The following is a 72,089-nucleotide window of genomic DNA, read 5'->3' on the forward strand; positions in this document are numbered from 1 at the left end:
CTCCTTGGCATTGATACACCAGGGGACCAGTAGTCATAAATTGTTTTGCGACACTAGTAAATATTCAGGTATTTCCCTGCAGCCATTGTTTTTAAAAGTAACAATCATTTCTTATTTGGAGCAGAGGATAAGATTTCCTTTGCTGCAGAGTTGTTTGTTACTGCTAAACCATGATAACAAAATGCACATTTGTTGCTAATTTTCTCTCCTCCCTTCCACCTGTCATGAGGTAGAGCCCCAAAGGCAGAATTTTCCATTGAGTGGGCGGGCATGCGCCCGACCTGCTCAAGCGTAAAATGATGCGGCAATGATGACGGGCGAATGTCCTGACATCATTGCGTATTCGCACGATATTTTGCTCAGTGGGCATGCATGGGAGTTGGTGCCGTGCCCGCCATTAATTAAGAGGCCAGTTAAGGCCCTTAACAACCCAATTAATGGTGATTGAACGTTGCCCGTGCGAGTTTTCGCTCGTCGCACGGGCAAAACGGGCAGGCCACAATTTGCAAAACCTCATCCACAAGCGGGATAAGAAGGGTCAGCAGCGTTGTCAATGGGAGTAGTGAGAAGTTTTGGAGATAGTTTGCTGCTGGTGGCTTATTGAGACTTGGCTTATTCTCTGATCGGGCTGCATTCTTAGCATTTCCAGGCTTCATTTCTGGACTAAAAGCAAAATACTGCGGATGCTGGAAATCTGAAACAGGTCTGATGAAGAGTCATACGGACTCGAAACGTTAACTCTGTCTTCCTCTCCGCAGATGCTGTCAGACCTGCTGAGTTTTTCCAGCTATTTTTGTTTTTGTTTCATTTCTGGACTCATTGGTGTCTTCTAGGCCCCCTGAGGATTCAGACTGTGTGGACCCTTCAAGGTATCAGACAGCCTTCCCTTACCCTGGGAATGGGGATTGTGGTCTCCGCTGTAGGCACCTCCCCTGAGGAGGAAGAGAGGGGCAGAAGGGAGAGGAGGCCAGGTGTCCCAATGCAGCTTCCAGGGAAGTGACCTGTGGGAGGAGAGGTGCTGGCACAAGGGGCGCAAGGCCAACAGGAAGTCCAAGGCAGAAGGGGCCACAGAAGACGCCTGCTGCCAGGGCTCACAGGTGGCTATGCAGCTACCTCAATATGTCCAAGGTGCAATGCTGTAGGAGGCTCTGCCTCTCAAAGGAGACCATGACCTCCATTTGCCAAATGATAGGGCCTGAGATCAGCTCTGACTGTGTGGGTGGACACCCCATACCAGTGACTCTGAAAGTCACAGTGGCCCTCAACTCCTATGCCTCTGGCTCTTTTCAGGGTGGTCTCCCAATCAGTTGTTCATAGTTGCATCAAGTTGGTGACAGAAGCTCTGTTCAGGTGGGTACTGACCTTAATTCATTTCCGTACAGACGAGGCCAGCCAGGCTGAGCGAGCCGGAGGCTTTGCAGCAATTGCTGGCTTCCCTCACGTCCAGGGTGCCATCGACACACATGGGCATCAAGGCACCAGCGGGTCAGCCAGGTGCCTTCATCAGCAGGAAAAGATTGCACTCCATGAATGTGCAGATAGTGCGTGACCACAGGATGCAGATTCTGCAAGTCCGTGCAAGGTACCCTGGCAGCTCCCATGACACGTACATCCGGAGACACTTCCAGGTGCCGAGGCTCTTCAGTGCTCCAGCCTGACTGGATGGATGGCTTCTGGGTGACGAGGGCTATCCCTTGAAAAGGTGGCTCTTGATGCTTCTCCGCCACCCAAGAACAGAGGCAGAGAAGCATTACAATATGAGCCATGCCTCCACAAGGGCGGTTTTAGAGAGAACCATAGGTCTTCTCAAGATGCGCTTCCGATGCCTGGACTGACCCCCCAGAACGAGTGTCACTGGAAAGGGGGGATGCACTTGAGGAAGAGGATGTTGACGCAGCTGCACAGGCCACAGATGATGAGTCCAGTAGTGAGTCAGAAGAGAAGCACGGTGAAGAAAATGCTGAGGGAGTGGAGCCAGACCTCGGTAACCTTCAGGGAGGCAGGTACACCGCGGACACCTTGATCCAACGCTCCTTCAGCTAGGCTGCATCCATTCTGGATCGCAGAAATGACCCTATCCTTGGCCCCCAAGATACATTCAGTGCCTGTGCAATAAAGGTTCAAGCCACCCACATCCAGCATGACATACTGGCCTACCCTGCACCTACAATATAAATGAAGCATACTCAGGCCAATAACACAAAAGCAAATTTAATTGTATATTTGAACTCACATAGTCTTGAACAGAAAGAAACCGGTGTTGGTAGTCACACCATTAAAAAAGAGTAAAAATGGGGGAACAAATGATCACCTGTGAGCAGTCCCTCTTGTGCTTAAGGTGCTTTAAATTTACATTTATGGGTGCTATGTCTAGGCGCTCCCTTTTCGCTGATACTGGCGTTGGAGACAGCCTGCTGACTCTGGTTGGCCGTGATTACCTTGGCGATCATCCTCTGGCCCGTGAAGTCTGTTCTGGCCTCGCCTGGGAGGGAGCAGCCAGTGCCACTGCTGGTATCTCCCCAGTCGCTGCAGCCTCATCAGATGCCATGGTCACTGGCAGAGGGGCGGAGGAGCTACTGCCATCATCCAGAGCATCCTGAGAGGAGCCCACAGAGACAACAGGCAGCTCGTGTGCCAACGTGAGGTTGCTCTGGACCTCCCTGCTCATCATTGATAGACGGACACCAGCTGGGATACTGGGTGCACCATCCATCTCACACACGGACACTGACCAGCTGAAGTCAGTGCCTGTGTGAGGGCTACAGGTCTGAGCACAAGCCCAGGAACCCCTGATTCTGTTCCAGGAGCAGTTTCTCCATGAGAATCGCCACTCTCTCCATGGAGGAGGCATTGCCTTGGCCATGAGGGTCAACGCAGTGCTCATGATCCGCAGGGACTCCCCCAAAATGGAGAACATGGCATGCCTACCCCCTTGGATCTCTGCCAGATCCTCCCGCACAACCCACTGGATGTCCAGCGTCTGCCGCCTAATGGACAACTCCAGAGACCCATCATCAGCCTTCAACTGAGCATCATCCTGATCCCCAGCAGTCCTCTGACTGCTGGCACCCTGGGCACTCTCCGCCTCTGCTTGCAGCTCAAACGAGTGTGAAGTGCCCTCACCAATGAGATACTATCTGCCGAACTAATGCCCAGTGAGGTGCTGGTATCTGCATTGGGGCCTGCTTCAGAGAGCAAGCGTGACACAGGTACTTGGGGAGCATGGTGGTCCTCCGTTGTCAGGGGTGACTCTTCAGGGTCCGGAGAGCGAACGCCTGCTGGTGAACCTAAAAGGGAGAAGAAGGACATGTCATTAGTTAAAGTCATCACACTATCACTCTGCATACCAGGCACCCTGGTGAGACAATGGAGATCTGCATCATGGTGCCCTCATCTTTCAATGATCAATGGGGACTTCAGTTTCAAGGCTCACATCAATGAAGAGATTACACTAGATTGGTTGCATAAGCTGAAATTCTCACCTCAGTGCACTGCGCTCTTACCTTCGTCTGAAAACCCAGTCTCACCGTGGCCGCTTGACTGAGGTGCATGGCACCTCTCCAGCTCGTATCTGGAGAGGATGAGGAGGTGTGGGGGTTCCCCGCCAGTCCGCGACCTCTCAATATTGTTATGGGCTGTCTTCTCCTGAAAAGACAGAGGAGCATTGATTCGTCCACTCTCTACCTGCAGCGCCATTGCAGCCTGGCCAACCCCAGCTGAGAAGCACCTTGCAGGGCAGATCCGAGTCATGGCCCTCGAGGCACAAGGCACTCAGTCCAGGCAGCCAGGGCTCACCCCCTTGGCCAGCTCCAGCATCACTGACAATTGGCACTCAGACTCTCACACCCCTGAGCTCCACGGGGGGATGGCCAGCCCAAAACAATTGAACACATTGACCCATGCCAACATGGTACTCACCCTTCCTGAGTACAGTACGCCATTGAGGCGCTTCCGGCACTGCACCCAGGTGCGCTGCACCATGTCACGGCTGCTCACCCTGCCTGCCACCTCCTCCCATGCCCTCTTGATGAGGTGCGGTTGCTTCCTCCTCCCATCTCAGAAGGGTGTCCCTCCTGGCAGCCACCTCCTCCAGGAGGGCAGCGAGGCACTTGTTGGAAAAACAGACCTGCCCTCCTGCCTGACGTTTGCTGATACTCTGGACTCCATCCTTGCAGCGGTAGACAGGCGTCCTTCCCTGGCAGCCTTGCAGGGGGCTGCCGGGCTGCCATTGGACCCGGTGGCTGAGAGGCCCCTGCCCCCACTCAGCCCTTCCCGGCCAGTGACAAGCCGCATTTCACGCTGGGCGGGCCTTAATTGGCCCGCAAGCGTGAAATTGCAGTCCGGCCCTGATCGCGGGTGGTGGTTGGTTTCTTGACTGCCCCCACCTGACGAGGGCAAAATTCTGCCCCAAGAATGCTGACAGACTTCTGTTTGCTTAAATGTCATCATGTGTGATCAGACAGTATGTGGGGACATTGCCACACTTTGCAGCAGGAGTCACTTTTCTTCTGTAAAAGGAGGAAAAACATTCAATGTGCAGCACAACTGCTTCTGCTCCTTTCTTCCCTGAGAGGAATTACATTTTACCGGCCCCAAAACCTACCAGAAATCAATGTAAATGGGGTGACGGTTATTTTGCAGTATGATATGGCACTTGGCACTGCCGAATGAGACAGGAATGCGGTACTTCAATGCACACTTTGGAAATAACATGCATGACCCATGTGGTAAGTGAGATTAGGATAGGTCAGGTGGAGCACATCTCCACAGTATGGTGTTTCTCTAGTTAAACAGTCTGAAAATCTTTCTTGGCTGAATTTCATGCTGCTCCTTGCTCAAGCTTCCTTGCTGATACCAACTGGATTTAGATGTTTTGTTTGGAAAGGTTGCTAGAAATTAGCCTCAGACTTCAACCAGTTCCTTATCTCGATCCCATAACCTGAACTAGAGAGTTTTGTGTATGTGGAATCTTTGACCTAAGATTGCATGATGCTGCCATTGAGTGCAAGGATTTGGAAAGTGCACTGCAGACATCTGTAACATTGGTGAGCACAAAATTAAATGAAAATAATGTATATGTTGATTTGAGATTTGAATGTCAGTTACACATAAAATTTTATTGGATCATGAACTATTGCTTGGGGCACTATTCTCCCTTAATTTAAAATCTTAATAAAATAAATACTAATACTTGTTTTAAATGCACTTTATTTGGGAAATATATGGAGAACAATATTTATTGGGTCACAGACCCACCACAAAGCTTGTGGTAATTCTATCTACATAAGCAGTATCTTCTACTTACTCGAATGTTGAGATGTCTTTACTATTTTCAGTACACCTAGTGTGATGTTGCCAGATAAGCTGGACAGTGCAGCATGGTTTCTGATGACTGCCATGGTCCTGCTTTCAGGACTGAGGGACATTTGCCCCTGCTATTGTCACTTGTTAAGCTCCGGAGCCTGTGCTGCCTCCCGGGATTTGTGCTGAATTAGGCCAGTGCATACTGGAAGTCGTTGTCCCAAGTGCTCAGGAACTACAACAGTAAATTAACCAGTGGCACTTAAGCTGATCCTCAGGACTCAAGTTGGAGGCTTGGATTGAGGCATTTTTACCTTGTTCATACTTTAACAAGAGAAATAAATGTTCTTTTTAAGGATATAGAATGCAGTTGGTGAAGAATTGTTATGCCTGCTGTTTTGAGTATTTTTGTTTTGCCGCAGCTTGATTGACCAGAATGGTTTTGAAGAGAAATTGAAAGTGAAGAGAACGGTTCTATGAACAATGATTAGTGAATATCAAAAGTGGGGAGAAATAATCAATTAGAAAAGAGAAAACAACTTTAGCCAATGAGGAAATTAACATACTTCACAATACACTGCAGTCACAATGTTCACAACTTTTTATTAGATTACGACTCCCCCCTCCCACCCCATCAGAAGCTAATACGGTGTCATTACAGAGCTTGCCCAGTCAGGTGTTAACCTCAGCAGTGAGCATGAAACCTTGCATTTATGTAGCGCCTTATCACATATCTCCCAAAATGCCATATAAGAGCATCACTGTCAAACCTGATCCTGTACTCACCTACATACTTTCCTGTAGGTGACAATGGATTGTGAACAGGAGCCCTGCTCGATTTTCTGCTCCCTAATTATGAATTGTGGGGCTCATTGCCACATTGCTAATAGTGGTCAAGCTGATAGCAGCTAACTCAGCACAGGCCAGGAGTTGAACCAGATACTTTCTGGTTTGCATAACTTGTGCTACCTTTACCAACCGAGCCATGGGGCAATCCAGAAATAACAACAACTTATTTATATAGTGTTTTTAATGCAATTGAACATTCCAGGATCATACAAGTATTATAAAAACAAAATATGACACTAAGCCACATGACATGTTAGGGCAATGACCAAAAGCTTAGTCAAAGAGGTAGGTTTTAAGGAGCATCTTAAAGGAGGAAAACAAGGTGGAGAGGTGCAGCGGGGATATTTCAAAAGAAAGAAAATCTTGTATTTATATAGCACCTTCTCACATTTCTGTCAAAACACTTCCCAGACAATGAAGTATTTTTTGGAGTACTTATTATGTTGGCAAATGCAGCAGCAAATTTTGCGCACAGCAGTGTTCCATAAACAGCAAAAGCGATAAAGATGTTTATTTATTTTGATAGTGTTGGTTGAGGAAGTTGGATCAACCAGGACACCAGGAGCATTCCTTAAACTCTCTTCTCCCTCTGTAGCATCATTAACATCTGCCTGACCTAATAGAACAGGATCTCTGTTTAACACCTCAGCCAGCTCTGATAATGCAGTATTCCTCACGACTATACTGAAAGGTCAGCCTTGGTTATTGTGCTCAAATCCTGGACAAGGGTATGAACACAACTTTCAAACTTGGAGGTGAGAGCCACTAGCTGAGCCAAACCAACTCTTAAACAGACATGGGTTAAGTTGTGTATTTCATTTATCTTGCTTTCTCTTAAAAAAAAATTTTAGTTCCTCATTCTTCTCTCAGTTTCACCCAGATCCATACTTCCTGTACCGAAATGACTTAGTTGCATCCCATTGCTATTCTGCAACTAGTTAGGCAGAGGCACACAGTTGGGTTTTCCCTTCCCTTCCTTTCTTTGTGGGCAAGTGGCTTGAAGCCTCTCTTGGATTACTGTGTGGTCAAGGACCTGAATCCTTACACAAAGTAGCTCAGTGCATTAATGCAGGGGTTTCCAAACAATGGCAACTTTCAGCCCATGAGCCATGACCACAAAGCCTACACAACTCAATTATTTTAAAGCCTTTATTTCTATTGAATGATTTGTGCTGTAAGATTTTGGTAGGCAGAAGGTTTGGGAAGGAGCTGTTCTTGGTGCTTGTGGATGAGTAAATCCAAAGTCAGATCCCAAGAACTTTCTATGAGGCCTATGCAAGACATAATGAGATAAAAACTTGAATGTTCCTGCATTAGTGAACCAACATTCTGTGCAGTCAAGCCATCTTCTTCCCTTCATTTTGCGTCCCATTTCTAACAATATTTTTAATATGAATATTTAATGCTTTACAGCAGTAAGATGCCCATATGATTTTCAATTAACATTGAAACAAGAACAAGGAACAGAAGAAAAAAATTGTTGGAAGATCATTTTGACTGAATCACTAATACCCTCAGTTTCTTGTCCTCTATCAAAGGATTAAATCATGTAATGACCACAATATGTCTGGTGTCTGAAGAAATGGAAACATTGTCATCCTCCTTGACGTATCGTTTAGGCATGTACTTTACAACACAGGTTTTTAAATGATACCTGAAATCTTTGTGCATAAAGTTGTACAGAATGGGATTTACAATACAGTGGGAAAAGGTGAGGCACTCCACAAGGTCGTAAAAATAATACACTACATGCTGCACAACACAGTTGAGAAAGTCACCTATCAGGGAAAGAAATACAGTTATATAAAAAGGTGACCAGCATAGCAAAAATGCTATGATATAAGCACATATTATTTTACGGGTCCTTATGCTACCTGTGTTACTGGAGTCTTTCATAGCTCTTGAAGTGAAAACATTACTCACTATAATTATAAACAAAGGAATAATGAATCCAAAAAGTAAAATAACAGAGCTTGTAACATACGAAAATAGCATATTTTCAGTGAAGCAGTAAATATACACAATTCCTAAAGTGTCAGCATATACAAATTGTGGTACAGATAATAGCACAGCTGTAGTCCACATGCACACACACACCATCCTGCGGATTTGTCGGTCTCTTGATCCCTGGGCTTGGAACGGGTATCGCAGTGAGACATATTCATCAACGCTAAAACAGGCCAGGAAGAAGATGCTACTGTACAGAGTAACAAAATAAAGGAAGGAATCAAATTTACACAGAAGACTGCCCCAGATCCAGTGGTAATTGTACAATACCTCTGTCATCCTAAATGGGATGCAGAAAACTGCACACAAGTCAGCAACAGCCATGTTAAAAATGTAAAGGTTGCTTTCTTTCCTGGACTCTCTCATCCGCCAGTTTATCCAAATAACAATGATATTCTCTATCAGACCTACTAGAAGAAAGAATAGGTAGAAATAAAATGTTGACATGTCCAATGCCTTGTAATTCAAAGTGACCCAACAGGAACATTGAGAACCATGGCACTCATCACTGTCGTTGGCATGGAAGGTGTTGTTAGGGGTGGCCATGGCTGAGTCCTCCTTGTAGAATCTGCAGAAATGAGAAACATTTGTAATATTGAATCAAAAGGTATTGCGATTAAATACAGTTTCCATGAGCTGCCTCAGTGGCATAGTTGCATTGCCTGGTTTGGTGCTAATGTAAATAAACCAGGAAAGTCTCAGATTCAGTTTGCGCTAACTTAAGCAGCAGGATTGCTACAAGCGGCACAACTGTCCACTGGGCAAAAAGCAGCAAGCTGGAAGTGAATAACAGGATCAAACTCAGTTGCGATGCTGCCTCAGTTGAACAACTCTTGAATACTCACCATCTAGCCCTGCACAAGAAAAATACTCACCCGGGCAAGAAAACAGAAGAGTACATGAACCAATGCAACGATGTGCCCACATGCATCAGTGCTTTCAGATGTGGAGAAAAGAAGCTTTCTCCCTATCCCTGCTGCTTTCCTGTACTATGTAAAGTTTTTCTGTAAGAGTTTATCCCTTGTCTAATGGTTGGTTGATTTCAGTAGCCATTTGTCTTTTTTTAAAAAAACCACTGGCTGCTGCCCACCAACTGCACCTCTCCCACCCCACCAAAGACTGAACAAATGTCTTGACAGCATGGTGCGGTAGTAAAACCTACAGACTTGAAGGTTTAGTCCCCACACTCTGAGTTAAGTAATATGAGCTGAGGCATCTATAAAGGGAGCTACAGATGGCTTTAGCATTCCTTCACATAAGGGGTAGTGGAAATCCGGAGCCTTCTCTCCCAAAAACTGTTGAAGCAGGGGGTCAGTTGGAGATTTCACAACTGCCATTGATAGATTTTGTTAGGCGAGGGTATTAGGAACCAAAGAAAAGAAAGAAAGAAATTGCATTTATACAGCACCTTTCACGATCTCAGGACATCCTAAAGTGCTTTGTAGTCAATTAAGTACTTCTGAAGTGTAGTCACTGCTGTGATGGTTAGTCATTTTTGTGCACAGCAAGATCCCATAAAGAGCAATGAAATAATGACCACTATTTTGTTAACTGTTAGTTAAAGGGTAAATATTGACCAAAGAGTATTCCTTCAAATAGTGCCATGGGATCTTTTATGTCCACTTGAGAGGGAAGAGAGGGCCTTAGTTTAATGTCTCATCCGAAAAGCAGCACCATAGTGACTAGTACCCATAGAACCATATGTTAGCAAGAGTTGGGACCCCATTGAAGTCTCAATGCATCAGGTCAAACATGGGCAAGGAAATCTCCTGCTGGTTAGCAATGTACTGCCCCCACCCGCCTCAGCTGATGAATCAGTGCTCCTCCACATTGAACACCACTTGGAGGAAGCACTGAGGGTGGCAAGGACGTAGAATGTACTCTGAGTGGGGAACTTCAATGTCCATCACAAAGAGTGGCTCAGTAGCATCACTACTGACCGAGCATGCTGAGTCCTAAAGGACATAGCTGCTAGGCTGGGTATGTGGCAGGTGAGGGAACCAACAAGAGGGAAAAACATACTTGACCTCATCCTCACCAACCTGCCTGCTGCAGATGCATCTGTCCAATATGGTATCGATAGGAATGACCACCGCACAGTCCTTGTGGAGATGAAATCTCGTTGTCACATTAAGGATTCCCTCCATTGTGTTGTGTGGCACTACTGCCGTGCTAAATGGGATAGATTTCAAACAGATCTAGCAACTCAAGACTGAGCATCCATGAGGCACTGTGGGCCATCAGCAGCAGCAAAATTGTACCCAACCACAGCCTGTAACCACATGACCAGGCATATTCCCCACTCTACCATTACCATCAAGCCAGGGTCAACCCTAGTTCAATGAAGAGTGCAGGAGGACATGTCAGCAGCAGCACCAGGCATACCTAAAAATGAGGTGTCAACCTGATGAAGCTACAACTCAGGACTACTTGCGTGTCAAACAGCATAAGCAGCAAGTGATAGACAGAGCTAAGCGATCCCACAACCAACCAATCAGATCGAAGCTCTGCAGTCCTGCTACATCCAGTCGTGAATGCTGGTGGACAATTAAACAATTCACTGGAGGAGGCTCCACAAATATCCTCATCCTCAATGATGGGGGAGCCCAGCACATCAGTGCAAAAGATAAGGCTGAATCATTTGCAACAATCTTCAGCCAGAAGTGCCGAGTGGGTGATCCATCTCGGCCTCCTCCAGAAGTCCCCAGCATCACAGAAGCCAGTCTTCAGCCACTTCAATTCACTCCATGTGATATCAAGAAATGGCTGAAGGCACTGGATAGTGCAAAGGCTATGGACCCTGAAAATATTCCAGCGCTAGTACTGAAGACTTGTGCTCCAGAATTTGCTGCGTCCCTAGCCGAGCTGCTCCAGTACATCTGCAACACTGGCATCTACCTGGCAACGTGAAAAATTGCCCAGGTATGTCCTGTACACAAAAATGAATCAGGGAATGAAGGGGATTTAGACAGGCTAAGTGAGTGGTCAAGAACATGGCAGATGGAATATAATGTGGAAAAATATGAAGTTACCCACTTTGGTAGGAAAAACAGAAATACAGAGTATTTCTTAAATGGGGAGAGATTGGAAAGTGTTGATGTCCAAAGGGATCTGGGTGTCCTTGTTCATAAGTCACTGAAAGCTAACATGCAGGTACAACAAGCAATTAGGAAGACCAATGGTATGTTGGTCTTAATTGCAAGAGGATTTGAGTACAGGGGTAAAGTCTTGCTGCAAATGTATAGAGCCTTGGTGAGACTGCACCTGGAGTATTGTGTACAGTTTTGGCCTCCTTACCTAAGGAAGGATATACTTACCATAGAAGGTTCACCAGGCTGATTCCTGGGATGGCAGGATTGTCCTATGAGGAGGGTGGGCCTGTAATCTCTGGAGTTTAGAAGAATAAGAGGTGATCTCATTGAAGCATACAAAATTCTTGCAGGGCTCGACAAGGAAGGATGTTTCCCCTGGCGGGGGTGGGGGGAGGTCTAGAACCAGGGGACACAGTGTTATTTACAATATAATCCAGGCTGGTATTTTGGTTAAGCTGGTTTATTTTTCAAGACAACTCCTCAGTGCTACTAACTTCCTAGTAGCTTCCACCCAAAGTGTTCTAGCTATACCTTTTTATTCTATTTAGATGGGATAATTAATGCCCATCACCTGTTTAACTAGCAGTTGGTTTTAACAAGGTGATTGCCATATTAACACACAGTCTCAGAATAAGAGGTAGGATATTTAGGACTGAGATGAAGAGGCATTTCTTCACTCAGAGGGTGGCGAATCTTTGGAATTCTCTATCCCAGAGGGCTGTGGAGGCTCAGTTATTGAGTATGGTCAATACAGAAATTGATAGATTTCTGGATACTAAAGATATCATGGGATATGGGGATAGTGTGGGAAAATGTCGTTGAGGTAGCCCATCAGCGATGATCTTACTGAATGGTGGAGCATGCTCAAGGGATCGAATGGCCTACTCCTGCTCCTATTTCCTATGAATTGGGCAGGTTTTTATTTTATGCTGTAAAGGTTTTAATTAAATTGATTTTGATTTGCACTTCAGCATGCATTGAAACTGCAGTAGAAAAACAGAACATCATGAGACATATGCAGCTTCTGTTTTAATTAAACAGTGACACAACCAACAGTGTCTACTCTATCTCTCTCTACTAAAGATTTCACTTAGTCGTTGTATTGTACTGAACATTGAATGCCAAGTTTCTTCAAAAAGTTAATAGTGTACTTTTCCTGTTATGGAATCTACTGCAATGTTACAATGCAAAAAAATACAGAGTATATCTCGTTACAATTCTTGTATCGCAGAAAATTCATCTCTTAAATTATTACATATAGTAAGAAAGCTGTCACTGACCTGACTAAATGTTCCTTGCGCCTTGCTGAATGATTTGTTCCAACAGTAGAAGTACCTCTCCAAATGGTGACTGTTTAGTCGTGAGGTTCCACATTTATTGCTGTGCGATGCAGGGAGGAAGGAATATGAGGGGAGATTTTGCAGTAAACAGGAAATCATGGGAGCTATGATACGTAACCAAAGGTCAAGGAGCATAAGGTGTTGTAAGATAATGGACATAATGTTTGGCTTTTGCTTTGAAAGGTCAGCATCATTACTTTCCTAAATGAGTCAAATAACTATTAACTGGCTGACTATGCAATGGATAAAACCAGGGACAAAGTTGACATAGGAGGTTGTTTTGTTTAAATACAGAGGGAAATTATGTTGGGGATATTTTCAAAATGAAGGTAGTTTAGAACTTCAATCTGTTAATACCCCTTAAAACCTAGTGGATAAACGTTTCCTGTTGTGGAACCCACAATGTAAAAAAGACACAGTATATCTCATTACAATCGCTGCATTGCAGAAACACAGATCAGGTGAGCCCCTTGTTGGATCCCTGGTCTGTATTGAGTTAGCTGGTTTCAACTGAGGTGTCAATAGAGATACACTTGGCAACAAGTCCCCTAATCTGAGAAGAGGATTAGGCTCAGTTGTGATTACCCCTGTGATAAAATATCCTACCATCAGTAGAGAGCTGTGGTGCCCATAGAACTGTAGCCCAGCATAAGTCAGTGGCCTCGTGAGAGTATGAGTGGAAAGCGGAGAAAGAAATAAACCTCTTCAATGCAACAGGGAATATTCACAATCCTGTCTTTTTTCATCCACTTGGAAACCTGTTATTTCTGCTCTCTCCCTTTCTCTAGAGGGTCACTTCTAGGGTAGGTATAGAGAAGGTTCTGGTCTCTCCCCATTTGTCAGGGGAGACCAGAACTAGGGGCCATCAATATAAGATGGTCACTAATAATTCCATTGGGGAATTCAGGAGAAACTTCTTTACCCAGAGAGTGATGAGAATGTGGAACCTGCTACTGCAGGGAGTGGTCAAGGTGAATAGCGTCGATGCATTTAAGAGGGAAGCTGGATAAACACACGAGGAAGAAAGGAATGTCTGGATGGTGTTGGTTACAGAACATGTCTGTTGAAGAAGTCTTCATAGTCTTCTGTATGTAAACGTCAAGTCTTTATTAACTACTACAAGGGTACAGGCAAGGAGCTATCGCCATGTCTAGGTCTTAACACATCTCTGCTCAACACTATACTGACCCCAGATCTGTGTCATGTGCTTTCTTACATCACTGTGTGGGCGGTACTGTACTCAGTCCCACATTAACCCTGTATGTGCCAGGCATTTATACTACACCTCCCCCCAAGTCTTTATCCTATAGATATGGAATTACACTAGTTTGCTTCATGTCTTACATTGTTATTAGTCTTATGCATTTACCTTGTTGTTACTGTCTTAATACTATTCCAACATTATTGTTATTTCTGTATTAGCATTATTACAAAATTCTCACTACCCCACTCTCCCCTTCAAGTCCTTGAAGTTAGAGGCTCAGGCCGTCTGGAGACCTTATAACCCTTCCACATCTCATTCGCCATTCTATCAGAGGAGTGGTCGGCTCTGCTGGTTCTAGTTCTTGTTGTTGGCTTGGAGGTTGGACTGGCATTTGGGTATCATCTATAGTCCTCCACCGTGCAATAGGAGGAGCTGGTATAGGAAGAGGGCAGAGATTCCTCTTGTTTCATTGGACCATGCCCTCTGCTGTGCCAATCTGGTAGTACCGCAATTGATCCTCAGTCCATCAGAGGACCGTTACTTGTCTCCCAAGGTCCAGGATCCAGACGTTGTCACCCTGCTGCAGCAGTGGCTAATGTCTGATGTGGTGCCTTCTGTTGTAGGCAGAAGCTTGCTTCTGTCTGCTGGACTGCTCTTTTGCTTGGATACCCTGGTAGTCCCTGGCTACCAATCTTAGCATGTGTTTTGTTGGCAGGATCGGAGGCTATGTGCAAAGTTTCCTGCCCATCAGGAGCTAAGGGGGTGGACCTGTAAGTAAGCAGTGAGGTGAGGAAGTCCTCATTTTTGTTCAGCAGGGCCTTCACTGTACGCACCCCTCATTCTGCTTCACTGGTTGACTGCAGGTATCTTGGGGGAGCTGGTGTGGTGGTGGAAGTTGGCTATGGCTGCGAAGTGTGTGAAGCATGCATTAGAGAGTTGTGGGCCGTTATCAGATGTGAGCTTGTCTGGGATGCCATGGCTCACAAACATCCCTTTTAGTGCTTTGATTACTGTTTCTGTGGTGGTCGTATGAAGTTGTTTTATCTCCACTCATTTGGAGGAGAGTAATCCACGCCTATCAGGAAGGATTTACCACTGTAGACAAACAGGTCTGTGCCCAGTCTCTCCCAAGACCTGTTAGGGAATTGGGTGGGAATGAGTGGCTCCCTTTGGTCCTGGAGGTGCAATGCATAAACCTGGCAATTTGCGATGATCTCTTCTATCGCTTTGGAGATGCCCAGCCATGAGACAGTGGATTGAGCCCATGCCCTACACCCAGGTGACCCTGATGTATCTTTTGAAGAACATCTGCCCGCAGGGAGGCTGGGTGACCAGCCATTTGTCATAAACCGTAAAGTGGTTCTGCTGCTCGAACCACATTTTGGCTGCACCTCCATTTGGTCTCTGTTGAGCCCATCCTTGTTGACAGTAGGGGCAGATTTGGGTTCACTCTTCATCGCGAAGTTGCTCCTGGTGGATCTGTTGGAGCCTGGTTGTGGTTCCTGGCAGGTGCCTGGTAGTGGCTTGGGAGTTGGCCTCAAGTTCTGCCACAAAGTTGATGTCCTGTTTTGTTGGGAGACCCACAGTGACCCTTGAAAGTGTGTCTGCCGTCGTCTGATTTTTTTTTTCTTGGTGGCAGGCAGTCTCATAGGCGAATCTCATGAGGCACAGGTGAAACCTCTGGACCCTAGGAGGCATCTTTGTGAGCTACCTCTTGTTCAAAAAGGAGACCAGTGGTTTATGTTCTATTTTGATTGTGATCTTGAGGCTGACGATGTAGTCGGAAAAATTCTCACATACCCATGTGACTGCAAGAGCTCCCTTTTCAATGATGGTGTATCTTGTCTCTGTGTCCGACAGCCCTCTGGAAGTGTAGTAGACAGGTCAACAACTACCATCCAATTGCTCCCAAAAGTGCATTGCTCCGAGGCCTGTGGACGAAGCATCGGCTGCTGTGGTGGTGGGCAGGGGGGTCGTGGTGGGCCACGATGTGGAGAGAAGCATCGCCTTGATGTGAGTGAACGCTTGCTCATTCTGGGGATCCCAGTACCATGCTTGGTCTTTCTTCAGCAGCTGTCTCAGCGGTTTGGAGAACTGTGGCAAGTGAAGTAAAAACTCCGCCAGCTGGTTCACCATCCCTAGGAGACGCTGGAGGTTGGGGACGGAGGAAGGACAGGGAAGTCGGTGATCGCCTTGGTTTTATGTGAATCTACTGTGATGCCTTTGTTGCTGATGACGTGGCCCAGGAACCAAATGGAGGTCATGGTAAATTCACATTTATCATTCAGCCTTACCCCTGTCTCCTGTAGTCACTCCAAGACTGCTGTGAGCCTTTCATCACGCTCTTCCACTGTGACCCCATGAACCAAGACATCATCCATGGGGCAAATGACCCCATGAAGGCCCTGCAGGATGCCAGGCATTGTGCATTGGAATATCTCAGGTGCTAACGTGATCCCAAAGGGAAGACAGTTGAAGCAAAATCTGCCAAAGTGGGTAATAAATGTAGTTAGAAGCTGGGTGTCCTCATCGAGGGGGAAGCTGCTAGAAATCAATGTTAGCATCTAGTTTGGAAAACACCATGCTCCTGGAGAGCTTAGTCAGACTCTCGTCCACTGAGGACATGGGATGAACCTCCATGGCTATGGCCTTGTTAAACTGTGTGAGGTCCATGCAGATGTGGAGGGACCTGTTTGATTTTGGATTGGGACCATCCCAGAGCACCATGTGGTAGGTCATTTGACTGGGGAAATAACTCCCATGTTTACCAGCTTGTCCAGCTGCCACTGTACTTCCTTCATGAGGGGTTGGGGGACCTTTTGCAGAGTGAAAAGTTTAGCGTCATCCCTGAGCGTAATCTTGTGCTCATTTTTCAGGCGGCCTAGTCCTGTGAAGAGTTTTGGGAACTCATGTCTGTATTTGGAGCCAGGGCCTTGTTGGTTGACCTCTTCAATCCATTGCAGGAGGTTGAGTTTGATACATAATTTTATCCTTATACCTCAGCGTCACCTGCAGGGTGCCCTTGATTTGAAGTTGGATTCCTCCTGCCGCATGATGTGGAGTGTCCGTTGTTCAAAGCCAGGGGTCTTTGAGCCATGGTTCCTTGTCTGACAGGGCTGTCACGCTGGCATCTGAATATAGTTTAAAATTTGTCAGATGATCATTTACCAGATGTCAGCATTCCAAAATGAGGAACCACAATCTTTGACCTCACCCAAGAAGCATGGCTGTATGTCTTCTAGGTTTTCAGTCTCAACCTCGTGGATTACCTTTGGGCTATCAATCTGACTTGCACAGTTTGCCAAAGTGTCCTGGTCTGTTACAGTGGAAGCATTGGGCAGTACTCGCATGACATTGATCTCTCCTGTGAGGGTGCTTCGCATCCCAGCACTGACAAGGTCGCTCTGCTGGGTGGTTCAGGAATTGCTTTCCCGGAGTTGGATTGTCCCTGTGTCTTTGTGACCTGATAGGCTGGACTGAGGGTTGGCTTCTGCCCCATGTTGCATTCTCTCCCTTTAGGATTGTCCTGTGTAGCTCGCGTAGCTCAGACAGTCTAACTATCTAGATTGCCTTGTCTAGGGTTAGATCATCTTTTGCTTGCAAGTCTGCAGAACTTTTGCTGTCTGGAGCAATGCTGTCACTTAAAAATATTTTCCTCCAAAGACCCCAATTGTGTGACTGGTCCAGGCCTTGAGTGAATCCAAGTGGAGTTGGAAATGTGGAATTGTGATCCATGTTAAAGATGTTTAAAGTGTGGATGCAGCTTTAAGAGCTTACAAGCTTTCAAGATGGCATCGCCATTCACTGCAGCACAAAGGGTTTCCCATGTTTGCCGGTTTTGGTGGGCTCCACAAAATGGCAGCGGCGTGCTTCTGGAAGAAAAAATGTTCACAATGGCTGCATAAGTTGGCTGTCTGCTGATTTATTCCATTCAGTGATTTACTGTTGCGAGTAGCAAGGCCTTCAAATTCAATGCAGGCTGCTGTTTTACAAATCGAATGGTCACAACGTTCCCGAGAGGCTGAGAAATTTAATTAATAATCATTTTTTTTCTTTTTTGAAATTGAAGGACAAATGTTGAGGCTCGGAGTTGGGGATTGGGTTAAGCAACGAGTTTCATTCAAACGGCGCTTCTGACTTTGGATTAATAAAAGGGGTTCTCAGGACTAGCTGCAGCCTGGAATTTAAAAGATTTAGCTCACCCTTGCAGGATCTGGACTCTGCATGCTGAAACTGGACTTCCAAGGGGGATTTCTATGGAGTCTTCTGCTGCAGTAAAATTTCTGCCCTCAGCTTCCAGGCTCTTTTCTCTGAAGCTTTTTCTGGTGAATTTTCTCAGCATCTTCAGCTTCAGTTGGGAGCTTCTCTCAGGTCAGAATTTCCATTGAAAGGTTTCTTTTTCTAAGTCTTTCAGCATTTCTGTGAGGTTGAGGGTTTTTGATCCCAAGCTGCCAACATGTTGGGATGGTGTTGGTTACAGAACGTGTCTGTTAAATAAGTTTTCTTAGTCTTCTTTATGTTAACAGCAATTCTTTATTAACTACTTGTAACTATATACTTATATACAGTAAAGGGTACAGGCAAGGAGCTAGCTCGATATCTAGGTCTTAACACGTCTCTGCTGAACACCACACTGGCTGTAGGTCTGCGTCATGTGCTTTCTTACATCACTGTGTGGGCGATACTGTACTCAGTCCCAAATTAATCCAGAGTTTCTGCTTCAGTTTCAGCATTTGTTTGTGGGCCTTTGAGAGGAGGCTATCAAAATTAAGCTTACTTAAGCATGGACACAGGCACCTCTTCAAAGCTTTTAAATATTTTAAAAATTTTATTTTACAAAGAAACTGACTACACAAATATAACTAGCAAATGGCCCTTTATAGTTTTTTGCAGTCATTTTCAGTTATTTAAAGTCGGGTTACTCACATTCTTATGCACTCATATTAAAAATGTTTGTGATAAACCTATTTTCAGCTGTATTGATCAAACTGTACCAGGTGACCACTCTTAAATATATCAAGGATTCTTTTATAATGTAAAAAAGTTACATTCTAAAACACTGCCTGATTCCACTGGTTCAGGGATAATTTTATGTTTGTGATTGTACAAATGAGTTTGAGCAGAAACTGGAACTATAAAATCAATTTGGAAATCTAGCACAATTTGCCCAAATACCTGATTGTGGCCAAAGCTCAAACACTACCCCCATAAGTAGATCATCACCAAAAGAATGAAAATGAAGAGAGAGGCTAGGAGAAATTTTCTTATAAAAAGGGTTGTTAGGATGTAATCCCCTACCAGGAATAACGGTAGAAGCACAATCCATAACAGCTTGAGGTTTAACATTGATGATCCTGGAGTTTGGTAGCGCCAAGGACCTGGTTTTGGCTCAAGCAGTGCTGAAGAGAGGTGGGGTGAAGGCGTGGTTGGAACTAGTGGAAAAGGTCCTGTGGTTTGACAGAAGTGCAGATGGAGAACCTTAGGCTGTGCAGGTTGTGGGGGATGGAATGTGAAGATTTCTAGCAGTGGGGGTAGAATTTGGAAGGAAGCTTGTAGAGACAGTGAAGTAAATGTTATACCATGTTTTTTATATAATTTCCTGGAAAATAAATAAAAAATAAAATAAAATGCATGTTCAGACACTTCCAGTAAGTAATCACATGGCTGCTTCAATAAATGTGAAATCCAGATACTCATAATCAGTAGTACATACGTTGTTCTTAAGTCAAAAATTACTTCATAAAACATTTAAAAGATCATCTTTGATGTTGGGACTAGCTGGATGGACCAGAGGGTCTTAGTTTGCCCATCACATGTCATGATACTGTTTTCATATGGGTGCTGGGCTGTAGAAGTGGGGAAGAGGTGTAGAACACCACTGAATGCTGGAAAAATGTCACAAGGATTTTGCCCAGAAACAATGAAGCAACCGTCTTTTTTAACTGACTTGTGAAGTGAAACCGTGAGTGTTCCACTTTATCCTCTCTACTGATTAAAAAAAGAATCGAAAAGAAATGCACACTTGGGAAATACTGCACCCTGTTCTGACTGGGATATTCAGGCACAAATTAATAATCTGAAGTTTTTGATAGAGACTGAGGCCTTTAAATAACAAAGCTGGTGAAGATTCTTGGAGAAACAGAAGACAATCGTATATGGAGGCTTAATCGTGTTATTGTGAAATATGTAATGTAAAAAAAAGTTATATTAGAAACCAGGGGAAGAATTTCCACAGGATTCTCCTGATCATCCTCTGTATTTGTGGCAGTAACCCTGGAGAAATTGCTGGAGAACTGTTGAAATTCCAGGCATATATTTTAAGCCAGTGTGACAGATAGGACACGCATGCTATGCATACTGTTTCTTATACTGATACTAAAAAATTGATCTGCCATGACATTTCACAAGGAGAGAATGGGAAAGGAAATTTATAATCATAGATATAGGGTGGAATTTTCCCAAATTTGCACAAAGTGGGGTAGCGGGCAGTCAAAATGGCATCCTACCTGCCGAAGGCAATGGTGGGTTTTCACGCCGTATCATCCCAAACCTGCCACATTAGTTATGCATTCCTGGGAAACACACCGTTTCCATGGCGGGCTCTCATTCGCCCTCCCGCCATTGCATCACACTGGCCGCCATGTTTAAAAGGCAGCCGTCAGCACACTGCTCATCACCATCAGCTCACCACTGCCGCCCAGGAGACATGGCCAGCAAAGGAAAAAAGACTGCAGCCACCCCCCCCAACCCTGGTTTAATGATGGATCCCCTGTGCGACTGCTGGATACTGTGGAAGCCCGCTGGGATGTCTTGTACCCCTGCTCTGGCCCCTGCGGCCAGCAACGTGACAATCGGGCTTGGGAGGCGATGGCAGTGGTGGTCAGTGCCAATGCCCTTCAGAAGAGGACAGCCACCCAGTGCCGTAAGAGGATGAATGATGATGATGTTCCGCCAGGGTAAGTCACTCTGTTCATCACCCTCAACTCACACACTCACAAACCCATTACACATCCACAGGGCCCTCACTCACTTCAAGTTCAAGGGACATCACCAATCACTCTCTCACACACACCTTCATTGTCCTCAGCCTGTCCATGGGACCACTCACAAGCCAGGTACATTTATCATCCGGCACAGCAGACGTCTTGCTTACACTCTCTCCATCTCTATCCATGCAGGACAAACTGGCACACAAGAGAGAGAGGTTGCAGACCAGTGGCGGAATGCCCAAAATCAGGGTCCTCACGGGCTTTGAAAACAGAGCCATCCAGCTGGCCAGCCTCGATCTGGACTGGTCCTGTGCTGATGGTGAGGTCAGCGCTGCTTTACCAAGTGAGGATCCAGCAGTGCAACATCCATCAGACAACCATGCCGTGAATGATGTGTCCTCTTTCACAGGCCACTGCCACGCACTAATTATTCTCTCCTTGCTTTCGCAGGCACATCTGCCAAACAGCTGACAGAGTTCATGACTCAGGGCCTCCAATCAAACCCCAAAGAAACCTCCGAAGAGGAATCTGAAGGCACCCTCCTCGGAATTCTGTCACAGCGCTCACCCACACCCTCCACCAGCGCAGAGACACACACTTCGGTGGGACCTTGCTTTAGAATAGACATGGGATCACAATCTGGTGAGCACATCGCACTGTCTGATTCACAGCAGGCGGCGGCAGGGACTCCCCAGGTCCCTGGCATTCGGAGGATGGCTGGAGGCCAGGAATTTGCTGAGTCCAAGTCAGATAACGAGCCTCTGGACTCGGTCCTGTCACGGTTGCTGGAGCTGCAAAGGCAAGCTCAGGAACACCAGGAAGGGATGTCCACTGCATTCCTCAGATTGCAAGGCACAATGGAGGAGTCTGTCTGTCTTCAGGCTGAGGTGATAGTGCCGGCATGCCAACGCACCGAGGTCAACACTGGTACGATGGCGGCCGCCATGGAGACCTTGGTCCAGGACGTTGCTCCTGCACTGCTGCGCGGGCTCAACTCCATCGCTCATGCAATAGTTGGCCTCCAACACTGTACGTGAGAGGGATGCGGGGCAGCTCGGTCTCACTCCAGCTACCCCTTCCCCTCATGGAGTTAGCCAGGGGCCTTCGGGCACCCATAGGGAGGAGGATCAGCAGGTGCTCATTCCGGGCCCATCCACCCATGTGACTCCGGGAGTGATCGGCCTATCCGAAACCCCTCTTCCTGTGACTTCAGCAGCTCCAGCTTCACAGCCGAGGAGGGTGCCACTGCCACAAAGCAGGACACCGAAAGCAGGCTAGGGCCCTCCAAGTCATGGCCCTCCAAACGACGCCCGCCAAGGTCATCATAGACATGGCGTCGCAGTCAGCAGGCTGCCTCCGCCTCTGCTGTGGATGTCCGGGGAGCACCAAGATATAGAGGCCGGGCTAGGAAAGTTAAGGAGAATTAGTTGCACAGCCTGGGCACGGGCGTTATTCACTTGTACATATTGTTCACTATTGTCAATAAACTCCCAAGAATGTCTCCCTGCCTATGGCTCCTTGTCCTGATGAGCAGTGTTCTTGTCACTCAGATGTGAAACCTTTCTGCACAAGATAAAGGCAGGTGTCTCAGTCCAGGGCCTCTTCTCTGTGTTCTGTGCAGCCTTCAGACCAAAGTGATGGTCCAGCCTCACACTCCCTGGAAACATTACTGATGCCTGCACCTTGGCGGTGCTTGTCATTGCTGCCAGAATGTAGTAGGCAGGCGCCACAGAGTTCTCTCATTCTCTCTGTGTGCTCTCAGCACCTTTAAGGAGGGGTTGGCCCCCATTTCTTCAGCATCTGTGACCAGTGATGCTGTGCTTCAGCTCCTGAAGGGCTCAGGTGCTGAAGGCGGACAAAGCATCAGTTGCTTCTAAAGTTTCTTGGCTGCATCTCTATGATATGACACTGATCATGGAGCGCAAGCGAACTGCCCTCAGCCAGACAGGAGTCAGACATTCTCAGAGGATATGTGAAGATTTATGGAGTGTCCTCACCATGTTGTCATCATCCTCCTGCAATTGAGCGACTATTATGGCCTCCACTGCATCTCCATGACAGGAGCATTCTTGCTACCATAAGCCAGACTGGAGTCAAACATTCACAAATGCACTGTAAGGATCTATGGGGTCACCTCACTGCATGTCATCATCATCCTCCACAAATCTAGCAGCTATGAGGGCCTCCCGAGCACGCCAGCCTCATCTGGCCCCGTTATCGTCGCCTCTGAGGACCTCCTCACCCTCATCCCTATCGGTATCCTCCTCATCAGAGGAGACATGCAGGTCCTCCATCTCCTCCTCAGCCAGCTCATCTCCCTGTTGGAGCGCCAGGTTGTAAAGGACACTGCAGACATCAATGATATGTGACACCCTCTGCGGACCGTATAGCAGGGCTCCATCAGACCAGTCCAGGCACTGGAACCTCATCTTCAGCATCTTGATGGCCTGTTCCACCAAGTTGTGAGCTGCAGCATGAGCCTAATAATACTGTCGCTCTGCTACAGTCTGAGGCTGCCGAATGGGTGTCATCAGCTACGGCCTCTGAGGGTAGTCCTTGGCCCCGAGGAGCCATCCCTGCAGCTTCTGTGGACCCTGGAAGACTCCAGGGATCTGTGACTGACTGAGGATGTAGGTGCCCTGGAAACCATGCGTACATTTGCAAGATGTGTTTCTGATGGTCGCATACCAGCTGCACATTCAGTGAGTGGAACCCCTTGCGGTTGATGTAGCCCACCATGTGTAGCGACGGAGACCTGAGCGCCACATGGGTGCAGTTGATCGCACCCTGCACCTGTGGGAATCCCGAGATCCGGGCAAATCCAAAGGCCCTTGCATCCTGGCTATTCTGGTCTGGGCGAAATGCACAAAGTTAAATGCTCTCGAGAAGATGGCATCCGTGACCTCATGGATGCATTTGTGGGTGGTGGCTTGTGATATCCCATAGAGGTCACCTGTGGAGCCCTGAAAGGAGCCACTGGCATAGAAACTGAGCACCTCGGTCCCTTTCACAGCCACTGGCACTGGATGCCCTCCATGTCTCCTTGGCGCCAAGTCCTGCAGTAAGTGGCAGATGTGAGCGACCAGGTCCCTAGACATGCGCAGTCACCGGCGACACTGGTTCTCGGTCATCTGCAGGAACGACAGGCGGCATCTATAGACCCTGGGTGTCACTCGGCACCGACCAGCCATGGCTTGCTGTCGCTCCTGGGCAGCACGTGTGGGAGCCCCAGCAGCCCCTTCTTCCTGAGGTTGCTGCTCCTGCTGTTGTGCGGCCAGGTACCTCAGTTGCTCTTTCTTCCGTCTTCTCTGCTCTCTGTAGGCCATCAGGCTCCATGCTCCTGATGTGGTCCTCATGCAGCATGAAAGAGAGAGAGATGTGGTTAGCGTGGCTGTACTTAGCACCTTTCCTGGCCCTGTGTGACGGCCTCTTAACGCTACCCGGAGACTGCTGGCCAACCCTCAGATGGCCACAGATGAGTGCACTGCATGGCTGTCCTGTCAGCCTGCGACATGGGGGAGACAGCTCCTAACCGGGTTGCTGAGATTGCAAGGGGCTGTGAATGCCTTCGGCAATGACTGCTACATGGCCAGCGTTGTGGAGGAGATTGCACAACGTGTGCAGTCCAACTGCTTCACGGTCCAGTCTGTGCCGGGGGAGGGTGGGGCAGGGGTAAGGTATGGAGCGCTTGGTGGCACTTTGGTGTCTCCATGTTGCTTGCGTAGGCGGGCAGTCTAGGAGCCCGACCCCAATCATATCACTGTGGCTGTGCCTGAACTGTGTCAGTTGCAGAGGAATGGTCAATTTATACAGGTGTCCCTACTGCCTGGTTACTTCCCTCGCCTACTCGGCACCCCCCCCTCACCTCGATTTCTAGTGCGTGGTATCCAACATCAAGGCAGCAGTTGCCCCCCACCCCCCGACAACTGCAACAGTCACCTCCGAGGCAGGGCGGCACTTCACCCAGGCCCCCTGGCGCCCATGAAGCCTGCAAAGCAACAGGTGACCCTGGCGAGCTGTGAAAAATGACGCTGTTCACTCACCTCAGTTCCCCCAAAGTAAAGGCCACCAAGTGCTGTTGTGAAACACGTCAATCTGCTTTCCCGCCGACGTGGACGGACGATCTGGTGGGGGTCCAAGAGCTTGGCGGGATGGCCTTTTAATGATATGCTGATGTATTATAATGAGCTCCCTGACGACCATTGGCAGGAAACGCTGCCTGAGCGGACAATCGCGACCTACCTTCCCGCCGTCGTGAAACAGATCGCGCCATATTGTCTGTGCACGCCACCTATCATGCGCACTGACAGCGAGCATGGAAAATTCCGTCCATAGTGCAGGAAGCCATTTGGCTAATGGTACCTTTGCTGGCTCTCTGAAAAATAACCATTCAATTAGTCCTCTTCCCCTGTTCTTTCTCCATTGTCCTGCAAATGTTTCCCCTTCAAGTATATATTCAATTCTCCTTTGAAAATTATTACTGAATTTGCTTCCACTGTCCTTTCAGACTGTGCATTACTACCATCAAAATATATGCGTTTTATATCTGATGAAATGTAAACATACAATTTACCAAGTTTATAAAACTGATTTCTCACCGTGTAGCTTAAGGGAAATTTGAGGTTGTGTGTGATAACGGAGGATATTGTGTTCCAATGGAGAATATGCTATTGTAGTTGTGTATTGTTAGTGTTTTTATGAATGGGAATGTTGGTTAAATACTAAGAAATAAATATATAAATAAATAGATTAAATGTGAGAGATAAATTATGTAGAAATTTAAATGAATGTAACTGAAAAATTACATGAACTTGCAGACTGCAAAATTTTATTTAATTGTGGAGGTTTATGCATGAATGTGGGGAAATTAAAATAAATTAATGTTAAATAAGTGAAATAGTACATTAGAATGTATTTACGTATACGTATATAGAAAATCTGTGAAGACTAAGGGTGGAATCATCCTAGATTTGCACTAAGTGCGGGAGTGAGTGGAAAAGACGACGTTTTAGCTGCTGGTCACAAAGGCGGCTTCTCATGCCATGTCGTCCCAATCCCGCCTCATTAATCATGCATTCCCGGGAAACATGTCGTTTCAATGGCGTGTGGGCTCTGATTCGCCTGCCACGCTGTCACCTCACCGCTTCATCACGCTGGGCACCACACTGAAAGTGCAGCCGTGCGCACACCTCTCAGTGCTTCCGGCCCAAGACATAGAAGACATTGCCCCGAAAATCAAGAAGACTGAAGCCCCCTGGTTTAGTGACATGTCCCTCGAGCACCTTTTGGATGCCGTGGGGGTCTGCCATGATGTCCTCTACCCCTGCTCTGGCCGCAGGAGGGGCAGTAACATTACCACTTCGGCTTGGTAGATGGTGGCAGTGGTGATCAGTGCCAATGCTGCACAAGAATAGGTTGGCCATCCAATGCAGATAGAGAATGAATGATCTCATCCATGCAGCCAGGGTGAGGCAACCACCTCGTTACTCTAAACTCACACACTCAAGCCCATCACACATTCACTGGCATCTCACTCACTGCCAGCTCAAGGGACATCACCACCCACTCTCCCACATACACCCTCTGTCACAAAACTATCATATTTTTCATAATCTTATTGCATGCTTGTAGGTGTGTGCGGATGGTTCTGTCTGTGTAATTGATTTAATTGAATTAGAGTCAGATAGACTGCAAGATGGAAATTATCAAAAGGGTTAAGTGTAAAAAGGGTATCTGAAATGCTAATGAGTGAGCTAGAGTATAAGGATCAGTAGATAAGGTGTGAAGGAAATTTGCATTTTTAGATAAGTGAAGGGGTTGTTTGATTTTCAAACGGATGATAAGATGTTTACCAGCTAACAAGATAAGTGAGGCAAAGCTATATGTTTATTTTTCCCAGAAGTCCGGACCATAATGATGACATGAAAGATTTTTATATTACGGGAAAAGTAAATTTCCAAAGACACTTGGAACAATGGCAGTTTACACATTAAAGAGAGAGAAACATATATAAAGAAGGATGTAAGGCTATGTGGAGGTGACCATGTAAAATCTTGAAAGGTACACCGTGTGGCACAGACTTGGAAGAAGCCCTAGCCACTCTCTGAAGAAGTGCTGCTCCAGTAACTAAAGTTGTGTTAGAAGCCTTTGGAATTCCACTGTTGAGTTGGTGCTGTGGTAACCTTGCTGGATTGCTTATTTAAATTTAAAATCTATTTTGGACTGTTGCCTTAAAGTGGGTGTTTAGTTGGGAGTCAGTTTAATTAGGAATTTTGGGATTTGTTATAATATCAAGTGACTGTAATCTTATATATGTGTTTGAATTCTTTTCTTTTGTTAATAAATGTTTTAATTTTTAAAATCTCTAAAGGTGTACATGGGTTCATTACTTCTGAATTCAGTGCACAAAACTTCATGTAATACAAATTGCAAAACCATTGTGATAGCATGGCCAAGTTTCCCTTGTGGATTTGTCAGCCTAGCACATATCACCTGCCACATCATAACACCTCACATTTCTATCTGGCCTGATCTCCTCTGAAGACTGCCTCCTCAGCCCCCGCCATCTTGAGACCATTTGCACAGATCAACCTGTGCCCCGCACACACACTGGGATACCCCCTTCTCAGTACACCTCTCGCCCTGAAGCCTCTTCCCTTGCCTGAGGCCACTTTTCCCCCTTACCCAAGCAAGCCCTAGTCCTGCAGCCGTTGAGAAGCCACCCCCACCTTATGGCTGGTCTGGTAGGTAAAGACCGGCCCCAGAGCCCCCCCAAAAGTGATGTGGTGGTGTCTGCGAAGCCTGGCGCTGATGACTGTGAGTGCTGCCCGAAGCAAGGTAGGCAAACAAACCTCGAAGTCCTGAACGAAGTGCAGCTCGCCAGGTGCACGCTGCTTATATACTGTTGTGAAACACGTTGGCGTGTTTTCTCACCGGGCGGATGATCCAGCGTGGGGGGGATGATTCTGGCAGGCTGGCCTTATAATCATATGCAGATGCATTATAATGAGGTTCCCAAAGTCCGATGGTGGGAAATGCGGCCTGCCATTGACGGGCAGAGCGGACGATTACCAACTGGTTTCAAGACGTAGTGAAACTGATTTTTGGCCTTCTCACCATATTGTCCGCTCGCGCTGCCAAACATGTCCGATGCCAGCGGCCACGGAAAATTCCACCCTAAATATTTTCATATGATGTGTATAATTGATTTAATTGCAAGAGTATTTGAAGATCTATATATATAGATTTCTCTTTTGCTACATTCTGTTAAAAGTCTATTTAGAATATATTTCCTTTCACTGTTATTTTCCCCAAAGTGTAATGCAGTACATTTCTTTGTATGGAACTGCATTTGGCACCTACATGTCTGTGATGTATTGTAGTCCCGCCAGCATTGCAATGGGACCACATAATCAGCTCCAAGAAGTAGATGGCAGGGCACATCAAAGGCGGAAACAAGGGGAAGGGAAAAAAGATGCTGAGGCATGGGGATGAATGTGGAGGCATAGATACAGAAGCAGAGAAAGGATCCTGTCTTGTTGCAAGTTAAAACCAGGACCCTGAGCCACCCTAGAACAATTTATTGGGCATTAGGACATAGACCAGGAAACCAGAATGTTGATAACCTTAAATGAGAAAGCGTGATCATCAAAATAAATGTTGTTTTTGTGACTTGGCTAAGGTGACTTGGAAAAAGGATTTGCTGAGCTTTTGAATTAATAACTGAACAACCTTTCCATGAACTTCTAATGCCTATTGTGCACTTGGCTTTTTATACCACATCCTGTCTCCTGTCGATCGCTGTTTACTGTAAAATGCTACCTTATGTTTTTTCCTGTTTTAGCCTCAACAAGAAATGTCAATCAATGAAAGATTCTGAAGGAACAGAAAGTTACTGAGGAAGCACGGATATCAGCAAGCAGCTGGAGATTTCTTTTAGAACAAGTCAACCTTTCACATATACAAGCAGACAAGGCAGCTGAAGGAGAACATGATCATTTATTCCAGTAAATGATTGTCTTTATTTAGGCTTTTTTGGAGATAGGACTATGGGGTGCCAGTAGCACTATGGGTACTGGGTCCATGCATTATCTGGGGCAGAAGCCTAAGACCAGCCGTGCTCCTGCAGTGCACAGGAAAAGGAGACAATTCAGTCCCTTGAGTCTGTTCTGTGTTTAATTAGATTGGGGCAATTCTGTGCTTCAACTCCATCTTTGATACATATTCCTTGATATAATATGGTGGGGAACCTGGTTAAACTTTATTAAGGCCTCTTATTTCATGCAGCAATTCTTAGATGGGCACCTAACATCATAATGTGGTATTTGTTTGACTTTGTTCTTTTTTTTAGCATCCATTTTAAAGCAAATGAAGCTCCAGGGAACAGGAGTTCAAAAGGTGGTAAAAACTTTTTGTTTACTTTAGTGCAATGTTGTTGCTATGACAGATTGTTCCCACTTTTTGATATTTCAATATTTATCTTAGAAAAAATTGCCAACTCCAATTTTCCTTAAGGTAAGTTTGTTTGTAAAGTACCTCAAATGCTGTGGTTTACACGATACAAAGTGAAAAAGGTCTGACAGAGAGATCAGCAGGTTTCAGGTTATATCTGCAGTCTTTGGCATACCAACATGCCGATGACCAAGGACAACTGTGTCAGCTTGCTCAGGATCAGCAGGATGCTATTTGTCTTTTCCCAACTGGAAAGTCATTCTGGGTGTCTGTAAATAAATAGTTTGATATATGAAACCCCTGGAAAATGTAAGTGTGACAAAGCTTTCCATCCATTTGTGGGGAGATGGTGTAGTAATGATAAAGCCACTGGACTAGTAATCTAGTAAACCCAGGCTAATGCTCTGGGGAATATGGGTTCAAATCCCACAAACTTAAATTCAATTAATAAATCTGGAATTGAAAGCTAGTCTCAGGAACAGTGACCACAAAACTATTGATTATTGTAAAAATCCATCTGGTTCACTAATGTACTTTACTAGTCTACATGTGACTCCAGACCCACAGCAATGTGCTTGACTCTTAACAGCCCCCTAGAATGGTCTAGCAAGCCACTCAGTTCAAGGCAATTAGGGATGGGCAACAAATGCTGGCCTTTCCAGTGATGCCCGCATTGCATGAAAGAATAAAGAAAAAAAGATTGTATGCTGCAGCTTGAATGTCTGCCCTGTTGAAGTATGGACAAGCATGAGATGCAATGAAGGTGAGCTATAAGGTTGTTTGAGGGCAAGCCCTCTACATTACTTCTTACATCAGGCTGTCTTCTTGCCTTTGAGCCAGAAGGTTGTCAGTTCAAGACTCACTCCAGATTACATAATCTAGTCTGACATGTGAATGGAGTGCTGAATTGTCACAGGCGCTCTTTTTCAGATGAGATGTAAATGTAAAAGATGTAAAAGGTCCCATGGGACTTTTCAAAGAACAGCAGGGAAGTTCTGGCCAATACTTATCCCTCATTTGACATTATTGAAACAGATGATCTAATTGCAATCAGCAATTATCTAATTGTTGATTGTGGGACCATACTCTTTGAAAATTAGTCACCAGGTTTCCTATATTACAACAGTGACCACACTTAAAAAAAGCACATCGTTGGCTGTTGTCATGAAAAGCTGATTACCGCCACAAATTACTTACAGGCATATGAACTTTTTTAAGGAAGACTTGTGTGTTTTTAAAGAAATACAAGCAAGGATACTGAGTAAAACATGGCTGATGATGTAAAGTGACCACTTTCTGGAAAATTCCTATGTGGATTATACTGACAGACCTGTCCTGAGAGAACATGGAATGTCACACTTGAAAATATGTCATGGCCTTCTTCAAGCAGAGACATTTAAAAGGAAGACAGGAAAGATGCAAAAGACTGAATTTTAATCTCCTGTAGTTGCAGAGACAAAAGACTAATTTGCACATTTCAGCAGTCACCCAAAAGTCCATCTCCTGTTGATATATATCTCAGAATGTGTAAATAGTTCTAAGATGGATGCAAGACAACTATTTGCCCTCATGAGAATACACAGGGAAAAATCAGTTAAAAAGCAGTGTGTGCTGGTGTGTTATGTATGACAGCAAGCAGAAGAACAAGCTATTCACCCCTCCTGCAGCTTGCAGGCGAAGGATCCCCCCTCTCTCTTTGTCATTAGAGGCAAAGCTTAGCAGAAGCCACAATCTAAAGGAAATAGGACAGCCTTCCAGCTACCCTGCAGAACCAAGCGTCTCCAAATTAACTGCGAAACCGCCAAAGTCAGTTCTACCGGAATCACCCAATTTAACAGCTGCAACATACCGCAGGTACGGTATGTGGACAAGCCAAAGACTGATTTTTAAAAAACTTTTATTTGGACTCTTAACTTCTCGTTTCTGATCTGTGTATGTGCTGCATTTTTATTATTTTTTCTTGGGTTTTAGTAACAAATAAACTTCCTCTTTCTTTGACTCAAGAAAGCCTGGTTAAATTGGTTCCTTCTAAAAATAAATATATTTGGACTGGGAAAAGGTATCCATGGGGGAAGGGATCCCTTTTAAATTAACCTTGTTGTGACTAACCGAGGGGGTTGAATAAAGGGGAGCTAGCTCATTCCTCCTCACCCGGGAGCATAACAAAATTGGGGTCCCATTTGGGAATAAATTGGGGGGCCTCACCCAGGGACCGGTCGTAACACTGTGAAGCGATTTGGCACATCCTATGGCTGTGAATGGTGCTGTATAAACGCAAGTTCATTCCTAATTTTCTCCCACACCTGTTCCCGTGTTCTTAAACACTGTAAACAGCATTCAGTTTTCTGCCAGGCAGTTGGTACCTGTGCAGCAGTAGCACTGGTCTAGAATGCATTTCATGCCTCAACATTGGTGTGCTTTTGGCATGCCACATCTTTGCTTCTCCATGCAGTCTTTGGAAAGGTTGCCAATAACTTTTTCAGACACTATCTTTTCTAAAAACTGGAAGATTTTACTGCCTTAATGCAGTTAATTACCTTGAACTAGTTGCATTCATATTTTAATCATGGACTTATACCTTCTACACCTGTTCCCGGGTTCTATCGCTGCTTATATCCATAAAAAAAAAATTCCTCTCCTGAAAGTGCTGACTCAATACCAATATACGTCATATCTTGCATTTCTCAAAATTAATTAATTCTTTGAATGAAATCCTACTTCTCAGTTTATTTTGGTTTCCCACAAAATCTGCAGGTGGAGTCACCCTGTCTCCCCAGTGTTTATGCTCGATTATTAATCAATGGAAAATTGTATTTTGGAATATTATATCTATTTTGGGCATTATTACTACTGTTGCTGTAAATTAATTGCATTACTGTCCAAGGACAAAAACATCAGTTATTAAAAAGCAGCACACACTAATCCCGTTAATGATTTTGTGGCATGTTTTCTGGCTACTAAACATGTATAGTCACAAATCTGCCAGATATGTTTATTTATTAACACGACTTTGATGCAAAGAAGAAGAAAGAAGAAGGCTGGTGACCCTAAAAGAGGCAGATTTTTGCTTTTGCTTCACCAAGTTAGGTGTTCATGATGAAGAATAATAAATACATTTTTGTTACCATTAATGGTAAACACTGGTCTGGATTTTGCAGTCAGCAGCGAAGTGATCCCTTTGGCATGGATTTCACCTGTTTCAATGTTAATTTGAATCTGATGCCAAGTCAAGGGGATCTCCAGGCAGTGATGCCATCAAGCAGGTAAGCAGCCAATTACATTTAAGTATTCTCACAGACAATAAGCCAGGAAGTAAAATGAACTGATTTACTTCCCTTTTTATAACTTCAACGAAGAGTAAAATAAATGAATGTGACATACACATTAGAAGCTGAAATATCATCAACTTAAAAAATTAAAATCTTGGAATGTTTATCAGAATGGAAAAACTGACATTACACAAATATAAACCAGTTTTCTGGGGCCAGAAATAGTTCAGCAATAGTTATGATTTAAAGAGTGCAGTTAAAAACCCAGTTACACCTCACTAAAGAGAGGTAAGTTTTTTGTGAATTTTTAACAATATTGCAGTGTAAAAGGGGAACTTCTCATCAGTTCAGTGATTTAACATTTATTGCAGTCTGCGGGGACTTCAACCTCTGGAGAAGTGTAGAATCATTGACAGTAATTTTTGGATTTCTGCATTTAAGTACGCACGTGTGGATTCTAGGAGTTGCTGTCAATTTTAGAGGAGTAACAATGATGAACGCTGACAGTTTCCCCGTCATCCGGGCCATAATATTTGGTGATGTAGGACCTTAAGGAATATCCTTCTATATACAGACAAATACTAACAGTATTACTATGTTATATCTGATGATGTATTAGAGAAAAATTCACACCTACCTTCCTGATGGTTCGGTGTTTCATCATTGTACTGAGTCACAGAAATTAGGAAGGTCTCAGGTTTGTTTCCCATCTGTGCTGAGTTATCTGGTCTTGGTTAGGGCAGTAGTGAGGAGGGGTAGCACTAGAATAGAAGTAGAAACAAAGGAATTGCCAGATGAAAAACGACCATGGACTTTAAGTTTGCTTTTTACCATCCTGGTAGTCATATGATACAACAATAACGGAGTTGTTGACCAATCATAGCAATTAATCTCTTATTGATTAATCTACAACAGAACCAGGCATGACATGAGAAAAGCCCCCTGTCACATCTCAAATTACTCATATACCGTATTACAAAATGGTTTTCTGTAGAGAGCTATCTAATATGCATTTGAATGATTCAATACTATTTGTTCCCACTAATCTCCCTATGGAGCATTTTGCATAGATTGACCACTTGTTCACTGCAAAATTGAGTCAGCAGCTTTGTTTTGAATTTGTCCCCTTTAAAACGCAAGCTGTGTCCACTGGTTCCACTGTTCTGGGCAAGATGAAACAGTTGGTTTCATCATTTTAGAATCTCAAAAACAGCAATCAGATCACTTCTCAACCTTCTCTTTTCCTGTGATAACATGCCCAATTTACATAATTGTTCCTCAATTGCTCCGCCTCCTCAATTAATCTGGTTATTGTCTTCTGTAACCTTTCTGTGATGTCTTTTCTGTACAGTGGTAACCAAACATCTAAGGAGGGGACACAATTTTAACCAGGGTTTTTTTGCCTACAATCCAGTTGCCCATGTTAGAAAGTGCATATGTGTGGATGATAGGTGAGAGAAGGATTGGGTTCAGCTGTGATATCTCACGTGGATGAAAAATTTTCCCACACACTGCACTGAATTTTATGTGCTCCGGCCAATCGGATTGACTGGCAGCTCCAGAGGGCAGGACTTCTGCCCCAATGAGTGGTGGAAGTCCCACTCGGCCCTCGTTATGAGTCCTGCAGTGCTTTGTTGCTGCCATCTGCAACCCACCCCTGTCGCCCACCCCTCATATTATTCCGCTCACTATGTGAGCTGACTTGAGGACAATGTTCTGGAACTTGCAGAACTATTCTGCACCAAGAAAATGAGGTGGTGCCAAGGAAGAAAAACTGTGTCCTATCACCTGTTTTTATTATATATCACATCACCAAAAATCTGAAAATGTACAAAAAATGTATGGGTGCTTGTGTTATTGGTCTGAATGAAAAACAGATGAATTTATATTGTTGCAGCTGTGTGGCTGAAAAATCATTTCCTACTCTTTTCCTATCACATCCAGCAGAGTGTTATTATCTGGGCCCTGATTGAGCTTCCTTTTCCCTCAATTCTTTGCAAAACATAGTAAGGGTATTTGAAAGAATTCACATCAAAGTTAAATAATAGTTACAACTATTCATTTTTTCATTAACTTAGGATAGCAATCTCCCCATTTTGTTTCCTGTGGTTGAGTGATTTTTTTTTCTCTATTTAATTTAGTTGCCATGACACTGGAGAACCCACTAACTGTCCTGTCCACAAAACAGTATTAATGAAATACTTCATGAAAGAATCAGGAAGATATGCACTAGCTTTACTCTGGTATCTAATGATTCATTATTTCCCATCTTCTCCCTCACCCCACCCCATCTCCCCTAAAGGCTTTTGTTGGTTTAGGTCTCCACAAATGCAACAGCCCTCTGTCTACCTTATCAAACTGGCTATTCTTTATGTTTTAGTCTAGATAGTAAGTGGTGGTGTATGGGGTGCTTGGAAAGACTGAGGTTCTATATCAGACCTTACCAAATTCCAGCATTGCTCAACCAGACACCTCCATCAATGATACAAAGCTGAAATATGTTGATAGCTTCAAATACCTTGGGACCATGATCTCCAACGACAGTTCGTCTGATAATGAGATATCAGCTAGGATCAGCAAGGCAAGCCAGGCACTCAGAAGGTTTCACACTAGAGTAGTAAATCACCACAGCATTAGACTGTCCACGAAGATCAAGATGTATACCGTTCTTGTCATTACTTCCCTCCTCTATGGCTGTGAGTCCTACAAACACATAAGGCATTTGGACCATTTCCACATGCATACTCTGTTTCATCCTCAGCATCAGCTGGTAAGACCAGGTCACAAGCCTTGAAATCTTAGACCGAGCCCAAACAACAAGTATTGAGACAATGCTCCTGAAAGCCCAACTGCGCTGGGTAGGGCATGTAACTAGAATGGAGGACCATCGCATTCTGAGACAGCTGCTGTATGGAGGGCTAGTGTCTGGCAAAAGAAACCAAGGTCAGCCGTGCAAGCGCTACAAAGACATACTTAAGGGAAATCTGAAGTGGTGTGGCATCATGCCTAATGAGCTGGAAAAATCAGCGCGAGGAGGAACTCACTGAAGAGCCCTGATCTGTAGAGCTTCTGTCACCTCTGTTCAAGATTGACATCGACATCTTATTGCTGTCTGTGAACAACATCATAGAGCAATATCTGTCCATGTCACAACATACGAGTCCCAATGCCCCAACTGTTTCTGACTCTGTGCATCCAGAACGGGACTACATGACCATCTCCGTGTTTGTTGTTGCTGAGTCTGTACATCCATCGCCTTCTTTGAACTTGATGGACAACCATCAGTAGGGGTCAGCAGGTTCCTCAACTGTGGAGTGCATCATAGCAGAGCTCAATCTTCTTTTTCAAAACCTACTCCTGTCAGCAGGATAAGGATCAGGAATCCTGGGTGATTATGCTCTCACAACCTCAGGGGTGCTGAGACTAATTATAGCATCTCTATTGCTGCCCCATCTAACCTGATGGTTTCTCATATGTATGGCTTAGTACAACACCACACAGGATATTTGTCCATTAAGCCAGTTCAGGAGAACTCAGTGTATCTGCCAGTTTCTAAGTTCCAACATTAATACTACATGGAGCAACAAGGAGAGGAGAAATACATGAGAACTGCCTGCAGAGAGCAGTATACTGTTAAAATAATGCTTTAATCTTTGGTAAGGACACTGCTGGTACCTGGCAGGTATGAATTTTAATCAATAATCTGAAACATATCTACATTCCTATGATGTATTCTAATCCTTAATCAACCAAATGATTGTAGTTAATAATTCACAATTAGCAAAAATCAAATATTACAGCACTTTGGGACATATCAAGTCTTGCCCATTAGGAATGATAGTCCTCAAATTGTTGTTGGAATATTATGGGGTGATTGTTTAACATGTTATAATATTCTTCTCTCTACCAACTCAGCGGAGGCAATGACTCATTTAAAATAGAGTTCAGATAAATTGTAAATAACTGAAACAACATGTACAGAACACTGCCTGGCCTGATGCGTATTTTCAGCTTTCTATTTTAATTCAAAACAAGTGGTTTTATTTGTATTAAAACAAGTTACATGTGAATATTCATGGAGTATTGTGCCCAATTCTGGGCCCTGCACTTTAGGAAGGATGTGGAGGCTTTAGAGAGGGTGCAGAAAAGATTTAAGGGAATGGAATGAGGGATTTCAGCTATGTAGACAGATTGGAGAAGCTGGAGATGTTCTCCTTGGAGGAGAAGATTAAGTGGAGATTTGTTAGAGGTGTTCAAAATCATGATGGGTCAGGACAGAGTGGATAGGGAGAACTGGTGGAAGGGTTAAGACCAGAGGACACCAATTTAAGGGGAGCAACAAAATAACCAAAGGTGAGATGAGGAAAAGCTTTTACACAGTGAGTGGTTTGGACCTGGAATGCGCTGCCTGAGAGTGTGGTGGGGGCAGATTAAACAGTGGCTTTCAAAAGGAAATTGGATAATTATCTGAATGGGGGAAAAAAAAAATCAGGACCAGGGGGAAAAGTAGAACTAGGTGAGTTGCTCTTTCAGGGAGCCAACAAAACAGGACACGCCAAATGGTCTCCTTCTGTGCTGTAATTGTACGGGTACAAATGAGTTTGCAGTCAGTGAGCTGTAAAAATGATTCTCCACCAACCTGAGCCTAGGGCCCGCCAGCCACACCAGGTAGGGCTCTGAGGTGATCATGAAAGAAGCAGAAAGCACGTTTTTCGATACCACCAAAATGGAGGCAAGCTCGCGCTCGTTCATTCCCGCGAGAGGTTGAGCGAGATCGCTCGGCAAGGGCGACACAAAGGCGGGATTGTCCACGTGAGCCAGTGGTCCGCTTTAAATCCAGCTTCAGTTGGAGTTGTGCCGAGTCGGTGTGTGGAGAATTAGAGGTTAGGTGTGGGAGAAAACCCGGCGAAATCCCAAATTCTCTATGCAATCGTCGTTTAAAGAAAGAGTATTTAAAACTGATTATTTTTCAATAAATTTTTTTAAAACTTTTTTTACGAGATCAGCGACGATTTCAGTCAATATTTTTATTTCTAGAATTCTATTTTGTACTTTACCATTTCCGAACGGTGAGTTTTCCTACTTTTTTTAACGTTAAACTTTATAATTTGCCTTGTATAATGAAATAATTTTTATTGTGTTTTTCCAGTTTCTGAATTTTTTTCAAGTTGGTAAGTTTTATCACGTTTTTTTTAAATAACTTTTTATTTGTTGTAGTGAAGTATCTTTCTTGATAACAGCGTATTACATTATCACTATAACTGTCATTATTAAGTATAATCTGATGTATGAAACATTTGATACAATTACCACAAGTGTTAGTGTATCCGTGTGTTGCTTGGATTCATTGTTACATCATGGTGATGTAAATAGCCCAAACAGGCCACCAGGCCCAGTATTGACTTAACCAAACATGGGTTGTTCAACCTGATCTTGCAAGGACTAGGGAGTTTTGATGGCACTGTTTGGCTCAGGTGCCTATAGGCACAAGGTTGCCATTTTCCATTCAAACCTGATGAAATCTGTGCGCTGCCCCAACATTTGACCTTCACTGTCTTACCAAGATGGGAAGAAATCTGTACTTGTACATGCAAGTTTATTGCCTGGGTGAGGGCAGGAAAGCAGACCTGCAATGGATCTCCTCACTCGGATGGTCCTCCTGATAGGTCAACATTGGTGAAACATTGACATTACCTTTGAATATATTTGTAGATAAAAGGCAAATGAAGGACCAAACATTATGATAACAGAGGTAAAGAATACTTTTGGGTACAGGAAAAGCTTCAGGCATAGATGAAGTAACAACAGAACATCTAAAAACCTGTGGAGAAACAGAATTGGAAGTGATAACAGAAATTTATGATCAAATATATACCAAAAGATACATTCCAAGTGACTTGAGACATTCATTATCCATTAAGTTACCTAAGAAACCTAAAGCAATAGGGTGCAATCATTTTAGAACTATAAGCTTAACAAGTCATCTCATTATGATTTTCAAGATCACTTTAGAAAGAAATAATAACACATAATAAGCATAATAATAAGCAGAAATTGTAGGCCTGGAGTAGGAACAAAAGAGGGAATATTTAACCTAAGAACAATTTTGGATAAATATCTAGAAGTAAACAAGAAAATTCATATATGCTTCATAGACTATGAAAAAGTGTTCAATCGTTTTTATCACCAAAAGTTAATTGACGTGTTCTGAAATGTAACATTGACAGCAAAAATGTGAGATTTATCCAGAGCCAATATTGGGACCAAATAGTGAGCATCAGGCTACAAGAGGGACAATCGGACATACCTCAAATGAAGACAGGAATGTGACAAGGCTGTCTACCATTGCCAGAATCTGTACACAGAACAAATATTCAGAAAATTAGATGTACTTCCAGAGGTAAAAATTGGAGGCAAGAACATTAACTTGCAGTACGCTGATGACAGAGTGCTACTTGCAGAGTTAGATGAGGCCCTACAAAATATCGTAGATCAAATAAAATCTAGAAGTTTAGAATGTGGATTAGGTATGAACACAAAGACAAAAACAAGGTTAGTTAGAAGAAATACATTTGAAGGAACTACAGCGAAGATTGAAGTGGATGATGTCACACTGGAACAAGTAGATAAGTTTATCTATTTAGGACAAACGATAACACAAGATAGCAGATGTGATGCAGAAGTTAGAAGAATACAGAGCGTCAGAAGTAATTTTGTGAAGGTGAAAGATGTGTTAACAAGAAATCTCAAGCTTGTAACAAGGAAAAACTTGTAAGATGCTACGTTGTATTCTCTTTCCTGTATGCCTCATAAACCTGGACAATAAGTAAAGATCTGTGGAAGAAAATAGAAGCCTTTGAAATGGATGCTAAGATGGTAGTAGTTCTACAATACAAATGGGCCAATAGGCAGCCTGGAAGTGAGTCGAGAAACAGCCTTTAATGATTCTGAAGGGAAACTTGAGCTGACCATTACACATAATCTCACTCATGAGACCATAGTCAAACATTGCTCAGAATAATACAGGAGGGTTTCCTGCTATTTTATGATATCCCAATTGTAGTGCTGACATGCAATATGATGGGTTTGAAGAGACATTTTATTCCTGGGATACGGAATTTTAAACAAGTAATAGCCAGAGATTGGATTCCACTGGTTTTAACAGAATCAAAAACTAATGCACAGACCCACAAAACAGTCTGCAACCTCGTTAGCAGTTCTCTTTCCAACTTAAGATGCGCCTCCTCATTGCTGAAACAGTCAGAATTATTGTTATGGTGTATTAAAGGCTGAATATTTCATGCAGAGCTGGTAAATCAAACTGAACAGGTCTGCATTTTTGCATGATGCTTACTTCTAACTATTATTAGCTGAACTCTTGTGGAATTGCTCATGGATCATCTGGGGTCTGTGACACGGTTATGATGTTTAGCTTCTAACATGGAGCTGTGTTTAACATATAGCCATTCATGTACTTGCTGCAATCAAGTGCTCTAAAATAGCCACACAATGTCAATAGTAGACCAAGTTATTGGCAGATGAAGTTAGCCAAAATATTATTGTTGATTTAGTTATTGTTTATATTTTAATTTTTCAATTTAGTTTAAATAATCCATAAAGACATCAATTGTAATAAAAGCAAACTACTGCGGATGCTGGAAATCTGAAATAAAAACAGAAAACGTTGGAAAAACTCAGCAAGTCTGGCAGCATTTGTTGTGAGAGAAATAGTTAACGTTTCGAGTCTGTATGACTTCTTCAGAGCTCTGAAGAAGAGTCATGTGGAATTGAGACATCAATTGTATCTGGGTTGGAGTATTAAGTCATTCCATTAGTGTAAAACAACTGAATTTATATCAATTGATGGCATCACTTTTGCAAGTGATTTGCTGCCCAGTTTTCTCACATTTGAGTTTTTTAAAAAATCACTGAAGCCCTCAAAGTACATGTTTTTGAGGCAATCTGAGTGAGAACAAATTACTTTGTCACTTGCCCAATATACTTAGTCTTCAGCTGCATCTATATAATTGTATTACTTCAGTTCCCTCATACTGTTGAATTCAGTAAGTACTGTGGACATGTCATCTGCATTTATGTTTTATAAAAAGCTGGAATATTGCACAATCAGAAGAAATACTTGGTGATTGGAATTTATTTGAATATGTTGAATAAATATTGGGCTAAGATTAATTTACTCTATCCTTTTCCAGTACAATTAGTTAACAACTTATTTGTTTTACAGATTATCATGGAACAGCCTGCAGTGCAAGGTCAGTGCTGAAATCATGCTGCTTTAATGTTAATGCATTTATCATAAGATATCATACTTCAAAGTGTCAGAAGTAAGTAAAGAAAACCAGTCATTTCCTGCTGGTTTTCCTGACCTTCACTACTGACTTGTCCTAAAGGGCAGTACCTGATGATTTATAGATGGCTTCCAATATACAGAAACTTCACTCAGTAATTAACCTATAGTTGATAGCATACTCTGAATTTTGACCACTTCCTTACAGGGAGCATCCAAACAAAGGTTTTAAAGGAATAAGCCATGTTTGAATACAACTCCATGACTATGCTCTACACCCTTAACTACTTGTGAGCAATGCCAGGGGAGATTAACCAGTAATATTAAAGATTATAAATTGAGTGGTGAGAGTGCCTGGTCTGATATACACGTGGTAAAAACTTCATGCAAGGTTCACCACAAGTGTTAACTATTACAGGTGCAGGGAAACAACAGTTTCCCTGGGGTAGATGGTTTATATGTTTCCAGCTGACACACAGGGTGGGTGAGGAGATTTAATTCCCCAAACCACACCCCTGGAATGGGCTGGGAGGAGAATGGGGTGGGGAGGGGGTGGTGCATACATCACATGTGAAGGCTGCCCAGGAAAGACTTGTTGCCTCCCTGCCACCCTGTGGGCTTAGGAAGGGGGGGAATTCCTGATTGGGCACCCTATGACCCACAAAGTCCACCTCCCAGCATCAAAAGCAGCCTCTGATGAAAGAATCCTCCCTGCCCTCCACACATCCCTTGTCCTTCGCCAGGACCTATCTGACTGGCCTTGGCAAGGCCGGACAGCTTAAACTGCACTTGGGGGGCCTCCTCCATGTTGGATGGTCTGAGACCTGGTGCAGGAGCAGCAGTGATCACCGCTCACGTTCGTGCTGCTGGGATTGCAGAGCTTCCTGTCCTCTGATTGGCTAGCAGCTCTTGGAGGTGGGATCTTTGCCTTTAAAGGCATGGAAGCCCCGATGGCAGTCAGTTAACTGCCTGATAATCATTTAATCCCATTGGAGCTTCTGAAAATTGCAACACGATGGGGTGACCACTGTAGCCATTAAATTTGGCCCACGGTGTCATTCAAATATTAGTATTTCAGTAATAAATTGCTTAAATGTCAAAAGTAGCTTGTACTGTAATATTAACCTACTGCTTTAAATAAACACCTAAAACAAAAGTCTTATAGAAAATCTAAACATTTCACCATTTCTTCCATTTCTATTATAATGTAACATTGTTCTTTTCCCCATGTAATCTAAATGAATAAATCTTTTCTAACTTATTTACTACTTTTTGGCTCCAACTCCCCCTTTGGCAGTGTGTACAGTGTTTTAAAAAAAATGAAGTTTAGTTAGTCAACAACTGATTCCATGGATTATGATAATTGATATGGACAGAAAGAAGAACAATAGTGTTCCTGGATGATTCCATTCATCCTTGCATGCTAAGGGTAAATAGAATAATATGCTACATTGCACTGTTTCCAGAACTTGTTTTAATGCATTAGCTGCTGGGAGTGTGTCCTCTATATTTAATTTTTAGCCCATTTTATTTCTTATTGCTACACTTGCAATTTTGTGGTGCTTATCAGCTGGGATGAAGCCAAGACAACCTTGGTTGTGGCCTTCTCTTGTAGACCTCTCGTCAGTTGTTATCAGCGCTGTTCCATATCAACTGACACCAGATGCGTTTGTACGGTGTTTACTGTTGATTTTTGATACTCCCTCTCTAGTATAGAGACAGAGGGCTCTATCTAATAGCCCAGTTGAGAACCAGCAAATGTGGTGATAAATGAGATGCTGAGCTTGAATAATAGCCTAAGATGGCATTCAAGCTTGTGCTGTCAGAATGGCAGTCCAGTGTGCTCTACGACTGAAACTGTCTTACCAGTGTGCCTATGATGTTCATTAAATTCTGACACACACCTGGTGCAATATTTTCAGAAAGAAAATTCCAAAAATCTGTATCTGGAAAGGATTTGAGTTTCTGATTGCTTTACTGTTTCATTTCCAGGCATCTTTTCTTTCTTATAGACTGTATTCCAAAGAAGAGCTGGGGTGAGATTATGGATGAATTGGATGAATTGGGTGAACTAGATTGTGGTGAGTGACGGGGAGAATGGATTGTTTCCATTTTTACAAAGTGGGTAGGGTTTTTTAACATGCCAAAGCTTCAAGAGAATGGGTGAGAGTGCATGAAAGTATATCCAGTGTGTGTGTGTGTGTGTGTCCATGTAAAGAGTTAATACTGTAGAAGAAAATTTTCCACTTTCTCTTCAGTCCTGCCATTTGATATTTCACCACATTAGCCCAAGATGCCTTGATGCATTGTTTAAATTATTGATTTTTTTTTAAATCTTAAGAACTTCCTCAATGGACCAGTGAGCAATCCAGAGGGATTGTGTTACCAACACAAGCACTTCCCAGAACATTGCAGCAAGCACTCAACCTGCCCCCCAGCACCAGCGCAGATACTAGCACCCTGGAGAGTCTGTCCAATCCATAATTAGCCATAGTCTGCAAGGGAGCCCCAAGACGAGTGGTTATAGCTTGAGAGGTTTCAAGCATGGCTGACCAGGAATCTCTCTCACTTTTATCGCCTGCCATATGTGTGTTGGAAGGATTAGAAGGTTGATTATCAACCTCTTTGACTGTGTCATGAATGTTCCTTCCGTGGCCAACAAATCTGGAGTAGGACTTGAAACTGGAGTTTCTGGGTCAGAGGCAGGGGAGCTACCTACTGAGCCACAAGACCCCCCACCCTAAAGAGTATAGTTAGTGAAACAGAACAAGGAGCACTGAGTGGTGCACTGCATACAAGTGGCAATGCTAAGGGAGAAAATTGAACCAACTGAGACTGTGAGCTGACTACTTATGCCAACATAATACACATGGTCTTGGTTTGCTACTGGCCTTGCCTTTTGGATGGCAGTTGGCAGGAGGCCTTTGGCGCATCTTTGAGGCTGTTACTAGTGTTCAGCTACAGCTACTGGCTAACCGCATTTTGGAGCTGGAGCGGCAGGTGGCTTCACTGTGGAGCATCTGCGACGCTGAGATTATTGTGGACAGCATATTCAGTGAGGTGGTCACACCACAGGTAAAGACTGAACAGGCAGAAAGGGGATGGGTGACCACCAGGCAGAGTAGAGGAAGGCAGGTAGTGCAGGAGTCCCCTATGGCCATCCCCTTCTCTAACAGATATACCGTTTTGGATATTGTTGGGGGAGATGACTTCTCAGAGGAAAGCAGCAGGAGTCAAGTCCATGGCACCATGGGTGGCTCTGCTGCATAAGAGGGGAGGAAGAAGAGTGGCAGGGCTATAGTGATAGGGGATTCAATAGTAAGGGGAACAGACGGGTGTTTCTGCAATCGCAAAATAGACTGCAGGATGGTATGTTGCCTCCCTGGTGCCAGGGTCAAGGATGTCTTGGAGAGGCCGCGGGGCATTCTGAAGGGGGAGGGCGAACAGCCAGTGGTCGTGGTACATATTGGTACCAACGACATAGGTTAAAAAAAGAGATGAGGTCCTACAAGCTGAATATAGGGGATTAGGACGTAAATGAAAAAGTAGGACCTCAAAATTTAGTAAGCTCAGGATTACTACCAATGCCACGTGCTAGTGAGAGTAGAAATAAAAGGATATATCGGATGAATACATGGCTGAAGAAATGGTGTAGAGGGGAGGGATTCAGATTCCTGGGACATTGGGACCGGTTCTGGGGAAGGTGGGACCAGTACAAACAGGAAGGGTTGCATCTGGGCAGGACCGGGACCAATGTCCTCGGGTGGTGGGGGGCGTGGTGTTTGCAAGTGCTGTCTTGGGGAGGGTTTACACTTGAACGGTAGGGGGATGGGAACCTGAGCAGGGAGGCAGAGGAGGGGGAAACAAGAATAGAAACGAAAGATAGAAAAGTAAGAAGCAAAAGTGGAAGGCAGAAAAAACAAGGGTGAAAAACAAATGGAGTCATAGTACAAAATAAAGCTAAGAGGACTAACTAGATAAAAAGACAATCTAAAGGCATTGTATCTTAATGTACGGAGCATTCACAATAAGGTAGATGGATTAACAGCGCAAATAGATATAAACAGTTATGATATAGTTGCAATTACGGAGACTTGGTTTCAGGGTGACCAAGAATAGGAACTGAACATCCAGGGGCATTCAATATTTAGGAAGGACTGACAAGTAGGGAAAGAAGGTGGAGTAGCATTGTTAGTAAAGGAGGAAATCAATGCAATAGCGAAGAAGGATATTGGCTCGGCAAATCATGATGTGGCATCTGTTCGAGTGGAGATAAGAAACACCAAGGGGCAGAAAATGTTGGTGGGGGTTGTCTATAGGCTCCCAAACAGTAATGGAGATGTAAGGGAAGGCATTAAACAGGAAATTAGAGATGTAAGGGAAGGCATTAAACAGGAAATTAGAGATGCATGCAATAAGGGTGCAACTGTAATCATGGGTGACTTTAATCTACATCTATATTGGACAAACCAAACTAGCAATAATACTGTGGAAGAGGATTTCCTGGAGTGTGTATGTGGTGTTTTTTAGACCAATATGTTGAGGAACCAACTAGAGAGAAGGCTATCCTAGACTGGGACATAAAACAGAAATACCTGGAAAAACTCAGCAGGTCTGGCAGCATCGGCGGAGAAGAACAAAGTTGACGTTTCGAGTGCTCATGACCCTTCAACAGAACTAAGTAGAAATAGGAAAGGGGTGAAATATAAGCTGGTTTGAAGGTCTGGAGGGGGGGGGGGGGGTGTTGGGACAAGCAAGCAGTGATAGGAGGAGATAACCAAAAGATGTCAAAGACAAAAGAACAAAGAAGTGTTGAAGGTGGTGATATCTAAAAGAATGTGCTAATTAAGATTGGAGAGCAGGACAAGCAAGGTAGCTCTAATGGGGGTGGGGTGAAATGAACCATGGGTGAAATACATTTAAAAATAATGGAAATAGGTGGGAAAAGAAAAATCTATATAAATTATTGGAAAAAACAAAAGGGAGGGGGAAGAAACGGAAAGGGGGTGGGGATGGAGGAGGGAGTTCAAGATCTAAAGTTGTTGAACTCAATATTCAGTCTGGAAGGCTGTAAAGTGCCTAGTCGGAAGATGAGGTGCTGTTCCTCCAGTTTGCGTTGAGCTTCACTGGAACAATGCAGCAAGCCAAGGACAGACATGTGGGCAAGAGAGCAGGGTGGAGTGTTAAAATGGCAAGCGACAGGGAGGTCTGGGTCATACTTGCGGACAGACAGAAGGTGTTCTGCAAAGCAGTCACCCAGTCTGCGTTTGGTCTCTCCAATGTAGAGGAAACCGCGTTGGGAGCAACAAATGCAGTAGACTAAGTTGGGGGAAATGCAAGTGAAATGCTGCTTCACTTGAAAGGAGTGTTTGGGCCCTTGGACGGTGAGGAGAGAGGAAGTGAAGGGGCAGGTGTTGCATATTTTGCGTTTGCATGGGGAGGTGCCGTAGGTGGGGGTTGAGGAGTAGGGGGTGATGGAGGAGTGGACCAGGGTGTCACGGAGGGAACGATCCCTACGGAATGCCGCCGGGGGGGTGAAGGGAAGACGTGTTTGGTGGTGGCATCATGCTGGAGTTGGAGGAAATAGCGGAGGATGATCCTTTGAATGTGGAGGCTGGTGGGGTGATAAGTGAGGACAAGGGGGACCCTATCATGTTTCTGGGAGGGAGGAGAAGGCGTGAGGGCGGATGCGCGGGAGATGGGCCGGACACGGTTGAGGGCCCTGTCAACTACCATGGGTGGAAAACCTCGGTTAAGGAAGAAGGAGGACATGTCAGAGGAACTGTTTTTGAAGGTAGCATCATCAGAACAAATGCGATGGAGGCGAAGGAACTGAGAGAATGGGATGGAGTCCTTACAGGAAGCGGGGTGTGAGGAGCTGTAGTCGAGGTAACTGTGGGAGTCGGTAGGCTTGTAATGGATATTGGTGGACAGTCTATCACCAGAAATTGAGACAGAGAGGTCAAGGAACGGAAGGGAAGTGTCAGAGATGGACCATGTGAAAATGATGGAGGGGTGGAGATTGGAAGCAAAATTAATAAATTTTTCCAGGTCCCGACGAGAGCATGAAGCAGCACCGAAGCAATCATCGATGTACCGGAGAAAGAGTTGTGGGAGGGGGCCGGAGTAGAACTGGAACAAGGAATGTTCCACATACCCCATAAAGAGACAGGCATAGCTGGGGCCCATGCGGGTACCCATAGCCACACCTTTTATTTGGAGGAAGTGAGAGGAGTTAAAGGAGAAATTGTTCAGTGTAAGAACAAGTTCAGCCAGAGGGAGGAGAGTAGTGGTGGATGGGGATTGTTCGGGCCTCTGTTCGAGGAAGAAGCTGAGAGCCCTCAGACCATCCCGGCGGGGGATGGAGGTGTAGAGGGATTGGACTCCATGGTGAAGAGGAGGCGGTTGGGGCCAGGGAACTGGAAATTGTTGATGTGACGTAAGGTGTCAGAGGAATCACAGATGTAGGTGGGAAGGGACTGGACAAGGGGAGAGAGAAGGGAGTCAAGATAGCAAGAAATGAGTTCCGTGGGGCAGGAACAGGCTGACACGATCGATCTGCCGGGACAGTCCTGTTTGTGGATTTTGGGTAGGAGGTAGAAGCGGGCTGCCCAAGGTTGGGCGACTATCAGGTTGGAAGCTGTGGAAGGAAGATCTCCAGAGGAGATGAGGTCAGTGACAGTCCTGGAAACAATGGCTTGATGTTCAGTGGTGGGATCATGGTCCAGGGAGAGGTAGGAGGAAGTGTCTACGAGTTGACGCTCAGCCTCCGCGAGGTAGAGGTCAGTGCGCTAGACAACAAAAGCACCACCCTTGTCAGCGGGTTTGATGACAATGTTGGGGTTGGACCTGAGAGAACAGAGTGCAGTAAGTTCAGAGAGAGACAGGTTAGAATGGGTGAGAGGAGCAGAGAAATTGAGAGGACTAATGTCACGCCGACAGTTCTCAATGAAAAGATCAAGAGAAGGTAAGAATCCAGAGGGAGGGGTCCAGGTGGAGGGAGAATATTGGATGTGGGTAAAAGGATCCGTTGAACGGGTAGAGGACTCCTGCCCAAAGAAATGAGCACGGAGACGAAGGCGGCGGAAGAAGAGTTCAGCATCGTGCCGAGCCTCAAATTCATTGAGATGAGGGCGTGAGGGTATGAAACTAAGTCCTTTGCTGAGCACTGAACGTTCAGCGTCGGGAGAGGGGAAGGTCAGGGGGTATAGTGAATACACGGCCAGGGCTGGGATTGGAAGATGGGGTGGGGACGGAGGGACAGGCAGGGGTGGAGAGTCCTAGATGGGTGTTGCTGTCGATGAGTTGTTGGACCTCATCTCCTCTGGAGATCTTCCTCCCACAGCTTCCAACCTGATAGTCGCCCAACCTCGGACGGCCCGCTTCTACCTCCTACCCAAAATTCACAAACAGGATTGTCCCAGCAGATTCATCATGTCAGCCTGTTCCTGCCCCACGGAACTCATTTCTTGCTATCTTGACTCCATTCTCTCTCCCCTTGTCCAGTCCCTTCCCACCTACATCCGTGATTCCTCTGACGCCCTACATCATATCAACAATTTCCAGTTCCCTGGCCCCAACCACCTCCTCTTCACCATGGACGTCCAATCCCTCTGCAGCTCCATCCCCCACCGGGATGGTCTGATGGCTCTCCACTTCTTCCTCGAACAGAGGCCCGAACAATCCCCATCCACCACTACTCTCCTCCGTCTGTCTGAACTTGTTCTCACACTGAACAATTTCTCCTTCAACTCCTCTCACTTCCTCCAAATAAAAGGTGTGGCTATGGGTACCCGCATGGGCCCCAGCTATGCCTGTCTCTGTATGGGGTATGTGGAACATTCCTTGTTCCAGTCCTACTGCGGCCCCCTCCCACAACTCTTTCTCCGGTACATCGATGATTACTTCGGTGCTGCTTCATGCTCTCGTCGGGACCTGGAAAAATTTATTAATTTTGCTTCCAATCTCCACCCCTCCATCATTTTCACATGGTCCATCTCTGACACTTCCCTTCCGTTCCTTGACCTCTCTGTCTCAATTTCTGGTGATAGACTGTCCACCAATATCCATTACAAGCCTACCGACTCCCACAGCTACCTCGACTACAGCTCCTCACACCCCGCTTCCTGTAAGGACTCCATCCCATTTTCTCAGTTCTTTGGCCTCCGTTGCATCTGTTCTGATGATGCTACCTTCAAAAACAGTTCCTCTGACATGTCCTCCTTCTTCCTTAACCGAGGTTTTCCACCCATGGTAGTTGACAGGGCCCTCAACCGTGTCCGGCCCATCTCCCGCGCATCCGCCCTCACGCCTTCTCCTCCCTCCCAGAAACATGATAGGGTCCCCCTTGTCCTCACTTATCACCCCGCCAGCCTCCACATTCAAAGGATCATCCTCCGCCATTTCCGCCAACTCCAGCATGATGCCACCACCAAACACATCTTCCCTTCACCCCCCCCGGCGGCATTCCGTAGGGATCGTTCCCTCCGTGACACCCTGGTCCACTCCTCCATCACCCCCTACTCCTCAACCCCCACCTACGGCACCTCCCCATGCAAACGCAAAATATGCAACACCTGCCCCTTCATTTCCTCTCTCCTCACCGTCCAAGGGCCCAAACACTCCTTTCAAGTGAAGCAGCATTTCACTTGCATTTCCCCCAACTTAGTCTACTGCATTTGTTGCTCCCAATGCGGTTTCCTCTACATTGGAGAGACCAACGGCAGACTGGGTGACCGCTTTGCAGAACACCTTCTGTCTGTCCGCAAGCATGACCCAGACCTCCCTGTCGCTTGCCATTTTAACACTCCACCCTGCTCTCTTGCCCACATGTCTGTCCTTGGCTTGCTGCATTGTTCCAGTGAAGCTCAACGCAAACTGGAGGAACAGCACCTCATCTTCCGACTAGGCACTTTACAGCCTTCCAGACTGAATATTGAGTTCAACAACTTTAGATCTTGAACTCCCTCCTCCATCCCCACCCCCTTTCCGTTTCTTCCCCCTCCCTTTTGTTTTTTCCAATAATTTATATAGATTTTTCTTTTCCCACCTATTTCCATTATTTTTAAATGTATTTCACCCATGGTTCATTTCACCCCACCCCCACTAGAGCCACCTTGCTTGTCCTGCTCTCCAATTTTAATTAGCACATTCTTTTAGATAATATCACCACCTTCAACACCTCTTTGTTCTTTTGTCTTTGACATCTTTTGGTTATCTTCTCCTATCACTGCTTGCTTGTCCCAACAACTCCCCCCACCTTAAACCAGCTTATATTTCACCCCTTTCCCATTTCTACTTAGTTCTGTTGAAGGGTCATGAGCACTCGAAACGTCAACTTTGCACTTCGCCACTGAAGCTGCCAGACCTGCTGAGTTTTTCCAGGTATTTCTGTTTTTGTTTTGGATTTCCAGCATCCTCAGTTTTTTGTTTTTATCGTAGACTGGGTATTGTGCAATGAGGAAGGATTAATTAACAATCTTGTCGTGCAGGGTCCCTTGGGGAAGAGTGACCATAAAAGGATAGAATTGTTCATTAGGATGGAGAGTGAAGAAGTTGAATCTGAAACTAGTGTCCTGAATCTAAATAAAGGGAACTACAAGGGTATGAGGCTCAAGCTGGCATTGATGGATTGGGGAACCTTACTAAAAGGGTTGACGGTGGATAGGCAATGGCTAATATTTAAGGAATGTATGCATGAATTACAACAATTATTCATTCCTGTCTGACGTAAAAATAAAACTGGAAAGGCAGCTCAACCATGGCTTACAAAAGAAATTAGGGATAGTATCAAGTCCAAAGAAGAGACATATAAAATTGCCAGAAAAAGCAACAAGCCTGAGGATTGGGAGCAGTTTAGAATTCAGCAAAAGTGGATAAAAAGATTGATCAAGAAGGGGAAAATGGAGTATGAGAGTAAATTTGCAGGGAACATAAAAACTGACTGTAAAAGCTTGTATAAATATGTAAAGAGAAAAAGATTAGCAAAGAGAAATGTAAGTCCCTTACAGTCAGAAACGGGAGAAATTATAATGGGGAACAAAGAAATGGCAGAAGAATTAGAACCAAAATATGTGTTCATCTTCACAGAAGAGGACACACATAATTTCTCAGAAATGTTAGTGAACTAAGGGTCTAGTGAGAGGGAGGAATTGAAGAAAATCAGTATTAGTTAAAAAAAAGGCACTAGAAAAATTAATGGGGTTAAAGGCTGAAAAATCCCCAGGGCCTGATAATCTACATCCCAGGGTACTAAAGGAAGTGGCCCTGGAAATATTGGATGCATTGATGGTCATCTTCCAAAATTCTATAGACTCTGGAGCAGTTCCTACAGATTGGAGGCTGGCAAATGTAACCCCACTATTTAAAAAGGAGGGAGAGAAAACACAGAGAATTACAGACCAGTTAGCCTAACATCAGTAGTGGGGAAAATGCTAGCGTCTATTATAAAAGACATGGTAACAGAACACTTGGAAAGCTTTAAAGAGATTAGACAACGTCAGCACGGGTTTATGAAAGGGAAATCATGCTTAACTAATCTACTGGAGTTTTTTGAGGATGTAATAGAATAGATAAGGGAGAACCAGTGGATGTGGTGTATTTGGATTTCAAGAAGGCTTTTGATAAGGTCCCACATAAGAGGCTAATGGGCAAAATTAAAGCACATGAGATTGGGGGTAATACACTGACATGGATTGAGGAATTGGTTGACAGACCGGAAACAGAAAGTAGGAACAAGTGGGTCTTTTTCCAGGTGGCAGGCGGTGACTAGTGGTGTACCGCAGGGATCGGTGCCTGGGGCCCCAGCTATTCACGATATATATAAATGACTTGGATGAGGAAACCAAATGCAATTTTTCCAAGTTTGCTGACAACACAAAACTGGGCAGGGTTGTGAGTTGTGAGGAGGAGGCAAGGAGGCTTCAGGGTGATTTAGTCAAGTTGTGTGTGTGGGCAAACACATGGCAGACACAGTATAATGTGGATAAATGTGAAGTTATACGCTTTGGTGTGAAAAACAGAAAGGCAGAGTATTATTTAAATGGTGATATATTGGGAAATGTGGATGTACAAAGGGATCTGGGTGTCCTTGTACACCAGTCAATGAAAGTAAACAGGCAGGTGCAGCAAGCAATTAGGAAGGCAAATGGTATGTTGGCCTTCATTGCAAGAGGATTTGAGTTCTTAAGTAGGGATGTCTTACTGCAGTTATACAGGGCCTTGGTGAGACCGCACCTGGAGTATTGCATGCAGTTTTGGCCTCCCTACCTAAGACAAGATATACTTGCCATAAAGGGAGTGCAGCGAAGGTTCACTAGGCTGATACCGGGGATGGCAGGACTGTTGTATGAGGAGAAATTGGTTCGACTGGGCCTGTATTCACTAGAGTCTAGAGGAATGAGAGGGGATCTGATTGAAATGTATAAAATTCTAACAGGGCTGGACAGACTAGATGCAGGGAGGATGCTTCCCCTGGTTGGGGAGTCTAGAACTAGGGGCCACAGTCTCAGGATATGGGGCAGGACACTTAGGACCGAGATGAGGAAACGTTTCTTCACTCAGAGGGTGGTCAACCTGTGGAATTCTCTACCACTGAAGGCTGTGGAGGCTGGGTCACTGAGTATATTCAAGAAAGAAATTGATAAATTTTTGGGTATTAGGGACATCAAGGGGTATGGAGAGAAAGCAGGAATATGGCGTTGTGATAGAGGATCAGCCATGGTCACATTGAATGGCAGAGCAGGCTCGAAGGGCCAAATGGCCTACTGCTCCTAGTTTCTATGGGCAAAATTTTCCCGTCGGCGATTTGGGGGCGGGGCCTGCTCGCCGACGGGAAAATGACGCGGGATAATGTCAGGAGGAACCCCCGACATCATCCCGATCCATTTAAATATTGAGGAAGGCGGGCGGACAGCGAAATCAGCTGTCCGCCCGCCGACCTGTCAATGGCAAATTAAGACCATTGACAGGATAATTAAGCTTGTTAAATGCCCTGCCCGTCCAACCTTAAGGTTGGCGGGCAGGCCAGGAGCCCCAGCGGGCTTCTGATAATACATGAAACCTCATCCACTGGCGGGATGAGGTTTCATGTCCGTTTTTAAAAACTTCAATAAAGCTTATGTGCTTCTTATTAACATGTTCCATCTCGTGTGACATTGTCACATGAGGGGAACATGTTAATAATTTTAATATTTTTCTATTTTTAATGATTTTTATAGTCAGTAACCTCCCTGAGGCAGCACTTAGTCTCAGGGAGATGTGCGCTCTTTCACGCGCATGCGCAAAAGAGCGCACTTCGACAGATGGGGAATCCCTCCTCCCCCCGCTATAGCGCTTCCTGTCAGGCAGGCCGCTGGGTGGGCCTTAATTGGCCCGCCCACTCAAAATGGCAGCAGGCTCCGTTTCGGCGGTGGAGTTCGGCTGCCCGCCCACTGCTGAGCCAGTGGGGCCCACCCGCCCATCAAGGTAAAAATTCTGGCCTATGTTTCTAGAATGTGTAGCAGGGCACCTTTGACATCACCTGCGGGAAGCATTTACTGCAGAATTCTATCTTCATGGCTCTCTGCAACTGAGCTCCAAAGCTGTGAGATATCACAGCAGAGTTCTTTCACACTGTGACTGATGCCACTGAGACCTTGTTACAGAAGTCTGTTGCTAGATTTAACAGACAGGGAATTGTCTTGAATGAACAATGACAGCTTCCTGCTTGTTTCTTTTGGAGGGATATCATTTTGGAAGGCTGCTGCTCAAAGAGAAAAGGAATATGTGTTGTCATGGTGCATACTGAACAAAGGTTTTTCCGGCTAGTACTAAGGTCAGTAGTGCAATGCCTTTGCTGGGAAAAGATGCCAGCGTGTTACTGATGGAGCTTGAAGGGCTGGCAAGGAAAAGTGGAAGAAATAACTTCACTTGTTGGGGTAGCACAAAGCCACCAAGCTCACCTTGCCCAGACCCCCAATGGCCTCCACCCTGTGATTTGTAGGGAGATGGTGACTGAAGTACTGGAGATTAGCAGGACTCTCGCCAATGTGAGTCCTGTATTAGTGATTGTGAATAGTCTTTTAACAACAAATAAACAGATCCTTTCACCAATTGGATGTAATATGAGGTACCCATTCTTTACAACCCAACTTGCATTTATCTAGCAACGCTAACATAGAAAAACTCCCCAAAGCACTTCATGGAGGCAAAATCAAAGAATGGACACTGAGCCAAAGATATTAAAAGGGGCAACAGTCATAGTGGTGGGTATTAAGGAGGGACTTAAAGAATGAAAGGGTGGTGGAGAGGCAGAGGTGTTTATGGTGGGAGTGCCAGAGCATGGGACCTCCAATAATCAATATCATAAAAATATTTAGTGGCCATTATCACATTGCTGTTTGTGAGAATTTTCTGTGCGCAAACTAGCTGCCGTGTTTCCTACATTGCAACAGTGACTACACTACAGCCAATAAAGTACTTTTTGAAAAGTGCTTTGAGATGTCTGATTATCATGAATAGTGTTATATAAATGCAAGTTTTTTTTTAGTGTGAGGTGGTTGGCTGAAGGGAGGCAGATTCACAAGGACAGAGTTAGAAATTGAGGGCTTGGAGATGGGTGGTGGTAGAGCTGGAAGAGGATGTAGAGATAGGGAGGCATAAGGCTCTGAAGTGGTTTTAAATATAACAATGAGAATTTTAAAATCTGAAGGTTTGGGGGATTAGGAGCCAATGTCTGAGTGGGGAGAGTGAGCAACACTTGGTGCAAGATAGAATATGGGCATGAAGTGAAATTTACAGAGGGTGGGAGGCCTATCTTTTTGTGAAAGGATGACTACTTAGCATTTTGAATTATTTGCACGCTGTAATATTGCAGGTCATAGTTATTTTTGTTGCTGACCACTTGTGTGGCTTTTGTGCCAACATTACTTTTAGTTACCATCCATCTGTGCTTTCTACATTAAATTACACATCGTCTAATAGATTTGAGCACAGTGGCTATTAATTACTAGAGTAGATTGATTAAACTGAATTATTACAGGACATGTACAATGAGACAAGAGTAAGAAGCAATGTGGGGAAGAGTGAGAGTTTTGAAGCCAAGCATTACACCAAGGATCGACATTGAGACCCTTCCTGTTCCTGATTGTCATGGATGTTCAACTGACCAAGTGAGGCAGGAAGTGCCTTGGTCACTGATGTTTACAGATGACATTGAGCTTACATGGTGGGGAAGATAAGAACATGACTGAAGAACGGCACTGGAAGACCGAGGTATTAATATCAGTGGACCAAAGACCAAATTTATGGACTGTCAGCTCGAGCCTAGGGAAGAGAATCAGAGTGAAGGTGTAAAGACTGAGTGAAGATGTGGAGAAAGTGAGAAGTTCCAAGTATCTGGGGTCAGTTGCTGGCAAAAGATGGAAGGATGGAAATGGAAATTAAGCAGCGGATGAGCTCTGGCTGGAGTAATTGGAAGAAGTGCAGTGGAGTGTTATGTGATAGAAAAGTATTGCTGAAATGGAAAGGAAGAATTTACAAGACAGTTATGAGACCGGCTTTGCTATATTTTCAGAAACTTGAAGAGAGGGACACAACTGGATACTAATGAGATGCAGATGCTGAGATTGATGTGGGAAGTGACAAGAAAGGACAAGATCAGGGACCAGTACATAACGGAGTTGGTGAAGATTCTGGGAGCATCAAAGAAAGTAGCTGATAAGAGATTAACATTGTCTTGTCATCTGTTGTGGAGAGAAAGAGAATGTGGCAAGGTGAGCGGTGGAGATGGACTGACAGGAAGAAAAGGAAGGCCAGATGGAAAGATGCAGTGGCGAGAGACTTAAATGCAGCGGGATTGGAAGAGGAATGGATGAAAGACTGAGGAGATAGAGGAGGGTAATCAACATGCATTGTGGTGACCTGAAGTAAATTGGGAGAAGATGAAAGAAGAAGAACTGATTAAACTAAACTAACCTGCTATCGCCAGCATTAAATCCTCTTGTACTCTGTACAGTACTAAAGTTGATTTCAACACTGCTGACATTCATTGATTTATTCAGCAGCACTACCACAAACAAATATAAGGGCCATTTTCTATTAAATTTTTGTTTTTAATTATAATATTTTGTATCTTTATGCAAAGTTTTGTTAAATCATGCAAACTGTCCAAATCTGGAAATGTGTATATAAATGGATTAACTAATGAATTAGATAAAAAATACATTTAAGCAGTCATACAATAATATTGTACAGCACAATTTCAGGACTTGTACTGATTTTAAAATGTTTGTATGGCACCATTGTACCACAGAAATACTTTCCTTACAATTTCTTAGAAGAAAAGTTAAATAGGTTTTTTTTCCAAGGAAAAAATTCACTTTTTGAGACATTTTCTCTTTGCATTCTTCTCTTCTTGCAACATACATCATCTCTGCCCATGATGATGGGTGTGCTGACTTCTGCCGGACTCTGACCAAAGCACCTCGGAAACCAGTAACTAAGAATGCATGGGAGAGATTTCTGCCCCCACCCCCCAACTCCCAACAATGTTCCTTCCATTGCAGTTGTTTAGTGACTAGCCTATCTGTAGTGATACAGTCAAGATGTAGGGCTAAAGATCTGAGACAGTATGTGTTGCACCACTATAGCACAGAGCTTTGATGCTTCAGTACTCTGCATCCGCTCATAGACAATTGTTGAAACCTATTAATTGATCATTCTGAGTGAGTTGGTATATAAATCTGTTTCAAATGAAGAACTGGAGAGGCAAGGAGGATTTGCATTACATTGAATGCTGCCTTCTAGTTTAAATACAGACTTTTATGATTCTTTATTCATTTTTCCGTTTTATCCTACTGTGCAAGGAGAGTGACATTAATGATTTTGGAGGAACCAAACCTAAACCCTACCCTTTATGGAATTATCAGGGGAAAGGATGAAGAAAGAATGGAAAGATAGAGATCGAGGAAAAGAAAAGAGGCATAAAATGAACGGTTGCACCGGGGAAAAGGTGGCTGGGGGTGGCGGAGAGAAAGAAAAGGAAAGCATGATGCAGTGCAACTGATGTGCATGGTTGTGAAGCACTCATCCTGTTGTGTGACATAATGAAAAACAAAACTAACATGGCCTGTTTACAGATGCAGGTACTTCTGCAAGTCAATTCATTATTCATTTTAAGTAGCCATAAGTGGTTTACCCATATAACAACAGGAGGTTAAATGCAGCTCTAACTTAGTAGCAGAATAATGCACGCTGCATTGCACAGTATAATACTTCTGTTCTTATAAAACAGCACCTCTTTCAACTTACCTTGTGCAGCAGTACAAAAGAACTGTTTATGCTTAAGAAAAAAGCATTATAGATGATTATATCTTCAGCATCATCTATCTTTGACTAAGCAGGATGGTATAAGGGTGGGCTTCTTCACACCTGCTCTTAATGCAGCTTTGCATCAGTCATCATGCTCTTTGACAACTCTTCTACTCAAAAACAGAGCACTGTTACCATTACTGCACCTCTGATGTGTGATCGTAATGGGACATATATAGCCGACAAAGAACAATAAGAGTTGGGGTTGTAACTTAACTCCAGTCCTTTCAAAAGGGTTCAGTGCTCTGTTGTGTATCCTATCCACAAATTAGAGCTCAGAAGTAACTCAATGCTACATAGTGCGATTACATAGGATATACGGCACAGAAATAGGCCATTCAGACCAATTAGCCTGTACCGGTTTTTATAGCTACTTGAATTTCCTCTCGTCTATTCTCCTCTCAATCTACCATTGTAACCATTTATTTCCTTCACCCTCACATGTTTGTCTAGTTTCCCCTTAAATGCATCTATACTATTCACTTCTACCACTCCCTGTGGTAGCGAGTTGCACATTCTCACCGCCCTTTGGGTGAAGGAGTTTCTCCTGAATTCCCTCTTGGATTTCTTGGTGACTATCTTATATTGATGGCCTCTAGTTATGCTCTTCCCCTGAAGAGGAAACATTCTCTATATTCTCTATCAAAACCTTGCATAATCTTAAAGACCTCTATTAGGCCACCTCTCAAGCTTCTTTCAAGGGAGAAGATACCCAGCCTGTCAATCCTTTCCTGATATATATACCCACGTATTTCTGGTATCATTCTTGTAAACTTATGCAGCTACTCCAATGCCTCTAGATCCTTTTTATAATATGTTGACCAGAACAGCATGCAGTACTCTTAGTGTGGACTAACCAAGGTTCATTACAGGTTTCACATAACTTTCACTTTTCAATTCTATCCGTCTAGCAATGAAGCCTAGTGCTTGGCTTGTTTTTTTTTATGGCCTTGTTAACCTGTGGTGCAGCTTTTGTGATTGATGTGTTTGTACTTCAAGATCCCTTTGTTCCTCTACTTCACCTGGACTTGCACCTTTTCAAGTAAAAACACCACCTCCCTGTTCTTCCTACTGAAATGTACTACCTCACATTTATCTACGTTGAACCTCATTTGCCGATTCTGTAAGTTTATTAATGTTCTCTTGTAATTTGTTGCTGTCATCCTCAGAATTTACTATTCCCCTCCAAATTGGTCTCACCTGCAAATTTAGAAATTGTGCTTTTGATTCCAAAGTTCAGATGGTTAATGGAAATTGTGAACAGCAGTGGCCCCAGCACTCTGAATAACTGCCCTTCACTTCCACTCTCTGCTTTCTGCCTTGAAGCCAGCGAGCTATCCATCCTAGTCCTCTGCAATTTTCATGGACTCAGGCCAGCTTTTAAAGGAACCGTGGTTCACGGCACCTCCAGAGGTGCTGTGAACCACAGTCTGGATGAGGGAAACTTTTGAAAGATAAGTTCAGAAGGTTTTACCTATGGTCCCTCTAACCCTCCATGCCAGCTATGCCCCTCCACCCAGCCCTCCAAGGTCCCTATATCCCCCATTCTGAGATATGGCACTTCCATGTGCATTAATACCCACTACAGACTCTCTAGAGAACCAGTGAAGCTACAGTGACCATAGGATGTGTGAACAAAGGGTCTTTTGTTTAAACAAAAAACCCGTCATTCATTTATAACTTTCCACTTTCTTTAAAAAAACTTCCTTTTACGACAGCCCAGTAAAAGTTAATTATCCAGTCCCTTTAAAGTACTAATAGTAGAAATTGCAAGCACTTTTTAAAAAATTCATTCACGGGATGTGGGCTTAGCTGGCTGGGCCAGCATTTATTGCCCATCCCTAGTTTCCATTGAGAAGGTGGTGGTGAGCTGCCTTCTTGAACCGCTGCAGTCCATGTGGTGTAGGTACACCCAGTGCTGTTAGGAAGGGAGTTCCAGGATTTTGACCCAGCGACAGTGAAGGAACGGTGATATATTTCCAAATCAGGATGGTGAGTGACTTGGCGGGGAACTTCCAGGTGGTAGTGTCCCCATGTATCTGCTGCCCTTGTCCTTCTAGATGGTAGTAGTCGTGGGTTTGGAAGGTGCTGTCGAAGGAGCCTTGGTGAATTCCTGGAGTGTATCCTGTAGATGGTACACACTGCTGCTACTGTGCGTTGGTGGTGGAGGGAGTGAATGTTTGTGGATGTGGTGCCAATCAAGCGGGCTGCTTTGTCCTTGATGGTGTCAAGCTTCTTGAGCGTTGTGGGAGCTACACTCATCCAGGCAAGCGGGGAGTATTCCATCACATTCCTGACGTGCCTTGTAGATGGTGGACAGGCTTTGGGGAGTCAGGAGGTGAGTTACTCGTCACACGATTCCTAGCCTCTGACGTGCTCTTGTTTATCTCTTGTTGGAGATGGTCATTGCCCGGCACTTGTGTGGCGCGAATGTTACTTGCCACTTGTCAGCCCAAGCCTGGATGTTGTCCAGGTCTTGCTGCTTTTGGACATGGACTGCTTCAGTATTTGAGGAGCCGTGAATGGTGCTGAACATTGTGCAATCATCAACAAACATCCCAACTTCTGACCTTATGATGGAAGGAAGGTCATTGATGAAGCAGCTGAAGATGTTTGGGCCGAGGACACTACCCTGAGGAACTCCTGCAGTGATGTGCTGGAGCTGAGATAACTGACCTCTAACAACCACAACCACAATCATCTTCCTTTGTGCTAGATCTGACTCCAACCAGTGGACCCTGATTCCCATTGACTCCAGTTTTGCTAGGGCTCCTTGATGCCACACTCAGTCAAATGCTGCCTTGATGTCAAGGGCAGTCACTCTCACATCACCTCAGGAGTTCAGCTCTTTTGTCCATGTTTGAACCAAGGCTGTAATGAGGACAGGAGCTGAGTGGCCCTGGTGGAACCTAAACTGGGTGTCAGAGAGCAGGTTATTGCTGAGCAAGTGCTGCTTGATAGCATTTTTGATGACCCCTTCATTACTTTACTGATGGTGGAGAGTAGACTGATGGGGTGGTAATTGGCCGGGTTGAATTTGTCCTGCTTTTTATGTACAGGACGTACCTGGGCAATTTTCCACATTGCTGGATTGATGCTAGTGTTGTAGCTGTACTGGAACAGCTTGGCTCGAGGCACGGCTATTTCTGGAGCACAGGTCTTCAGTACTATTGCCGGAATATTGTCAGGGCCCATAGCCTTTGCAGCATCCAGTGCCTTCATCCGTTTCTTGATATCACGTGGAGTGAATCGAATAGGCTGAAGACTGGCATCTATGATGCTGGGGACCTCTGGAGGAGGCCAAGATGGATCATCCACTCAGCACTTCTGACAGAAGATGGTAGCAAATGCTTCAGCCTTAACTTTTGCACTGATGTGCTGGGCTCCTCCATCATTGAGGACGGGGATATTTGTGGAGCCGCCTCCTCCAGTGAGTTGTTTAATTGTCCATCACCATTCACGACTGGATGTGGCAGGACTGCAGAGCTTCGATCTGATCTGTTGGTTGTGGGATCGCTTAGCTCTGTCTATCACTTGCTGCTTATTCTGTATGGAACACAAAGTAGCCCTGTGTTATAGCTTCACCAGGTTTACACCTCATTTTCAGGTATGCGTGGTGTTGCTTCTGGCATGCCCTCCTGCATTCTTCATTGAGCCAGGGTTGATCCCCTGGCTTGATGGTAATGGTAGATTGGGGCCATGAGGTTACAGATTATGGTCGAGTACAATTTTGCTGCTGCTGATGGCCCACAGCGCCTCCTGGATGCCCAGTGTTGAGTTGCTAGATCTGTTCGAAATCTATCCCATTTAGTACGGTGGTAGTGCCACACAACACGATGGAGGATGTCCTCAATGTGAAGGCTGGACTTTGTCTCCACAACAACTGTGAAGTGGTCACTCCTGCCGATACTGTCATGGACAGATGCATCTGTGGCAGGCAGGTTGGTGAGAATGAGGTCAAGTATGTTTTTCCCCCCTTGTTGGTTCCCTCACCACCTGCCGCAGACCCAGCCTAGCAGCTATGTCATTTAGGACTTGGACAGCTCAGTCAGTGGTGGTGCTACCGAGCCACTCTTGGTGATGGACATTGAAGTCCCCCACCCAGAGTATATTCTGCACCTTTGTCACCCTCAGTGCTTCCTCCAAGTGGTAGTTCAACATGGAGGAGTACTGATTCATCAGCTGAGGGAGAGCAGTACGTGGTAATCAGCAGGAGGTTTCCTTGCCCATGTTTGACCTGATGCCATGAGACTTCATGGGGTCCAGAGTCGATGCTGAGGACTGCCAGGGCAACTCCTTCCCGACTGTGTACAACTGTGCCGCCACCTCTGCTGGGTCTGTCCTGCTGGTGGTTGCTTGACTAGTCTGCGACAACTCTCCTAATTTTGGCACTAGCCCCCGGATGTTAGTAAAGAGGACTTTGCAGGGTCGACAGGGCTGGGATTGCCGTTGTCATTTCCGGCGCCTAGGTCAATGCTGGGTGGTCCGTCCGGTTTCATGACTTTGTTGTGATACAACTGAGTGGCTTGCTAGGTCATTTTAAAAGTCAACCATGTTGCTGTGGGTCTGGAGGCACATGTAGGCCAGACCAAGTAAGGAAGATTTCCTTCCCTAAAGGGGATTAGTGAACTAGATGGATTTTTACAACAATCGACAATGGTTCCATGGTCGTCATTAGACTTTTAATTCCAGATTTTGAATTCAAATTCCACCATCTGCCATGGCGGGATTCGAACCGGGTCCCCAGAGTATTACCCTGGGTCTCTGGATTACTAGTCCAATACCACTACGCCATCGCCTTCCCCTTGAAACCTCTTTATCTAGTTTAAATAAACATTGTGCAATTGACAGAATAGATCAGAGAGTCAGAGCATCAATCAAGAAATGTTTTCTTTGGGGTGCCACTGTTTCAACAGGCTAATGGATGTTTGGGCTCTCCGCTAAACCTCATTATGCATTCTTGGATTCCCAAAAGGCATTCAATAAGGTGCCATATAAAAGGTTACTACAAAAGACAAGAGCTTATGGTGTTGGGGCGGGGGGGCGGGTGGGGGTGACATATATTAGCATGGAAATAGGACTGGCTAAGAAATAGGAAACAGAGTTGGATCATTTTCAGGATGGTAAACTAACTAGTGGAATGCCATAGGGATCATGCTGGGGCCTCAATTATTTACAATCAAAATATTAATGGCTTGGGCGGAGGGACAAGCTGTATTGTAGCCAAATTTGCTGACATTACGAAAATAGGTAGGAAAACAAGTTGAGGAGGGTACAAAGTGTCTGCAATGGGATAAAGAGGTTAAGTGAGTGGGCAAAAATTTGACAGATGGTGTATAATGTGGAAAAATGTGAGGTTGTCCACTTTGGTAAGAAGAATAGAAAAGCAGAATATTACGTAAATTGAGAGAGACCAGTTGGTGAAGTTAAAACTAAGATGCAGCTGCTTTCTTTGCTGGACACATTTTCTTGACTTAGTTCACAATCAATACGACACCAACATTCCCCCCAGTCCCCCAGTGTCCCAGCTATCCCCATTTATGGGTGTACAAATACCCATCACCTGTTTAACAATGGAATTGCCATTAAACCGTAACAGCATAATTAATAAGACATTGACAGATTCCCCCCTTTTCTTTTAAATAACTTTTGAAAACTCAAGAACAATCTTTCAAACTAATCGAAAAAACAAAATTATCCATATTTTTTCCATCTTCTATGTCTCACATTATAGTATAACCAACCATTAATAGATCCCACCCTCCCTCTTCTTTGAACAAAATTCTTTTCTCTTCTTTACCATATATAAATAATTACAAAACAAACAAAGAAAATATCAATTTTCCATATCCTCATTGTAACACAAGGCTTCCCTCTTCCAATACTTCTAATAATTTCTTGGAGCAAGCACCTCTCTTTGTAAAACTGTCTGACAATTGGTGACTTGCATCCACCCATTTTATTTACTTATGTTTTTTATTCATTCATGGGATGTGGGTGTTGCTGGCTAGGCCAGCATTTAGTACCCATCCCTAACTGCCCTTGAGAAGGTGGTGGTGAGCTGCCGTCTTAAATTGCTGCAGTCCATATGGTGTAGGTTAGGGAGGGAGTTCCAGGATTTTGACCCAGTGATTGAAGGAACGGCGATTATAGTTCTGAGTCAGGATGGTGAGTAGCTTGGAGGGGAACTTCCAGGTGGTGGTGTTCCCATCTGTCTGCTGCCCTTGTCCTTCTAGATGGCAATGGTTGTGGGTTTGGAAGGTGCTTCAAAAGAGGCTTGGTGAGTTCCCGCAGTGCATCTGGTAGATGGTACACACTGCTGCCATTGTGTGTTGGTGGTGGAGGGAGTGAATGTTTGTGGATGTGGTGCCAATCAAGTGGACTGCTTTCTCCTGGGTGGTGTCAAGCTTCTTGAGTGTTGTTGGAGCTGCACTCATCTAGGCAAGTGGAGGGTATTCCATAACACTCCTGACTTATGACTTGTAGATGGTGGACAGGCTTTGGGGAGTCAGGAAGTGAGTTACCTGATGCCATGAGACTTCATGGGGTCCAGAGTTGATGTTGAGGACTCCCAGGGCAACTCCCTCCCCACTGTATACAACTGTGCCGTCAGCTCTGCTGGGTCTGCCCTGCTGTGGGAGAGGACATATCCAGGGATGGTGATGGTGGTGTCTGGGACATTGTCCGTAAGGTATGATTCCGTGAGTATAACTATGTCAGGCTGTTGCTTGACTAGTCTGTGAGACAGCTCTCCCAATTTTAGCACCAGCCCTCAGATGTTAGTAAGGAGGACTTTGCAGGGTCGACAAGGCTGAGTTTGCCATTGTCGTTTCCAGTGCCTAGGTCAATGCCAGTTGGTCCTTTTGATTTCATTCCTTTAGACTTGTAGTGGTTTGATATAACTGAGTGGCTTGCTCGGCCATTTCAGAAGGCAGTTAAGAGTCAACCACATTGTTTTTGGTCTGCAGCAACATGTAGGCCAGACCAGCTAAGGATGGCAGATTTCCTTTCCTAAAGGACGCTAGTGAACCAGGTGGGTTTTTACAACAATCAACAGTGGTTTCATAAAAGCAAAATACTGCGGATGCTGTAAATCTGAAACAAAAACAGAAAATACTGGAAAAACTCAGCAGGTCTAGCAGCATCTGTGGAGAGGGAAACAAAGTTAACGTTTTGAGTCCGTATGACTTCTTCAGAGCTGAAGAGAAATGGAAATAGTGTAGAATAGTGAAAGAGTGTAGAAAAGGGATTTAAAAAAAGGGGGTGAGGATGGAGGAGAGAGCTCATGGTCTCAAGTTGTTGAACTCAATGTTAAGTCTGGAAGGCTGTAAAGTGCCTAATTGGAAGATGAGGTGCTGTTCCTCCAGTTTGCGTTGGGCTTCACTGGAACATTGCAGCAGGCCAAGGACGGACATATGAGCATGAGAGCAGGGTGGTGTGTTGAAATGGCAAGCGACCGAAAGGTCTGGGTCATCCTTGCGGACAGACTGGAGGTGTTCCGCAAAGTCATCACCCAGTCTGCATTTGGTCTCCCCGATGTAGAGGAGCTCACATTGGGTGTAGAGGAGCTCACAGTGGGAGCAGCGGATGCAGTAGACTAAATTGAAGGAGGTGCAAGTGAAGCGCTGCTTCACCTGAAAGGAGTGTTTGGGCCCTTGGGCGGTGAGGAGGGAGGAGGTAAAGGGGGCAGGTGTCGCACCTTCTGCGATTGCATGGGAAGGTGCCATGGGAAGGGGATGAGGTGTTGGGGGTGATGGAGGAGTAGACCAGGGTGTCCCGGAGGGAATGGTCCCTACGGAATGCTGACTGGGGGGGGTGAGGGGAAGATGTGTTTGGTGGTGGCATCTTGCTGGAGTTGGCGGAAATGGCGGAGGCTGGTGGGGTGAAAAGTGAGGACAAGGGGGACCCTATCATGGCTCTGGGAGGAGGGGAAGGTGAGGGCAGAAGCGCAGGAGTTGGGTCGGACACGGCTGGTTTCATGGTCATCATCAGACCTTTAATTCCAGATTTTTATTGAATTCAAATTTCACTATCTGCCGTGGCGGGATTCAGACCTGGGCCTCCAGAGCATTATCCTGGGTCTCTGGATTATTAGTTCAGTGACAATACCACTATGCCACCTCCGCTGACATTTCCTTTTATGCTAGCAAGGTCAAATCTAAACCTTTATTCAGTGACACCCTTTGTCAGATGAACATTGCCCCAAAGAGAATGGTTATTCACAGAGCATTCTATGGGCAAAATTTTCTCATACTGCCTGTTGTATAGTAGTTCCTTCAGTTAGGTTACTCTAGTGCCAACTTTGGTTAGTTGTCCTTTTGGGATAAATAGCCTCATCCTGCACTTCTGTGTCACTTTATTCATACTCAAGTCATCCCTTTATCTGCCATAATCTGCTCCTCGTAATTGTCCAACATATATGTATGTGAAGTGCATGGTGCCTCTTCGCTTTCTATGCCCTGTTCAGCTACTGTAAATGTATAATCAGCTCCAATTAGCCTCAAGGAATGTACCCTAATAGTTTGATTCCCATTTTGTAAGATTACTGTTTTTCCATCACTGCCTATAACCTTACCAGGTACTTTCCATTCTTTCAGCCCTTCTCTTTTGTCCCCTCGATTTTAAACTATTTCTGATGGCCTTATGCGGTGCTGTAAGGCTTGCTGAATTTTCTCTTAAATTCAGCCTTGACAAATGTCTTCCTACCTGCATGCAGAGCATTCAAATGCTCGGAGAAAGTTGAACTACTCATCGTCCCTTCCAAGGTTGGAGGATGATCCCACACCACCAAAGGTATTTTTGGGTTTCTCCTATAAAATAATTGATGGGGACTATAGCCCCCAACCATTTGAAGTGAATTCTTCGCAAGGACTGCCCATGTCAGAGTAGATGTCAGTTTACAGCTTGGTAGTCCGCTAAGATTTTGTGAAACATCTCATCAATTACTGTGTGATGTCTTTCAGAAATCCCATTACTAAAGGGACCTTCTGCTGCTGTGTTCATCACTGATGTTCATATTCTCACACATATTTTTAAATTCATTGCTGGCAAACTCCACCCCCCACCCCCCCACCACAACTCCATTGTCAATTAGGAATTTAGCAAGTGCTCCCAGTCCAATCCCTATCCGTTTTTCTGTTATCTTGTCCACAATTATCTTTTTTTTTACTACATATTACTGCTGACAGACCAAATCTAGTTGCCATGCCCACAAAGTGCAAGAGAAAAATGTTCTTGTCCTTATCCCATACCTTCAAGTCCATTGTGACAACTTCATTAAAGTCTATTGCTAATGGGGGACTCATTATGGGTCGTGATGGTGTCCTCCTATATTTTCTATGTATATGGCATTTCTCACTGATCTCAGTTTAGCATATTCATCACCCATTACCCCTCCATCCTTTAGTAGAATTTTTAACCTATGACAAGATGGATGGGCAAACTACCAATGTAGTTTTAAAACAATTTGTCTTTTTTCCTTTAAACTCCTACTCCCTGATGTCATCATCACTTCTTTAACATCGTGATTCGAAATGTTAGATCTTGTTAAGGGGATACAATAACATCCCAATTTTGTAAACTGTAAATACAGGTTTCCCAAAAACAATTGCCGTATCGTGTTCCATATTTAATTTCATTTCAGCCTTTTTCATAAATGGCTTACTCAATAGTAAGGGTATTTCACTGGATGCTACATTCGTGCTGATAAAATGGTTTACTCTGGCTATGTTACATGGAATCACCACTCTTTTTAGTGATTTTAACATGTTATCGTCCCTGAAGTAGAACTTTCATATTCCTTAACCTTACTTCGATCTTTGCTATCTAAGAATCCAGGGAGCACTTTAACGAATCCACTCCACATACTATGGATGTCCACCACTGTCTAATACAGCACAATTGAATGAGTCTGCAATTAGAACATCCATTACCAGACTAAAACATCTGGTGACCAGTACAAGTCATTCTGACTGATCTGTATCGTCATCTTCCCCTTCTGAACCTTCCATGTCATGTGTCAGATAAAAAACCCTGTTATTCCATTTAGGACAGTTCATCACATAATGATATTTCGAATCACATCTGAAGCACCTGTTTATCATTCCTCGGTTATTCCTGGGCCAGGATTTTTCGCTGAGTGGGTGGGTATGCACCTGACCCGCTTGAGCGTAAAATGACGCGCGATCATGTCGGGCGAGCGTCCCAATGTCATCGCGCAGTTGCGCGATATTTCGGTCAGCAGGCACACACAGGAGTTGGCAGAGCGCCCGTCGACAATTAAAATGCCTATTAAGGCCATTAATAATTCAAATGATTTAAATTTTTTGCTGCCCGTCCAACCTTACAGTTGGTGGGCAGGTGAAAAGGCCAGGTAGCCGTTGCATTTTTTGCGAAACCTCACCCATGGGCGGGATGAGGTTTTGATCCATGTCATTAAAAAATAAATTTTAAAATTCATCCTAATTTCTAACATAACCCTGCTCATGTGACAGTCACATGAAGGGCCATGTTAACACTTCAAAAATCTTTATTTTTTATTTTCAAAACTCTTCATCTCCCTGAGGCAGCTCTGTGCCTCAGGGAGCTTTTCCTTCTCCCACAGGCAGCACTGAGCGCTGCAGCACACATTTCATGTTGGGCGGGCCTTAATTGGTCCACCAGTGTGAAATCGTGGTCCGGCTCCGATCATGGGCAGAGGTCGGCTTCCCGACCACCCTTGCCAAGCCCGCCCGGCCCGTTAAGGGCAAAATTCTGCCCCTGGGGTTTATTCTCCTGCCAAAGTTGCCCAATTCCTGTTGTCTGTTAGAGCTACCAAAAGGGTTTCTATCCTCATTTGTTTGTGGTGCTTCTTTATTATTGATGCTTGCACCCCATATCTAAATGCTCTTGAAATACTTCTAGCATCAAATCCTCCACCAGTGTTACCACTGAATGTTCTATTGGTGCCATGAAAGTGACTGGAAATGAATGTTTTCCCAGAAATTTTTTTAAAGTTTCAAACATCTGTTCCAAAAGCGTTTCTCTCTCTCAGAATCTAACTCCATCAAGACCAGGAGCCTAACCATGTTCAACACTTTATCACAGTCCAACAATTTGAAGGCAAGCAATGAATAGGGATCTCCAAATAGAATTTCTGCAATCTGTTATTTCAGTTGTTAAATTCCATGATCTATTCCTCTATGGAATAACTATCCATCCTTCTAAATTTATCAAAATCTGACCATGCCTCATATGCAGTTAACAGGTCATCTTCCTTTTAAATTTTGTCCAATTGATGAGCCTCTAGCTCTGAAAATACTTTACACTTGCTCCTGCTTCTGTTGGGAAGCAATGCCAAGGCCATACCCTGCTTTTTCTTTGGTAAGGATGTAACCCTTGTCCACATATTCACTTCATTCTTCCATTGGCCATAAGATTCAACTTCACAGAAGAACGGTGGAAAATCATATCCTGATACTTGGTTTCAGCCATTCTTCTCAAAAATAACTCTGATAACAATCTTTTGTCTGAAAAGGTATCTTAGTTTCCAGTCTTCACCTCTAGGCTAACCATCCTCAGCTACCAATGTTATTTGGACCCATGCCAGTTGATGAAGTTAAAACTAAGACACAGCTGCTTTCTTTGCTGGAGAGTTTATTGACTTAGTTCAAAGTCAACACTACTCCTAACCCCCAGTATCCCAACTAACCCCATTTATAATTTCTTTGAACGCTTCACGAATTTTGCGTGTCATCCTTGCGTAGGGGCCATGCTAATCTTCTCTGTATCGTTCCAATTTTAGTATATGTGCTGCCGAAGCGAGCACCCATCACCTATTTAACAATGTAATTGCCATTAAACCATAACAATGTAATTTCCATTAAACCATAATAATGTAATTAATAAGACATGAACAACTGTGAATGCTGCAGTACTGACAGATCTGGTGTCCTTGTACATGAATTACAAAAAGTCAGCATGTAGGTACAGCAAGTAATTAGGAAGGTAAACAGAATATTGGCCTTTATTGCAAGGGAGGTGGAGTATAAAAGTAGGGAAGTCTTGCAACAGCTGTACAGGGCTTTGGTGAGTCCACAACTAGAGTACCGTGTACAGTTTTGGTGACCTTACTTAAGGAGGGACATAGTTGCAGAGAAGGTTTACTAGGCTGATTCCTGGGATGAGGGGTTTGACTTATGAGGAAAGGTTGAGCAGGTTGGGTCTACACTCATTGGAGTTTAGAAGAATGAGAGGTGATCTTAATGAAACATATCAGATTCTGAGAGGCCTTGGCAGGATAGATGCTGAGCGCAGTTTCCTCTCAGGGAATCTAGAATTAGAGGGAACAGTTTCAAAATAAGGGGTCTCCAGTTTAAGACTGAGATGAGGAGAAATCTCTTCTCAAGAGGGTTGTTAGTGTTTGGAATTCTCTGTCAGAGAGCAGTGAAGGCTGGGTCATTGAATATATTCAAGGCTGTGTGATTGGACAGAATCTTCGGGGGCGGGGCCCGCTCACCGAGACGTAAAATGATGTGCAGTGACGTCGGGCGTGCGTCCTGACATCACCGTGTGTCATTCAGATTTTCAGTTCGCCGAACTGTCAAACTCTTTCAAGTTATCAACAGTCACAGATTGCAACTCTCCCGAGTACAATCACAGTTCTTGGTTTTCCGGGAGTGGGACATGAACCCACAACCCTCTGATTCAAAGGCGAGGGTGCTATGAACTGAGCCACAGCTGACACCTCTCACTTCAGGAAACTCTTTCGAGTTACCAACAGTCACAGATTGCAACTCTTTTCGAGTACAATCACAGTTCTTGGTTTCCAGGAGTGGGACATGAACCCACAACCCTCTGATTCAAAGGCGAGGGTGCTATGAACTGAGCCACAAGGCCAGTTAACTATCAATTGAAACAATAAACTGAGCTGCCTGTCCGACGTCAAGGTTGGGGGGCTGGCAAAGAGCCAAGGTGGCCTTTGCATTTTTCATGGAACCTCATCCAGAGGTGGGATGAGGTTTCATGAAGGTTTTTAAAAGTTTGAAAATTTTTAAAATAAAATTCATAGACATGTCCCAGCTCATGTGAGAGTTTCACATGAGGGGGCATTCCTTTAATAAAATTTTTTTAAGTTAAACTAATCTCCCTGAGGCAGTTCTGTGCCTTGGGAAGATTTCTGTGCTCTTTCGCGCGCATGCGCAAAAGAACCAGGCAACCCCCTGCCCCGCCGCCTGCACAGATAGCGCTCAGCACTTCCGGGCGTGTGTCACGCTGAGCGGGCCTTAATTGGCCCACCCATGTAAAATGGCGGCACCCAGCTGATCGCGGGTGGTGATCGGCTGCGCGCGTGCCCGCTCCCGCACAACCCCCCCAACGGGGAGAAAATTCTCCCCATTGAATATATTCGAGGCTGGGTCATTGAATACATTCGAGGCTGGGTTAGACAGAGTTTTGATTGACAAAGGAGTCCAGGATTAGCGAGGGACAAGGCAGGAAGGTGGAGTTAAGGCCACAATCAGATCAGCCATGATCTTATTGAATGGTGGAGCAGGCTTGAGGAGCCGAATGGCCTACACCTGCTCCTATTTCTTATGTTCTAGGTTCTTTTCAAATTTGTGGATGCAATCCACCCAGACTAGGGGGTTTTATCCTCTCTTTGAGATTGTTTAATTCATTCAATCCATCTCCTTTTTTATTTTAACTGCACTTATCCCATTACTTGTCTTATCATTCAGTGTCATGCATGTCTGTTCTATATCCCTGGTAAATAGCGAAGCAAAATAATTATTTAATATTTATACCACCTCTCTATCATTACTTGTGGTATTATCCTGTTTATCCCTTAATGGTCCCATTCCCATTACAGTCTTTTTTATATTGATGTGCCTGTAAAATATTTTACTATTTTGTTTTACGCACCTTGATAATTTAACTTCATAGTTCCTCTTTGTCTTCCTAATAGCTTTTTTTCACTTGTCTCCTAATCTCCTACTTTTTCTTATCATGCACTCCTCTGCTTTCTATGTATTTAATGTATGGCTCTTTCCTAACCCTCAATTATTCCCTTATGTCTTTATTTATCCATGAAGTCCCATTAGTGTTTAGTTTGTTTTTTACCTTTTAGCGGAATATATTCCTGCATCCTGTCAAACAACTTTTTTAATGTTTCCCAATGTCGCTCTACTTTGATGTTTGTCTGCATAGTTGCCTATTTTATTTTCCCAATTTCTATTCTCAGCCCCTCCAAAATTAACTTTTCTCCAATCTGTTAATTTTGTTTTTGTCATATTTATGTCTCTATCATCATCTTAAACTCTATTATATTATGGCCACTATTGCCTAGATGTTCCCCTGCTTTTACTTCTCTTATCTGCTCTGGCTAATTCCCCATCAATAGATGCAATAGTAAATCTTCTGTTGTTGGGCTTTTACATATTGGATAAAAAAGGAGTCCTGTGCACATTGTAGGAACTCCATTCCCTTTTCCCCTTTACCCCTTCTGTTCAATTAATATTAGGGTGGTTGAAATCCCCCATGATTATTATTCTATGTTTTATTTAATTCCGTAATTTGTCAACATATTTCTTTCTCCACATTCCTTGCACCATTGGGCAGTCTGTAGACAACACCTATTAGTGTGATTTATCTTTTATCTTTATCCATATGGATTCTATTTTTGTCTTGCTGATAGCTGCATCCCTTTATCTACTGCCATTATGTTATTATCCCACATAAGTACAGCTCTTCCACCTCTCTGTTTCCCTCCCTATCTTTTCTAAATATATTATACCCTGCAATGTTTAATTCCCAGTTCTGATTTTTCTGTGGCCGTGTCTTAGTAATCCTGATTTATGTCTTGTTTCTCTCAGTGCATGAGTGCTTCAGCACTGTGTGCATTGATGTACAGACATTTAACTAATTTTTAATAGAATTTCCTCTCACTTTATGTTTA

The 72,089-nt window shown here is 44.4% G+C and overlaps 1 protein-coding gene and 1 non-coding gene across 3 annotated transcripts; both read right to left on the reverse strand.

Annotated features, from left to right (window-relative positions):
- Nucleotides 1-6,313: 6,313 nt before the first annotated feature.
- Nucleotides 6,314-37,202, reverse strand: LOC144672692 (G-protein coupled receptor 182-like). 2 transcript variants are annotated; one of them, XM_078534611.1, is made up of 3 exons: nucleotides 37,142-37,202; nucleotides 33,140-33,263; nucleotides 6,314-8,725 (listed from the first exon to the last, which is right to left on the reverse strand). In XM_078534611.1, the coding sequence occupies exon 3, from the start codon at nucleotides 8,701-8,703 to the stop codon at nucleotides 7,696-7,698; it is 1,008 nt and encodes a 335-aa protein (XP_078390737.1). In that variant the 5' UTR covers nucleotides 8,704-8,725; nucleotides 33,140-33,263; nucleotides 37,142-37,202; the 3' UTR covers nucleotides 6,314-7,695. The 2 variants fall into 2 exon arrangements, with proteins under 2 accessions (XP_078390737.1, XP_078390736.1); XM_078534610.1 differs by lacking the exons at nucleotides 33,140-33,263; nucleotides 37,142-37,202 and adding an exon at nucleotides 12,530-12,647.
- A 31,653-nt stretch (nucleotides 37,203-68,855) lies between these two features.
- On the reverse strand, nucleotides 68,856-68,963 carry LOC144672786 (U6 spliceosomal RNA). The gene has a single exon (XR_013574174.1). It is a non-coding gene; the product is annotated as a U6 spliceosomal RNA (small nuclear RNA).
- Between the last annotated feature and the right edge of the window lie 3,126 nt (nucleotides 68,964-72,089).

The sequence above is a fragment of the Cetorhinus maximus genome, chromosome X, assembly GCF_964194155.1.
Source record: "Cetorhinus maximus chromosome X, sCetMax3.hap1.1, whole genome shotgun sequence".
NCBI lineage: Eukaryota > Metazoa > Chordata > Chondrichthyes > Lamniformes > Cetorhinidae > Cetorhinus > Cetorhinus maximus.

Coding starts and splice junctions, on each gene's coding strand:
- LOC144672692 (XM_078534611.1), bottom strand. CDS start 8,703: ATGGCCACCCCTAACAACACCTTCCATGCCAACGACAGTGATGAGTGC.